The 72,089-nt window shown below is 40.4% G+C and overlaps 3 protein-coding genes across 4 annotated transcripts; all 3 read right to left on the bottom strand.

Moving 5' to 3' along the window:
- Window positions 1-14,173: 14,173 nt before the first annotated feature.
- LOC122756610 lies at window positions 14,174-14,794 on the bottom strand. The gene has a single exon (XM_044006700.1). It carries the CDS (start codon window positions 14,792-14,794, stop codon window positions 14,174-14,176), a length of 621 nt encoding a protein of 206 aa, XP_043862635.1.
- Window positions 14,795-39,359: 24,565 nt separating this feature from the next.
- On the bottom strand, window positions 39,360-47,493 carry LOC120457641. Of its 2 annotated transcripts, none has more exons than XM_039645138.2 (2): window positions 39,848-40,423; window positions 39,360-39,588 (listed from the first exon to the last, which is right to left on the bottom strand). In XM_039645138.2, exons 1-2 carry the CDS (start codon window positions 40,417-40,419, stop codon window positions 39,396-39,398), a joined length of 765 nt encoding a protein of 254 aa, XP_039501072.1. In that variant the 5' UTR covers window positions 40,420-40,423; the 3' UTR covers window positions 39,360-39,395. The 2 variants fall into 2 exon arrangements, with proteins under 2 accessions (XP_039501072.1, XP_039501071.1); XM_039645137.2 differs by adding an exon at window positions 47,154-47,493 and having other exon boundaries at window positions 39,381-40,430.
- On the bottom strand, window positions 40,547-45,727 carry LOC122756609. The gene is made up of 4 exons (XM_044006699.1): window positions 45,250-45,727; window positions 43,933-44,256; window positions 43,740-43,815; window positions 40,547-43,682 (listed from the first exon to the last, which is right to left on the bottom strand). Exons 1-4 carry the CDS (start codon window positions 45,725-45,727, stop codon window positions 40,547-40,549), a joined length of 4,014 nt encoding a protein of 1,337 aa, XP_043862634.1.
- Window positions 47,494-72,089: the final 24,596 nt, after the last annotated feature.

Below are 72,089 nucleotides of genomic sequence, written 5' to 3'. Positions count from 1 at the left end.
GTAGTCGTAAGTGTTATTGTCAGCATCCGCTTCATCTATCTGATCTATGTAGTCGTCCAAGTTGTCGTCAAGGTAGTTGTGGTCCTCGTACTCTGCCATAGCTTGTTCGTAGTCCGTCGTGGTTAATGGAGTCTCCGTGGAACGCGTTTCGTTTTCTTCTGTTGTAGTCTGTATGTTAAAGTTCCTTTGACGCTTCATCCCATCTGGTATTGGGCCAGGTGGTCTTTTACCTAGTTCAAAGCGAGGTCTGTTCATGTAGTTCACCATTCTCGTCTGTACACTGGGATCCACATCCATAGGTTCTGGACGAGGCAGTGGTTTTGGGGCCTGTGGCCTAGGTGGCGCTGACTGCTGTGGCGGGAATTGCCTATTCTGAAAAGGTCGAGGTGCAGCTACTGGCTGTGCAAGCTGGTAAGTGAAGTTTTGTCGAGGTAAAGCGGTCGGTAGTTGCTGTCCGAATTGATAATATCGAGTTCGGGGGGGTGGAATTGGTGGTTGTCTATTGATAAATAAATTACTGCGAGGAGCAGGTGAAGGCTTTGAAGACTGATTCCTAAACTGTCTTGTCTGTCCTATGTTTGCTGCATGTTTTGCCCTGAAGTTCTGATTTTCTAACTTGAGGCAAAGGTGTAATGCCGAGGGTAAGTCTACTGGTTCTTTAATTCCCAATAGACGAGGCAAATCGCCTTGTAATCCTCGTACGAAGGTGTCTAGAGCCTTATCTCTGTACATTTTCGTCATTAACAGTTCTGCTTCTCTCCCTAATCCCATACAACCGATCTTGTTTAGGATTAGGGATAGGTGTTTATAAACTATTTGATGGAACTCTTCCACAGATTGGTTGGCACCCTGTATAAGCATCGTCATTTGGTATTCTAATGTGTTAATGTCGCGCTTGTCAGCATAATGCAGAGTTAGACATTTCGAAATCGCTAACCAGTTCAGAGGAGTATTGTAAGATTCTAATGCCGTATCGGCGGGTCCTACAATTTTATTACGTATGGTATGTAAAATACCATAGTATTTCGGGGTACCCTGGAAAGCACTGTATGCTTCTAAGATACGGTCTACTCCTTTCTTCCAAGAACTAAATTCTGACGGATCACCTGAAAAGTCACGGATAGATTTAACTATATCCGGTACTCGGTCTAAATCGCCTAAGTTCCCTGCATGTTCTGGGGCAATTACCTGGTCTGTTACGTTTGCGTATTCCTCAGAAGAATTGAGGCGTCTCAAGAAACTTGGTAATTGTTGCGCTAAGATTTCGCTAATTGTGGCTGCTAATGCAGCTCTGTCTACATTTTCGACCATGATTCTATTGTGTTCTAATTCTTCTTGTTGTCTGACGCGTTGTCTAGTCGCTTCGGCACTAAGTATCGAGGGTCTTATCAGGTTGTTCGCGTTAGCCATAAAACAATAAGTAAAACCGAACTAAGAATGGGTCGAGTTTTTTTTTTTTTTAAAAAGATCAAGGGAGCAAATGATGGAGCTTATCTCTAATTATGTTTGGATTGGGTTAGTAAGACTTTGTGTTTTTACTTGAAAATAATATGTTTTTGTGTCTTGAAAATAATGTTTTTGTAATTTTTTTTTTTTTATTTTATAACCAGTGGCTGGTTTTTCCTTGTACTTTAGAGGGTCCCTTGGGAATCGTAAAGTTGGAATTTGTTATACACTTTTGTGATCTTTTTGTTTGTTTTATCGTTTTACGGTTTTTCATTAATCACTTAAATTTATATGTTTCTTTGTTCAATTTGTTTGTTAGTTTTGAGTTTTTTTTTTAAATTTGGTTGGTTAAGCTTACAGTACTATGGTTATTCTTTTTGATGTGGCTCCTCCCTCCGACGATCCGGATTTCATCCTTTTTATCTAATGAAGACTACTGGGGATCCAGCGATGCGTACAGGTTGAGGGGTGGTCTGTGGCCCTGCCTTCAGTCCTTGGAGTCCACCGATGGGCAAATGAACAAGTTAAGTTCGATATGCCAGAGTGAATTTGAACGAACGAAAGATGTTAATTTTCCGTGAGTTGCGCGTTCTTGTCACTCGCGATTAGGCCGGTTGCCGCAAATGTTATTGCGAGCCGCGAACTTACAAAACGTTTTGTTGTATCGTACGCGCACCGGTCCCTGTTCGGGCGCCAGTTAATTACTTTGCGGTTAGCAAGGTAAAAATAATAAAATTAATTGGAGTTCAGTTAAGAACGACTTTATTTGTATAAATCCAATTTGCAACTAAATTACCCTAAGCTGTCCCTATCAAGCTGTGAGTCTTTGGCTGTGAGCTGCGCTGCCCTTGGTGGCAGAGGATCGGCGTCGGCTCCGTAGCTTTCCAACAGGCCACGACATCGGCTGATGTTTTGCTGGTCAAATCAGTGCAGTCTTCTTGGAATCACTTGCATTGGTGGGAGCGGAAGTTGTTACCAATCAGATTCTTTGAACTCTACTTGGCAGCTCGGCGTGTGCAGGAAATTATCGAATTCTGCTTGGCAGCTCGGCGTGTGCAGGAAATTATGCAGACGCTGAGCTTGCAGATTGAAGCTTGCTTATTGGGGTTCATTGTTCTGGATTTAAACATTTTTGTTGTTAACTTATATGAAAAACTATTCTAAAGATACTCAAGACTGGACACGATCATTCGTTTTGTAGCTGCTTCAGGTTCGCAGCATACGCAGCGGCAAAACCAGCAGCCTGGGGCTCGTGTTGTGGAAAAAAATATTCTCGGAATGCGCACGGATGAAGAAGAAGTGACGCTGATCCGATGTGTGCGACAAGGACGGCACCGCAATTCAATGTGTGCGGCAAACAAACGGCACAACAAGCCGATGTGTGCGACAGAGGCAGCGCACAAATGTATGTGTGCGATGAAAACGAAGAAAAGATGCACACCAAACCGATGTGTGCATAAAATGGGTGCACGGCGATCTGCTCCACGCTTGCGGCGGTGAAGAGTAGAAAAAGAACGCCAACTCAGGGGTGGCCTGCGATCTGCACTTGGTTGGCAGCAGAAAGGGACAAGCCCAGCTTTCCGCTGCACGCAACGGGTGCTCGTGGTGCAAGCAGTTGTGAATCTTTCTGCGAACGATGAAGCGATGAAGTGAATACCAAGTAATAGGTTTTGTATTGTGATAACTTTTGATTCTTTATTAATATTTCTTGTTGGGCAGAGATGGTTCTGCCCGTTCAAAGGTTCACAAGTATCTGCATATTTATTCTCAAGTATATTTCGGCTAAACCTAACTTTGTATACTTTGTAACCTTCAAGTGGACGATCATGTTACACCCGTCTTGGAGTTTATTGACATAAACATAGCAACAAAGTGCTGCTATGTGTTTGTATGCTTATTGTACTTTAATGTTCTTAATATTACATAGGCGCATACTACATCTCCCTCCTTTTGAAAAATAACGTAACCTAGTGTAGTTATTTTATTTAATGAATGCATATTTTATTTTTTTTTATATATTTTTGCTTAGCTTGAACAATAGTATATTATAAAAGTGAATTTTGTAATAAGAAATATAAATTTTGTATAAATGTAAAATCAGTTATGAATGAAATTTCTTTAATCGATCTTTATGAACTATTTGTTTCTTGTTTTTATTTGTAAGTAACGTAATATTATTATTATCTCATATGCTTTCTATCTTATAGGGCCCTGTGTATTTAAAGTCTAATTTATGGCTTACCTCATTTCTTAATAAAACTTTATCTCCAACTTCTAACTCTATATTATTTACTTTTAGGTCGTAATTTCCCTTATTTTTCTCTTTATGTGCTTCAAGCAGTTTTATTATATTTTGGTTCTATGCTATGTAACTTATTAAAATGTTTTGGTAAATTACTTGTTCTACCGAAAACTAATTCATATGGACAGTAATTATGTACCATAGATGGGGTCGTGTTGAAGCAGTATACGAAATATTGAAGCCATACATCCCAATCGGTTTTGTCCGTCGATATATAGGATCGTATATACTCGTTCAAAGTTCTATGACTTCGTTCGACCACTCCAACTGTCTGGTGGTGATCAGCTGTTGATGTTATATTTTTGATTTTCAAATATTTACATAGGTCAGTAATTATTGAATTCTTATACTCTGTTCCCATGTCCGTTATGAACGTCCTCATTGGACCGTACCTTAGAATAAAAGATTCAAATATAGCTTTAGCGACTGTTTTTGCGCTCTTATTTGCTATTGGAATGGCAACTAAGTACTTGGTTAAATCACATATGAGAGTGAATGCGTACTCGTTACCATTTTCTGACTTAGGTAGTGGACCAATTGTGTCCACGACAATTCTATCGAAAGCATGTTCTGGTGTGTCTGTTATAGCCATTGGGGTCTTTGTATGCTTTGTTGTTTTTGCTTTTTGGAATTTTTGACATTTTCTTACGTACTCTTTTATGTATTTACTCATATTTTTCAGTAAAAATGTCTTTTGACCTTGGCCAAGGTTTTTATAATGCCTGTATGACCTCCTTGTATTGGATCATCATGTAGTGTAGACAATATAGCTTCTTTTTCTTTTTCATTATTTATTTTGGTCACTACTTTTAAATTCTTTAATATTTTATTGCCCATATTTTTAAATTCATCTATTGAAACGTGTTAAAATATTTTTTCCCACGGTGCCATTTTGAGTTGGCTGATATCGTATATACCGGCTTGCGATTCCAGCCTTTGGAAAAATGGATCTAGATCAAGATCTCCATCAGTATAAAGATCACAAACATCATTTCTTGAAATGATTTTCCTTCCATGTTTAAATAAACATATCGTATCATTCAATTGCAATGTCACTACTTTTCGTACTCCGTCATTTGTTATGACTACGTATACGTTGGGCTCTGAAGCTTTTTCTTTGGATTGCTCATGCAAATCCACTTGTTCTTTTCCTGCGCAGGATTTTTGTCTACTTTGAAATCTTGTAGTGACTTTTAATATATTTCCAGTAATTTCCCTTAGCTCTTTGATTGTTATTCTTGATAACGCATCAGCCACATGATAATCTTTGCCCTTTAGATACTCTACCGTAAAATTATATTCCTCTAATTCAAGGCTTATTCTTGTTAATTTAGAACTGGGGTTGACCATTGAGAATAAATATGTCAATGGTCTATGATCTGTTTTCACAGTGAAGTGTTTTCCGTAAATGTACGGTCTAAAATGTACTATTGCCCAATGAATTGCTATTAACTCTTGTTCTGTTGTACTCTTATTGCTCTCACCTTTGGTAAGACCTCTTGATGCATAAGCAACTGGGAGTTGGTGGCCATTGTGGTTTTGAGTTAAAACTGCGCCACATGCTTGCTTGCTTGCATCTGTTATTATGCAAAATTCTTTACTGTAGTCTGGGTACTGCAAGAGTGTTGGGTTTATTAGCTGCGATTTTAAATGTATGAATGCATTTTGGCATTCATCTGTCCACTCGAATGGAACATTCTTTTTACATAATCTTGTTATATGCCGCGAATAGTCGGCGAAATTTTTGATAAAACGTCTGTAGTAATTGCAAAATGCTACAAAACGTCTAGCGCTGTCCGCATCATGTGGAACTGGGTAGTTCTGAATGACATTATATTTTTTGTCATGCATGAAAAATGATCATTTTTCGGGATGTAACTTTAGGTTGTATTCCCTGCATTTACCAAAAACTTCAGTGAGGTTTTTAAGCATATGCTTTTCGGAGCAACCGATGACTATTAAGTCATCCATATAAAAGAAGGCCTGAGACGGATCTATTCCGGAGCATGCTATAGTCATCATTCTTTGGAATGAATTAGGCGCTATTTTTAAACCAAATGGCAATCGCGTGAAACGATATGAGCCATTGTTGCTTGATCTTGATGTTGATCCCGCTTGAGTAAAACAACACGTCCGTCTTTGTTGAGTATATACACATGGAAAAGATCTTTATTCGATACTTTTAGTGACTGCAGTAAGTACTATCGATACAGATTTTGTGTTAGAGATTACAGTGCTATCTGATAGTTTCCGCAATACCCTTCCTCAATGTAAGCTTACATATTTCAATACAAACTTAAATTCTTAGTAAACTCACAATGCTTTTGTTTTTGAAGGTTCTTTGTTAATATATCTGCAATCATCTGTTTAGTTGAAAGATACTTTAAAATAATCTGCCCTTCCTTAACAATATCTCTTACAAAGTGATACCTGATATCAATATGTTTCGACCTTGAATGATGTACAGGATTATTTGCCAACTGCTGAGCGCTTAAATTGTCAGTATTCATTATTGTCGATGTTCCAGATTCTCCGCAGCCAATTTCCAATATAAGTCGTCTTAAAGAAATCGCTTCCTTGCATGCGGATGATAATGCCATGTATTCCGCTTCTGTACTGCTTAGAGCTACGCTGCGTTGTTTTTCAGATTTCCACGAAATCGGTCCTCCAGCCAGATAGAAAAGGTATCCTGTGTTTGATTTTCTATCAGTTTTGTCACCTCCTCAGTCAGCATCCACATAACCAGTTAGAGGCTCATTGCTAATTTTGTAATGCAGTTTTAGATCTTTTGTTGATGCCAAATATCTGAGAACGTGTTTTACTCCTGTCCAATGCTCACTGTGGGGATCCTTGTTGCGCTGCGCCAATTTAGATACTGAATGTAAAATGTCTGGCCTTGATGATAGCGCCAACCACATGAGTTCACCAATAACCGCTTGATAAGCCTGATCGTTGACTTTTTTTTTTTTTTTAATCGCGCGAGTCCCACGGCCACACCTCCCGCCCAACCGACCGAGGGGCGCTGCCGTGTATCGTACGGCTCGAATCGCGGGAAGATAGACGCGATATAGAAGACAGTAAAGGACGAGGAAATATATGTATATAGTAGTAAGATCTAAGAATTCGTTGAGTATGTTAGTATTGATCGCTTTAAAAACGGCAGAGAGTCAGAATTAGAAATAATAGGATACAATCTATTATAGTCAAAACATAACACTCTGTAGGGATCATGCAACTCATAGTTAGATCTGCAATGATTTAAAATTAGAGGTACGTAATTTCTAGTAAATCTGCTCGGAACAGTGAAGTTTAGCCGACTAACCAAGTCGGGACTATCCACTTCACCACGAATAAGGCTAAAAATAAAGACTGTTCCAAGCATCGTTCTACGGTTAGCTATATATGTATATATAGAAATATGGTCTGAAAATTTAAGTTTAGGGTCCAGAAGAACACCAAGATCATCAACATGTGTTATTCTGTCCAAAGAGCACCCACTTAAAGTGTAAGTTGCGTGCATTGAGTTGGCACGACAAAAGGTCATAACTTTACACTTAGAGCCATTTAAGTTTAATACGTTATCACGGCACCAGGTTTGAAAGCAATCTAGATCGGATTGTAAGTCCAAATGGCGAGAAATGTCCTTATATTGCAAGCATAATTTTACATCATCAGCGTACATTAGTACACGCGAATGATTTATTATTAAGGGAAGGTCGTTAATAAATAAGGTAAAAAGGAGCGGACTTAGATGGCTCCCTTGTGGGCCGCCGGATGTGACTCGGAGAATACAAAAAAGAGAATTTTTAAAAAGGACCCGTTGCGTCCTGCCATTCAGATAACTTAGAATCCAATTTAGGAGATCAACAGGGAAACCTAATAAATCTAGTTTTTTTATTAAATGTGAATGATTAACAGAGTCGAATGCTTTACTAAAATCTGTATTAATGACATCAGTTTGAAGATTATTTTTGAAGCCCTGTACTACGAAGGAGGTTAGCTCCAGAAGGTTAGTAGTTGTTGATCTGCGTTTCATGAACCCATGCTGACATGGTGATATAATTGACCTACAAAGGTGCTGCAAATGAGGAGTGATAACGTTTTCAAAAAGCTTAGGGATAGCAGACAATATGGAGATTCCTCTGTAATTGGTTGCATCCGATTTGCTGCCTTTTTTATGGAGAGGGATCACAAAGGACTCCTTCCATATTTGGGGGAACTGTGTAGATTCCAGAGATAAGTTAAACAGTTTTAGTAGTGGCTTGCACAAGGCTTCCGCACAGAATCTAAGCACACAGCTAGGAATTCCGTCGGGACCTGCCGAATAGACAGGCTTAACTCGCTGAAGATCATAAAGCAGTGAGCTTTCGTTTAAAGTGGGGCAGAATATTAAATTTGACTTTGATACCGCGTAAGAGTAAGGCCGTTCAGAATGAGGTAACGTAGAATATGTGGTTTGAAAAAACTTGGCAAATAGATCAGCTATTGCCTGATCCGATGTTACCGAAGTATTTTCAAAAAATAGCGAGGAAGGGTAACTGGTTGTTTTGCGCTTAGTGTTAACGACATTATAAAACTGTTTGGGATCCTGTGCGAACTGGAACCTACAACGGTTTAAATAATTCCTATAACACTGAGCGTTAAGCACGGTAAAATTTAACCGAACACTTACATATTTAGAAAATATAGCTTTAGAACCGGTATTTTTAAATTTCATATAAAGTCTGGACTTAACATTTCTTAGGTGTGTCAACTCTTTATTAAACCAAGGAGGTTTGTTAGAGGTAGACGGATAGTACATCGGAACACAAGAGTTGAAAAATGATTTAATTGCAGGTTAAAAAATATCTATGGCTTCGGCCATTATGCTGCAAGAATATAGATCGGACCAATTAAAGCCAGATATAAAAAGATTTAGCCTCCGAAAGTTTGCCTTACGAAAACAATGAATTCGTTTGGTTGACTTATCTGTCCTCTCTTTTATTACGGTACCTGTGTCGATTGTCACCTCGAAAGTTGGATGGTATGGATCTTCTGGTTGACTAAGAGGTGCTACTCTAGTCAGAAACACACTTTCAGGACTTGTAACAAAACATAGATCCAATAAACGACCAAGAGAATTTCGAACATAATTAACTTGCGACAACGATATGTCAAGCAAGCCGTCAATAAAGTCATGCTGTGCTATAGGCAGGAGAATATTCGACTGTTCTTCTGTGGACCACTTAGTGCCTGGTATATTAAAGTCACCTAAAACAACTAGTTGGTCCCTATCGGACAGTCTGTTTGAAACGGATTGGATAGCGGATAAATGGTTAATATATTCAGGAAATTCAGAAGACGGCGGAATGTACGAGCACGTAATATAAACATAGCTATCAGAAAATGACAGCTTTACGCATAAGAATTCTAAGTTACGGAACTCGTCAAAAAGTACCTTCTCTGACGTGAGGGTAGACCTAACAGCAATTAGGACTCCCCTTCCCCGCCTGGAGGGACGATCATGCCTGTATATTGTGTACATACCTGGGAAAACTTCGGAGTTAAGTATCTCCGGTTTTAACCAAGTCTCTGTAAACACAATAATATGGGATGCAAAGGAAAGGCTGTTAGAATACAAATTAGTTAGCTTACTACGCAAGCCTCTTACATTTTGATAACAGATAGTGAGACTAGATTTTAGTTTTTTTAAGATAAAGAAGTAGAAGTAGTAGAGGAGGATGGGGCAGTGATCTGGCCACTTGTGGGAAGTTTAATTCCCACGGGCCCTTTTTTTCTATTTTTAATCTTAGCTTCAAACATTTTCACAATCATACTTTCCGGCCAAAAATCACCAGAACATATGTATGGTTGAGAATAGCTCATTTGGGACAGTTATCTTGAAAGATGAGATGTCCCTAGCATAATAAAAGTTAAATTTTTCCACTTTTATGTTGTCGGCTTTTGTTTTGTCTTGTATATAAGACAGTACATCAGATGATGTTTGATCAGGGGAAAGCCGAGAAACAAAAATTTGTTTCTTTAGTGGAACCACCGGTTGTATTTCTGAAGTGCCAACTTGAGCCGGTAGTCCGGACTTAATATTTCTTTGTGGTGGTAAACAATTCGGGACGGGTGGAATCACCGGTTGAGTAACCAGTGCGGACAAAACGGAATTTGTAGCAATCCCAGGCTGGACTCCCTCCACAACCGATTGATCGGATTTCACCGAATCTTTTTTAGCTGCCGATCTAAGCAACATTTGAGGGTTTGCTGCGATCGTCAACTGATCAGCTGTGGAGTCCTGTTGATCACTTGCCGAAGGTTGCGGGGCATTCCCCTTAGGCAGCCTACCACCAGCGGCTTTCTTGCGCTTTGGAAATTCTTCTAATAGTTTGAGGCTATTAAATTGTGAATCAAGCGCAGAAAGAAGATCATCAGCTCGACGAAAACTATCTCTAGCCACGCCAAAACTGCTGATCAGTCCTTTCAAGCCACCTTTAGTTTGGCGCATAAAGAGTTGCATTTCATTCGCAACTCCTAGGCAAGTATCACAACAGTATTTTAGATTAGGGCCTTTAGCTAGGTCATCACTTGTTCGGCCGTTAAAACCAGCGCACTTAGTGTGCACCATTCTATCACATAGCCAACAGGTCATTTTTGACTGATCAGGCTTTATTACCTGACGGCATTTGTTATGGAAGCAGACAACATTGGTTTCCATGTTTAATTGGGTTTTGACCACTGTACCAAAAGACAAAATCAGAAAATGTACCGCCAGAGCGCAGTCTGCACTTTAGGATTTTGTGTGGGAGAGCGGGAGAGCGGGTGCAAAACACAAAAACAACACCGAACAGCACTACGGACAAAGCACGAAAGAGAGGGTAAACAAAACGCAAAGACAGAAAGAGAACAGATTGAATTAATTTATTAAAATAATGCACTATCACAAAAGATTCACTCGCGAAGGAACGGAACTTTAACTAGTACGGATTACGAAATTGAATTATTAAAGAATTTGTTAAATTCCACCGCTGGATTTAGCAAAACAAAAATAAATTTGGAGCGCAGAAAAAAAACACGACCGTTCGCTTTGAAGCTGGAAAGTCTTATGGTAACTTAAGTAGTTACTGCTTTATTTAATTCGAAATACAATATAATGTTGACTTGATGCCGTAAGCTTGTTGCGCGGCGGGGTTGAAGTCCAGAGTGGCCAGTCTGACGATATCAGAAGATATCGTCATCCAGGAAAGGTCTTGGCGTTAGTACTTGTTTACGCCGTGTTGCCAGTCTGGGCGCCACATCTACTCCCCCTCCAGTGACTTCGCCAGGTGGTGAAGGTAACGGTATAAATTCTGGAGCTGCAGGTGCAGGGCTCGGTGGCGTAGGTGGCTGCGAAATCTGTTGGTCAGGCGGTGGATCCTCGTGGTGGTTTTCGCTAGCGTCAGATTCAGCTATGAAGGCAGGCTTGAGGAGGTCGACTGATATGGCCTTCTCTTGTCCATGAATGCTGATGACGTAGAACTTGTCATCAACCCGGCGTATTACCCGATGAGGTCCCGTGTAAGGCGGCTCGAGTGGTTTTTTAACAGATGCCACTCGCTTGAAGACGTGCGTACAAGTTCTCAGGTCCTTACAAATGAAAACAGGTGGTTTAGCGTGATGCGCCGCAGGAGTAGGTCGGGCTGTCCTGATATGTTGACGTAGTTGCTCGGTGAGTCGGTGATCCTTGCTGAAGGCGGTTGGAGTGTGCGACTCAAAAAATTCGTTGGGGATACGAATAGTGGTGCCAAAAAGCATTTCGGCTGGCGATGACTGGAGGTCCGCCTTAAACGCCGAGCGCAGCCCCAACATAACTGTAGGCAGGAGATCCGGCCATGCTATGTGAGATTTACACATCAGGGCGGCCTTGAGGGTACGGTGCCATCTCTCCACGATGCCGTTTGACTGAGGGTGATACGCAGTTGTACGTATCCTTTCGGCTCCAATTAGTTTACCCAGCTCAGCAAACAATGAGGATTCGAATTGAGTTCCCTGGTCCGTTGTTATAGTGAGTGGACAGCCAAACATGCAGATCCACTGTGTATACAGAGCTTTCGCGACAGTCTCCGCGGTGATGTTGGATAGTGGAATAGCTGCAGGCCATCTGCTGAAGCGGTCGATGATGGTAAGACAGTAGCGTAAGTTACGGATAGTGGGAAGCTCAATCAGATCGACGTGAATGTGCTCGAAACGATTGTCAGGAACATCGATCTTCTCCACCGGGCTGCGTGTGTGGCGATGGATTTTGGCCCGCTGGCAAGGAACGCATTGTCGGGACCAGAGGGTGGCATCACGGTTAATTCCTGGCCAGACAAACCGCTGCTTAAGTAACTTTGCAGTTGTACGGCCGCTGGGATGCGCCAATCCATGCACTGCATCAAAAGCTTGGCGTCTCAGACTTTTGGGTAAATATGGCCGTTCGCGTCCATTCGAGATGTCACACCAGATGTCTAGGTTGTCGAGGTTCCTAATTTGTAGAACAAGGGACGTTGTTTGAGGAAGCTCAGCCATTTCATCGTCGGTTTGTTGGGCCTCGAATATCGCTTGAGCACTGAAGCTAGACGGCATGCTTATGGTGTTGATGCGTGAGAGGGCGTCTGCCACTGCGTTGTTTTCCCCGGGATTGTACACTATCTCCGTTGAGAATTGGGAGATAAAATCCAATTGGCGGAGTTGTCGAGGCGATGCTTTGCTTGCTTTCTGCCTGAAGGCGTATTGTAGTGGCTTATGGTCGGTTTGGATGATGAATGGACGACCCTCTAGAATGTGCTTGAAATGGATGATACCAGCGAAAATAGCCAGGAGCTCGCGATCATACGTGCTGTAGCCTTGCTCTGCCGGAGACAGTTTCCGCGAGAAAAACCCAATGGGACGCCAAACTTTGCCGACTAGTTGTTCGAGAGCAGCGCCGATCGCTGTATCGGAGGCGTCCGTTTTAAGGGCGAGGTGAGCCGATGGGGAAAGGAACGAAGAGCACACGGCACGTAAAATTCCTTGCTTGCAGACCTGGAATGCGTCCTCCGCAGGGCCGGTCCAGGCTATTTCGCGCTTGTAATTTTTGGTTGCGCCTTTTAGGTAGTCTGTGAGCGGGATTTGAGCCTGAGCTGCGTGTGGGATGAGGTGTCGGTAGTAGTTGACCATTCCCAAAAACCGGCGCAATTCCATGATAGTTTGAGGCTTGGGAAAACTGTTGATTGCTTGCGTGCGCTCAACAGGGGGCTTGAATCCGCTCGCATAGACTTGGAACCCTAAGAAAATTACCTCACTTTTGAGGGTTAATTTGCAGGTGGTTCCTCTGCAAAATCTCAAAGATTGTCTGGAGGTGCTTCAAATGCTCCTCATGCGTTGTGGAGAACACGATGATGTCGTCCATATAGCATCCTACGAATGGAATGCCTCGAAGCAGGTTGTCCATGTGGCGCTGGAAGGTTTGCGCTGCATTGCGCAGTCCAGGTGGCATGCCGACGAATTCGAAAAGGCCGAACGGTGTAGTGACAGCTGTTTTTGGAATATCATCTGGCGCGACTGGGATCTGGTGGTAGGCACGCACCAAATCGATTGTGGAGAAAACCGAGCATCCATGCAGACGTTGAAGAATGTCTTCCCCATGGGGAATCGGGTAGCGATCTGGAATAGTGGAAGCATTAAGTTTACGATAATCACCAGTAGTGCGCCATTCGCTGCTCTTCTTGGGGACCAAATGAATAGGACTGGCCCATTGGCTGCTGGAGGGACGAATCACTCCTTGCTGGAGTAAGAGATCGAAGTCCCGGCGTGCCGCTTTTAATTTTTCGCCTGTCAGCCTTCTTGGCTTGTCGAAAACAGGTGGGCCAGTTGTTTGAATGTAATGCGCAACCTCATTATGAATGCGGGTTGCTAAAGGCGCATTAGGACGAGTGATCTGCACAAAGCGACTAAGAAGATTGGAGTACGGGCGATCTATTCCACTGAAACTTTGCACGTTGATTGTAGAAACGTTGTAAAGTTTTGCTTCTGCAACTTCTCCTTTGGTCGAAACAGCTTTTGAGGGATCCATAAGGCGTTTACCCTTGAGGTCGAGGATGAGGCCGTGGTGCGTGAGGAAATCTGCTCCGATGATTGCTGATTGGACGTTCGCAACGACGAACGACCAGGTGAACTTACGCTGTAGGTTGAGACCAAAAGTTAGATTTAGCGTGCCGTATGTATCAATTATAGACGTGTTGGCCGCGAAGAGTTTGAAGTCGTCTTTGCGACGATGCATTCCCTTGATTATCGAAACAGGTATGAGTGAGATGACTGATCCGGAATCAATAAGGAATTTTATGTTGGTATTACGATCGATTATGTGAAGTCGGTACTCCTTTGAGAGGCGAGTGCTTGGAGATTTGCTGTCACCAGTCGCCTGAACAGATGACAGCTTCTTTAGTTTCCCTGCTGTGGCACCCAGGCACAGGGCGAGGAGCATTTTCGTGCATTTGGTCCGAATTTGGCATGATAAAAGCAGACACGTGGTGATCGGAGTTGCTGCTCGTTGCGATCGGCTGGGCAAGAATGGCTGGAGGGCTGCATGTTCTGGAGACGAGTTAAAGAGGCCTTGATGGCAGCGATGTCGCGTTTCAAGTCGTCCACGACACTTGTGCCAGCTGCCGGCGGGTATTCGCGGGTGTTGCCTCTGAATTGTGCCGAGGAGGGCCCAGCAGCCATGACAAAAGAACCCGATTCCTCTTCCATGAGATCGTCAGCGAGTGCAGCTTGCGCTTCCAAAGTTGCTGAGCGTAGGAGCTTCAAACTCCGTTGTACGTGCTGCGGTAGCTGAGAGAGCCAGCGGACTCGCAAGGCGTCTGCAGACGCGCGACCGTCAGCAAGAGTTGTCATTTGCCGAAGGAACTGCGAGGGCTTCTTGTCCCCAAGGTCAAGCTCCAGCAAAGCGCGCTGCAACTGTCTGTCCGGTGATTCCGTAAAGCGCTTGATGATAATCTCCTTCAGGTGCTCGTATTTGTTGACTTCCGAGGGTTGCACCAGAACATCAGATACTTCAGTCATTATATCAGCATCCAAAGCACTGATTAAATGGTAGTAGCGCGTGTTATCTGAAGAAATGCGGCTGCATTGAAATTGCGCTTCGATCTGCATAGCTTGATGACGCCAACCGACTCGACGACAGGAATAACGGTGCCTGCGCTGTTGCCGCATTGAATTTCACCAGCGTCAGGCGAAGTTGGCGGTGCAGGCGAACAATCTCCGGTATTCATTTTGTTTATTGCGGGGTCACCAATATGGTAACTTAAGTAGTTACTGCTTTATTTAATTCGAAATACAATATAATGTTGACTTGATGCCGTAAGCTTGTTGCGCGGCGGGGTTGAAGTCCAGAGTGGCCAGTCTGACGATATCAGAAGATATCGTCATCCAGGAAAGGTCTTGGCGTTAGTACTTGTTTACGCCGTGTTGCCAGACTGGGTTTTAGTCTGGGCGCCACAGTCTTATTTGGAATCCGGCATCCAGTGGAATTGCAGCTGCTCTACACTCCTTAATACCGTGCCGCTGAAGTAGATTTTCAATATACTGGCTCTGACTTAACGTTATCTCGCCCAGCTCGCCTTCTCGCTGAACTTCCAGTCCAAGAAACATATTCAACTGTCCATGATATACACATTTGAAAGATTGAGCGAATTTTCCTTTTATGCTCATAAGATCATTTTTATCTTGACAAGCAAACGGCACCATTAATATACCAACAAAAGTTCAAGGAATTAAAAAACACACTAGCAGGCAGACACTTTCTTTACACAGATGGATCCAAGTCAGCTAGCGGAGTCTCATATAGCGTAACAACGGAAACAGAAACTATTTACCACCAATATACTCCCACAATACTCCTCCATATACACAGCCGAAATAGCAGCAATTCTGACAGCATGCAACCACGCCAGCAAACAACGAGGAAAATTTGCAATCTGCACAGATTCCCTATCAGCCCTAAAAGAAATTGAAAACATAAAAAGCCAAAACTACTACACCACCTCCATCAGAAATATCCTAAACAAATACAAGAGAAATAAAATCTTAATTCTATGGGTCCCGGGACACTGCGGGATTCCAGGAAACGAGCTCGCGGACGAAACAGCAAAAAACGCACATAATTTCCCTTTGATTACCCAAAAAAACTTCAACACATCAGACATCTTGAATCACATCAAACAAAACACTGTAACCTTTAAAACTTCAATATTTAACAACTCATCAATCCACTACAAAAATATTAGCCACGACAGCACCCCGACGAAAAACATCTCACGATCAGACTCAATAAAATTCACAAGAATAAGACTAGGACATACCAATCTAACCCACAGCCACATACTCAATAAAACTCCACCACCAATCTGCACAACCTGCAACATCAACATAACATTACAACATATATTACTCGACTGTCCTGACCTTCAGCAAAACAGATTGAATCTCTTGAAACAAACAATGAGCGAAATCACCTCATATGAAAACATTCACCAAACAATACAATTCCTAAAAAATACGAACCTTCACCATACAATATAAGCAAAAATAAAAAATCATATCCATAAATAACATAAATAAATTAGCTTTAAAAAACTATTACATAGTAATTAACCGTAAAATAAGAACCTCCCTTGAACATATAATATAACCAAACTCAACAAAATGTATATAACTTAGCTTAAGGCCCTCAGCTGCTATAGCTAATCCAAAATTCCGCATAATTTTAATCATGCGTTAATTTCTCAATAATAATAATAATCTTGACAAGCTATGATGAGATCGTCCACATATACAAGAATAAGTGCAAGATGGCGTCCACTTTTATTCATGTAAAGACATGGCTCGTTTGTACATGGATTAAAACCAATACTACGCAAAACTCCATCCAATTTACAGTTCCACTCTCTGCCAGATTGTTTGAGGCCATAAATTGCCTTCTTTAGCAAAAGCACGCCGTCCGCATGATCTTTGGCTCGGAATCCGAGTTGCTGTTGCATGTATACAGTGTCTGTTAAATCACTATTTAAATATGCCGTACATACATCCTTTTGGTGCAAATGCAATTTTAACTGTGCAGCCAGGGCAAGTATGAAACGTATACTTTCCATCCGACAAACAGGGGAAAAAGTCTCTGCATAATTAATTCCATACTGCTGTGAATAGCCCTTGGCTACTAGACGTGCCTTGGACCGCTGCACTTGCCCGTTCGCATCCCTCTTCACAGTGAAAATCCATTTGCAGCCTATAGCTCGTTCTGTTCTCGGAAGATCTACTATCTGCCAAGTCTGGTTGTTCATAAGAGCCTCGTACTCTCGATTCATCGCTTCCAACCATAATTCCGAATCAAGACACATGACTGCTTCTTCGTAGCTTACCGGAATAAATACGTCACTGCTAGTTGCCACTCCTAAGACATTGTACTGCTTTCGCGGGCGTCCAGGTTTGCCTGTTCGAATCAGCTTAGGTCTGCCAGGACCCACTCGTTTTCCATCCTGCGATTTATCCTCACCCTCTGCACCGTCATCATCGCTGTCACCGTCTTCTGCGCTTATAAACTCGTCAATGCTGTGATCATTTTTTATGCCGACCTTGTCTTGGTCGTATGAGCTTTCGTCTTCCGAACTGGTGTATTCGGGCGAACCGGGGTTGACTTTGCCATCTGATCTTAAGTCGTTGCTGCAGTTGTCCCTCTCATCCTCCAGTTGACCGTCTGAAACACCACCGCCTTGTGGTAGTTCAAACGATACGAATCCAGCATCCGTTGCTATGTTATCAGCTCGCTCGTCGAAAAGTACGTCCCTTTTTTCGATAACTTGTTCTGTGCTCGGGTCGAAAAGCCTATACCCTTTGGCTGTTCGAGAATAAGCAACCATTCGGTATTCCTTTCCTTTCTGCTTGAATTTACTTCGTGCGTGGCCTTTATCCAATGCAACTGCGAAACTTTAAAATGAGATATTGATGGTTTTTTACCATTCCACTCTTCCATTGGTGTAATATCTCTCAAGGCGTTCGTAGGCGCTCTGTTCCGCAGATAGACAGCTGTGTATATAGCTTCTCCCCATAAAGACTCCACCAGGCCAGATTGCGTCAGCAAGCATCGGGCCATCTCCACTAACATACGGTTAGCCTTTCCGCTACTCCGTTTTGTTGTGGGCTGTACGGGATTGTTAATTGCCGCTTAATCCCATTCGCTTTTAAGAAATTGTCAAAGGTTGCGTTAACAAATTCCTTTCCGTTATCGCTGCGTATGCACTTCAGAAGCTTTCCAGTTTGCCTCTCCACAAGTTTCTTAAATTCCACAAATTTTGAGAATACTTCGTCTTTGCCTTTCAAAAAGTAAACAAATATGCGACGAGACGACTTGTCATCGATAAACGTAAGAAAATATCGATTGCCACCCAATGATCTTTTACTAAAGGAGTCACATACATCTGTATGAACAAGTTCCAATATTTCACTGGCTCGGCTTTCCGTTTCATGTGGAAACGGCTGAACATGTATTTTGCTCACCATACATGTTTTGCAGGATGTACTTTGTGGTATATTACAACCTTTAATTCCACGAACCATGTTCTTCACGATATCGTGCGATAGTTGATATGACCATATCGCATGTGCCATAAAATACCATCGGCGTTTACAGCCGCTTTACACTGATTGGGCTTTTCATCGAATATATATAGATTTCCAGTTTTCTTTACTTGAAATATACATTCACCGTTCTGAATAATCTTTGCGTGCCTTTCGTTAAAGTGCACTAAATTGCCCTTAGAAACGGTTTGACCTACAGACATGAAGTTTCCCTTCATTGTAGGAACAAATAGTACGTCGTTTAGTACAATAGTGTAGCGACCCGTCTTTAGCTTGACCACTCCTTTTCCCTCTGCCATCAGAAAACCGTCTCCTGCTAAGCCAATCGTCTCTGTGTGCTTCTCCAGGGTTGTAAACAAATTTTCGTCACAGCACATGTGGCTTGTAGCTCCGCTATTTTGTACGACTAAAGCTATCTGCGTCTAGAGCTCCCAATAAGTCTGCTTCTTCTTTTCGGTTCCATTTAACCGACGTTCAGCCTTGATATGTCCACGCTTGCCACAATTATAGCAAATAATATTCTTCCAATTCTTTTTGGAAACTGGCTTTGACGTGTTTGCTACAAAAGCCTGTGCGTGCATGTCGCTCGGTCCAAATTGAGATCGTCTCTCTCCCTCTTTTTTGATCTTGATTCGCAGTACCTCGAACTCCGGCAGTGTATCGCGCGTCTCGATGGCGACCACAAAATTTTCGTACTCCTTGGGAAGGCTCGATAGCAGGAATATAGCTCGAAGCTCCTCACTTATGTCAATTCCCACCGACGATAGTTGATCCAAAACTTCACTGAAAGCATTCAGGTGACTGCAAACATTTTGGCCATCCTCAATCTTTAAGCTTGGCAAAGTTTTGTAGAGCGATACTTTTCTGACTGGTCCACTCGGTTGATGCACCTCTCTCAGTTTGGTCCAAGCTTCAAACGATGTCGTACACGTTTTTATATAGCTTAGTTGCGACGTTTTAACGCTGAGAGTGATCATGGCTAGAGCCTTACTGTCACGGCTTGGCCAATTCGAATTTTCGCCTGCCTCATCCTGTTTCAACGTGCCTGATGCCACGTCCCATAGCTCCGCGTGTACAAGTACGCTGCGCAAATGTATACGCCAAGAATCATAATTCTTTTCCTACTGTTGTAATTATCACTCTGTTATTTTAATAAACACACAAGAGAAGGATTTAGTTTTATGTTTTATATTTTAGTTATTATTTTCCGCAACACCAGCACCACACACTTAGCAAGCACAAGAAGGAAGAGAGCAACAGTAGTGTGACCGAAGGCCACTTATTCATAAAAATACCATGAAGTGGTTAATACTTTAAAATGGTATTTCTGTAATAGGGATGGGACATTCCAACACGCCCCCTCAGAAATAGCATCTTTTAAATTATAAACTTAACATTATACATTCATTTGTAATTATTATTAATTTAGTGTGGGTGGTGTGCATTCTGGGAACTTATGTGATCCAGCATTTGCTGCAAGGATACGGGGAAAACCCAGAAAAACCCGATCAGATCACTTATATGAGTATACATATGTTTACAAAGAGTTAATTTTTAAATTTACAAAAAACGAGCAAGTCTTTCAATGAGATCAATTAAATAAAAAAAAAAAACAGCATCAGCAGCAGTGGATTAATCATCTTGCAGTAATCCCAATTCACGACGTATTTCCAAAAACTTCGCTGGCGGCAATGGCTTTGTAAAGATGTCAGCAAGTTGGTTCTCTGTCGAAATATACTCAAGACAAATAGTGTTATTTTCAATTTGCTCTCTGGCAAAATGATATTTTATATCAATATGTTTGGCTCGTTTATGACATGAGGGGTTATTTGCTATATTAATACAGCCTTGGTTATCTTCATAAATTTTAATTGGATTTTCAAGGTTGATATTAACACTACTCAGAAGAGATTTAAGCCACAATGCTTCTCTCACAGCTTCGAATAAAGCCATGTACTCAGCTTCAGTTGATGATGCTGCTACTGAGTTCTGCCTCTTTGTGTTCCAACAAATTAGATTTAAATTAAACATTTTAAATAAATACCCTGTGGTACTTTTTCTATCAATTTCGTTTCCTCCCCAATCAGAATCTACAAAACCAATTAGTGTATTTTTAAATTCTGCATTTCTTTTAAAAATAAGTTTCATTTCAATAATTCCCTTTAAATACCTAAGAACTCTTTTTAAGCACTGCCATAACTCGGAATTATTCTTGCTACTATATCTACTTAAGATATTTACTGCAGTGGTTAAGTCTGGACGTGTATGTACATTAAACATCCTATGAGATTACGACATGGAGCATTGCAGTTTTCATCTGAGTTAAGTAACTCGTAATTTAGTTTGCTTGGTAAGGGAGTACTAACTGCTTTGCAATGACTCATGTTAAATTTATCTAAGATTCTTTTAACATATGCTGCTTGGCTCAAGTAAATTTTATCCTCATACATTTCTATTCTAATACCAATAAAGTGTTTTATTTCTTTAAGATCTATCATCCTAAACTTTTCCATTAAATAGCTTTTGAATTTATTCATTGTTATCATATTCACTGTAGCTATGACCACATCATCAACATATAACAGCACATAAATATTTTCCTTAATATCACCTTTATCAAGGAGATATATGCAGCGATCTACCGAAGAGTTTACAAACTCATAGTCTTTCAATGCTTGCTCAAACACTTCAAACCAGCATCTAGCCGCTTGTTTGAGTCCGTAGATTGCTTTATTTAATTTACACACATTGTCACCTTTGCAATGTATCCCTTGAGGAAGTCTCATATATATTTCCTCTTTTAATGTGCCATTTAAGAATGCAGTTTTTACGTCCATTTTATGGACTTTCAAGTTATATTGTACTGCCAACGATAATATAAATCGAAAACTGGATATTCTAGCTACAGGAGCAAAAGTCTCCTCATAGTCGACTTGGTATTTCTGCGTAAATCCTCGTGCAACCAATCTAGCTTTATATCTAGTAGGACTTCCCAGTTCGTTATATTTAATAGAAAGTACCCATTTACTATCTACTATATTTTTATCCTTAGGACTTTCCGTGATTGTCCAGGTATTATTCAATTCATGAGCACTTAACTCTGCTTTTATGGCTTCCTCCCAAAGCAATTTGTCATTTCTATACTGAATTTCATCGTATGTATTTGGAACATCGTTAAAGACAGTGTGAGCATTTAAAAAAAATGTATTTAAATTATTATCATCCTCATTATATGATATCTGGGTCTTTGTTTTTATTCTCTCACTTCTTCTACTCGTTATTTCAATACCATCAGTTCCAATTGAATTCTTATCAGATATAGTTTGATCTAAATATTCAGCTGTTTCATTTTCCCTACTCTCATTCGGGTTGTTTAATCCCTTACTTTCATTCAGGAGATCATCTCGCTTTCATTTCTTACTCTCATTCAGAAAATATTCACTCGTTTCCTTACTATCATTCAGGATGTGTGTGTTGTCGCATTCCGTACTTTCATTCGGGAATTTTATTTCCTTAATTTCCTTACTTTCATTCGGGAATTTTATTTCCTTAATTTCCTTACTATCATTCGGGAATTTTGTTTCCTCAATTTCCTTACTATCGTTCGGGAAATTGTTATTTGAACTCTCCTTACTATCTTTCAGGAATGCTGTTTCAAATTTAACAGCTCTAGAATTAACCATATTGGTTTCATCGACAACCACATCTCTTGCAACGAGAAATTTTCCATTTACAGCATCCCAGAGTTTAAAACCATTTGCTTCGTAGCCGACTAAAATAGCTTTATATGATTTGTCCTCAAACTTTCCCTTTTTTATTTTATTATGCACATATACAGTTGCACCAAACACTCTCAAATGTTTTAAATCAGGCTTTTTATTATGCCACATCTCATAAGGTATCATGCTATTAATAATTGCTCTACTTGGAATTCTGTTAATTAAGTAAGTTGCAGTTAACACTGCTTCACCCCAAAAGCTTTTGTCAAGTTGTGCACCACTAACCATAGCACGAGCCTTTTCTGTGATGGTTCTAATCATTCTTTCAGAAACACCATTTAACTGTTGTGTATGTGGCACTGTTAAGTGATAAGTAATACCCTTTTTAACACAAAATTGACGCATCTCATTTGAGAGATATTCTCTCCCATTGTCAATGTACAAATTAACAATTTTCAAATTAAAATGAGCTTCACATTTTGCTACAAAGTCTTCAAACATATTAAATACGTCAGACTTATGTTTTATTAAGTAAGTTACACAATAGTGGGTAAACTGATCAACAAAGATCACGAAGTAATTTTTGTCATTTAAAGTAACTGGAGAAATTGGTCCACAAACATCTGAGTGCACAACGAATAGGGGTCTTTTAATATGGGTCTTGTCTTTAAATTGTTTAAAAGGTAACCTGGATTGTTTTCCATTTAAACATGATTCGCAAATTTCACTGGAGATCTCTAAATTATTTAAAAGTCTGTTATCACTAAACATATTATTTCGTTTTATTTCTAATAACTTGCCATTGCTTATATGACCAAGCCTCTCATGCCATAATCGAAAATTATTTTTATTCTTCGCATCTATATTATATGCTTGAAATTCAACAATGGGAATGTTGTTAAACATACCTAAATTCTTGAACACGGTCAACCCATTCTTAGAAATGGCTATACCGTTCTTGCCAAATTTAATCGACATTCCAGCCTCTTGTAGGCGCTTCACCGACATCAAGTTTCCAGCAGCCTGCTTGGAATACAGCACATCCTCCAGCGTTATGTCATGGTTATTGCGCAAACGCACAATGCCACGCTTAGATGCGAATATATATTCGCCTTGCTTGGCCACAGCGATCTTCAGCGGCGGCACCAATTCCACAGAATCAACGTAAAGCGAATCATCATTTATGAGATGATCACTTGCACCGGAATCGAGAATAAATCCACATTTATCTACCACGCGGTTTTCTTTTACTTTTACCATGAATGCAATGCCTTGTGATGTTGCGGTTTTAGCTTGTTTATTGTAGTTTGTATTATTGTTATTTCTTTCATTTAGTATACGTTTATAGTGGTAACAATCCTTTTTAATGTGTCCCTCTTTGTCACAATGGTGACATCTAACCCTATTCTTAGAATTTCCCTTAAATGTTTTCTTTTGTTTATTACCGCGATTTTTAAATGAATTGTTTTTATTGCTGTAGTTTTTATTTTGCACAATCGTATTTAAAACTTTCCTGCTGGTGTCATTATGATCATTTTTAATTTTTATTTCCTGATCTAGTAATCTATTCTTTACAAATCCCAATGTTAAATTACCCTCTGACAACGTCTCTATTGCTGTGATGACACCATCGTAAGCCGAAGGCAATGTAATTAACAAATGAGACACTTTATCTAATTCTTCTATTTTTGCACCTGCGGCCAACAACTCATTTATCAAATCATCGAAAATAGTAAAATTAGACAATAGGGACATTTCGCCTGATAGTTTTAGAGAAAGCAAGCGTTTGCGAATGGCCAACTGCGATGCCAAACTTTTTCTTTCATATATCGAGTCCTAGTTTCCAAGAATTTGACGCGCCGTTATTTCGCTTGTCGCAAAGTTCAGAAATGAATCGCTTAGATACTCGATTATTGTGCTTTTTGCACAACGCTCAGCTTTCATCCACTGTTCATCTAATTCATCAGGTTTGTCTTGATCAATGACCCTAAGCACATCCAGTTCGGTCAACAAAGCACTAATTCTGAATTTCCAAATTGCGTACTTCTCGCCATCGAATGGCTTTATATTTCGTTTTGTCTTGTCCATGTTAGCGTGAGTTATGATTCAGGATGCTTGTCCTGAACAAAGTTGGTGGTTCTGCGAGTATGTTGAAGGTTGGTCCGAAGTTCCGAGTTTGGTCTTTGATTAGAAGGCGTGTTACTTGTTCGAATGTAAAAATCAATCTGATCTTTATTTGCAGCGGCGGTCACAATGAGACCTCCGCTGAGAAAAGTACATAGGAAATACATAGGGTCTTAAATACTACATGTGTAAGTGTTATAGTTAAATGCTGCGTCGCACACTCTTAAGTGGGTGAGTCGGGTTGCCGAAAATGTGGAGTGCTGTGTGGTCTATTCTTGAGTGGGTCAATTCTTGCTGATGTTGTGCTCCTATAACCCAGTCCGGAGAAGTGGGGGTTTCCTGTGTAAATGTCATGTAAACATTTCCCCGCTGTTGACAACGGCCGTTCGCCGAACGGTCGTTGGGTGGCCTAATTTAAACCATTGCTTATACTCTGGTTACTCTGTACCAATTCCAGGGTAAGCCGGGGTGGCGGTGGTTTAGGTGGTCTTCTGTCATACTTGAGAGTTTGACACGTATCGCACCTATTAACAAACTGGGTGATTTTCTGTTTCATATATGGAAAATACAGGGTTCTCTTCAGGTGATTCAAGGTCTCTTCAATTCCCCGATGATTATTCTTTACATGGTACTCTTTAATAGCCTGTTCTTGTTTTTCCCTCTGTACCAATTCCAGGGTAAGCCGGGGTGGCTTCGCTGGAGGGTTTGTGTGCCGGTTGGAACCGGTAACTCCTCCCCTCCCGGATTGAAGTGACGGCCACAGCGAAGGAGTTGTCGTCACGAAACTTGGCTCTGGTATTGTAGTAAACTCCACCCTCGTCGTTGCTCCAACTATTAATAATATATATAATGCTCCCAGATTTGTTGTTGTAAAGTTCTTCCAATAAATAATTGAGTTAGAAGCGTGGATAGATCTTAAATTTAACTTTTGCAAATTAATATCTTCTGTACTTTCGGTGAAATTTATATTCTTTATAATTGGGATATGGACGTCTAACTTCTCCTCATATGATGATAGTTCCTTGTCATAAGGAATCTGGTTTATTAAAACCTTGCAGTTTTCGAACGTTACTAGAGCGGAACCCTTTATGGAAAATCTTGTGGTACAATTAGATTCAATAACTGTGTTTTGTGTATTTAATATTAAAATGTGTGCTGGTTCTATTTCAGTTATTATTTCTTGGCTACTTATATCTTTTGTTTTACAATTTGCCGTCTCCATAGTGAGTATGCCACTGAGGCATTCGGCTTTGACATCATCTTTGATAGACATTGAGTTTTCGCAAATATAATATTTATATATTTTGTTACATACTTCGGAAAAATAATAGACCTCCTTAGCATTAAGATAAGCCATATAATTGGGTACAACCAAAAACTTGGACTCATTGATGGGTAGTGGAATAATGTGTGTGAACTTATAAAAGTGTTGCTTAAAAGTAGGTATTCTTATCCTAAAGTGAATCTTAATTCCAATCATGAAAGTGTCTAATTCTAACATTTGAAATATATATTCATCAGATAACTCCCGTAACTCTGGGTCGTTTAATTCTTTTCGGATTATTTCTACTTCCTCCGCAGATACAATAAAAGTGGGTACGATTTTCAGTTTGGCTAATAATAAGCTGTCTTCTATATTCTTTAAATGGTCCGATAAAATCTCCAAATTCATATTTATTCTAGAGGCATATTGCATTGTATGTAAAAGATGGTGTTCAGCGTTAACCGTTTTAAACATGCTATCTTTATAGGAATTCAAAAAAAATATTAATTATCTGTTGCTCCCTATTGATGTGTTCCGTTATGTTGTCGAATCTATTTAGAATGTCGTTGTTGATCACCTCCTGTTTGTTTACGTTTACTGTGAGGTCTCTCTGATTCTCCGAGATTGTCTTTAAACTATCTTGAATTCTGCGTCCATCTGAGTCATCTAGATTCCCTGTTACGATCTTAATCACATTTCCCAAACCATTGAATAATCCCCTCTTCTGTCTCCGATTCGGCAGCAATTTTTCCACCCTAGCCTGCAACTGTCCCACCTTTGTTGACAAACTTTCAATTGCATACTCTGATTGTATGTTCCTCTCCAGCTTCTTAATAGCCCGCTGGAAGTTGACCGTACCATCGATAAATTCCTGGAGATTAATTCTATGGATAAGGAATTTATGGGACTGAACGACTCTTGCTTGTCCCAGGTTAATTTTTAGTAGGGGTGTATCTTTTCCTAAATTCTGGACTTTTAAGTCCTGTGCTGCGATGGAAGTGAACCTGTAAGATCAATAGGGATTTGTTTCTTAATAATTTTGTTTCTGATTTTTGCTTTGTGTAATTTTTGTTTTTTTGCTGAAACTAGTGTGATCCTGTTATCCTTTAGTACTTTATGCTTTGAAAAACGAGGTGTGAGTTTATTTCTTCTATTTTCTTTTCTGAAAACTGTATCTTCTGAATCTACTGCGATTGGCTGGGATCTATCTTTGTTTAATTTGTCAATTCTAGCCTCCATTTTCTGCTGTACCAGAGCTTTGACTCTAGGGTACAATGTGTTTTGAAATTCATTTAGTTTTTGTAAGTAATCGTGTTCCGTATCGAACGTAACTTCTTTATTGAACACGTGCGTTCTCCCTGAAAGTAATTCAAACGGCGTAAATCTCGTGGCTGAATGTATGGCGTTATTATATGTGATTAACGTTTCGCATAAAATTTCTTCGTGGTCGCAGTCCAGCTTTTCAGCCTTCCTGTTTTCGAAGATAATTCTGTAAATTTCAGTGAGCGATGAATGTAGTCTTTCCACCGGAGAATTGCTAGAAGATTGCTGGAACGAAGTCATGTGTGTCTCGATATTATATTGTTTACAAAAATCCGTAAAAATCTTCCCAGAGAATTCCGTGCCCTGATCAAATACCAGCTTTGTTGGTATACCCACGACACAAAAATAGTGTCTTAAGGATTTGACCACATTTATACAACTCCTAGCTGGGATTGTATAGGGTGTTTTTTTTAGAGGTATAGAACTTTAAATTGCAATAAAACAACGATGGATTATTCGATTGACATGAATTTTATTGACATGAAAGATAATCTTGTGGCATTACATTTTAAATATGATTTCTGGCATATGACCGCCACGGCTGGCTCGGATGTAGTCCAATCTGGACGTCCAATTTGCAATGACTTTTTCCAATATTTGGCCGTATATCGGCAATAACACGGCGAATGTTGTCTTCCAAATGGTTTAGCGTTTGTGGCTTATCCGCATAGACCAATGACTTTACATAGCCCCACAAAAAGTAGTCTAGCGGTGTTAAATCACAAGATCTTGGAGGCTTATGAAAAATCGGGAACAACAGCAATCTCGTTTTGGGCCCATTCGACGAATCTACGCCTTGCTTGATGATCGTTTGGTTTCAATTCTTGCACGAGTTGGATTTTGTAAGCACGCATGACGAATTGCCAAACCAAACTGAGAATAAATCACTTGACAGCTGTTAAATCGGTCGCCATCTTGAACAGTAATGCCAACTTAAAGTTCTATACCTCTAAAAAAAACACCCGTTATAAGCGCTGGCAAACCTTGAAAATTTGTCAATCAATGTCAGGATGGTCCGTCCATTTATGGTATAGATATCCATATGAACAATCTGCAACGGCACCCCCGGAGTCTTGGTCTTTTAAAACTCGGGTTTAGGTGGTCTTCTGTCATACTTGAGAGTTTGACACGTATCGCACCTATTAACAAACTGAGTGATTTTCTGTTTCATATATGGAAAATACAGGGTTCTCTTCAGGTGATTCAAGGTCTCTTCAATTCCCCGATGATTATTCTTTACATGGTACTCTTTAATAGCCTGTTCTTGTTCTTCCCTACCAGTAACATCCATTAGAAGGGATTTACATCTGATTAGTTTGTACTCTTTAGAATGTTGGGCGTGTGATTCCTTTATTAGGTCAAAGATTGGGTCGGATGCGAAAATAGCGTGTAATCTTTTAGGTGTAAGAATTTCTTTCAAAATTTCGGTTATTATAGATAAGTCGAACTTGACTTTAATTATCGAACGTCTAAATTTGTTTTTGAATAAAATGTAACTTCTAGTCCTGTCCTCGAGATCTCAGGAACTACAAAAGCTAGAAAGTTGAGATTAAGCATACAGACTCCAGAGACATAGAAGCAGCGCAAGTTTGTCGATTCATGTTGCCACGCCCACTCTAACGCCCACAAACCGCCCAAAACTGCCACGCCCAAACTTTTGAAAAATGTTTTGATATTTTTTCAGTTTTGTATTGGTCTTGTAAATTTCTATCGATTTGCAAAAAAAAACTTTTTGCCACACCCACTCTAACGCCCACAAACCGCCCAAAACTGCCACGCCCACACTTTTGAAAAATGTTTTGAAATTTTTTCATTTTTGTATTAGTCTTGTAATTTTCTATCGATTTACCAAAAAACTTTTTGCCACGCCCACTCTAACGCCCTCAAACCGCCCAAAGCTGCTACGCCCACACTTTTGAAAAATGTTTTGATATTTTGTCATTTTTTGTATTGGTCTTGTAAATTTCTATCGATTTGCCAAAAACTTTCTGCCACGCACACTATACCGCCTACAAACCGCCAAAAATTGTGTTTAAGACTCTCCTTCTCCCTTCCACTAGCTGAGTAACGGGTATCAGATAGTCGGGGAACTCGACTATAGCGTTCTCTCTTGTTTTATTTTGGAAAATTCTAGCAGTTCTTCTAGGTTCATGAAAACAGTCTCTTTATTGAATAGGTTTTCGATTTGTTCAGTTTCATATTCTGATAATATAATGGAATTTATGGTATCTGTTTTTGCCCAATCTATTGCATGGACTAGGTTATTAAGTTCTTCTTTAAGTATGTGTAATTTATATTGCAACAGAGAGATTTTTTCGTCTATAAAATTTTTATTTTCTGACGTGGCCTTAATTATATTGTTGGTTATTAAGCTTAACTGTTTAATTCTATCATTTAGTACTTTATTTATTATTAACTGTTTATTATTGTTCTCGAGCTGTTCGTTTATTTTATTGATTATTATTTCTTTGTCATGGTGGTTCGGTGAACCGGCCAACCATTTCCATGCCGTTCCCAAAGCATCTCCCTTTTAAGAAAGGGAGAAGTGGGTGTGTTTTATTAATTTCATTTAATCTGTTCGATATGTCATCGAACGCGGATTCGTATTCTTCAATGTTGAACACGTGGATAATTTTAAATGTAGCTTAAGGCCCTCAGCTGCTATAGCTAATCCAAATTCCGCATAATTTTAATCATGCGTTAATTTCTCAATAATAATAATAATTTTAAATGTCCCGTTTTGCAGAACAGCGGTTCCCGTTTTTATGGGAATGAGTTGGGAGTGGGTGTAGTCTAATATGGTAACCCGTCCGAAACATGTTGGCAATAAGAGTAACCTGCGAATGAATGTTATTTCTTATTATTATTTTTGTGTACTATTCTCCCTGAATGTGTTTTTATGGTGGTGTTCCTATCCTCTTGGACTATTTCTTTTCTGTATCTCGGTGTTAGTTTTGACCCTAACCTTTTATCTATTTTCACATAAACTGTTTCCCCTACCTCGTATTTCTTTATTGGGTTCTTTCTTTGGTTGTGGTATTCTAAGTCGGTATTCTGTTTTTTTTTCTATTTTTTCGCTGATCTTTTTCCTAACATCTTTAAGTTCTTGGGGGTTTGTGCTTAATTGGTTTCCGAAAAATAAGTCTATTGGTTTTTTTTGTGTTGTTGAATGAACTGAAGTATTGTACTCTTCGACTGCTTTAAAGAGTAGTTCTTCAAATTCAAGTGTGCTTTCGTCTAGCCTAAGGCATCTCATTATCTCTGTTAGAGTTGAATGAAATCTTTCAACTTGCCCATTGCTAGTCGAAGTATAGGGCGGTGTCGTGTAGACTTTTGCCTGCAGCTGCTCTTGCAGCAGAAACTTGATAGCTGCTGAATTTAGAGCCTTTTCGTTGTCTGTTACAATCTGCTTGGGCATACCGAATGCTATTATAATTTCTCTTAGTGGATGTTTTATATCTTCCGATGCTTTTGATCTTAATAGTTTTATCTGGGCATATTTTGAAAATTTATCTATGGCCGTTAGTACTAGCTGTTTTTGGGTCGTGTAGATGTCTACATGAATGATTTGTCCGGGGTACGTCGGTATGGGGGTTGGTTGAATCTCCCCATGATGCGGATGTCTGTCATATTTGGCTATTTTGCAAGTCCCGCATGCTTTTGCCGTGGCTTCTGTTTTTTTTCGAAGGCCAGGAAAGAAAAACTTGCTTAATATCTGGATTTTATTTTCAATGGCGTTTCTATTCGCTCTCTGAACTCACGTCCGTGACTTGTTTCTGCGTGTGTCTAGTTTTGTAATTGTTAAAGTGCTGTGGGTAAATATTCTGGATTTTGCCCATTACGTGTTCGGGTGTGAAGATCCCGTTCACGATTTTTGGGCTTAGGTGTTTTTTTAGAATATCCACCAGATCTTCCTCGGAATATGATTTCTTTTTTATTATGTGCCTATGAACTACAACTCTTCCTCTTCTGATATCAGGAGAAATAGTTGGTTTTTGAATACATTAATGGGGACATTTTCGACTGGTATCAAATTATGCGAGGAACTTTCGTCGCTATGAACCGTCGCCGTTGTACTATTTATTTGGGGGTTTGTTGGGATTCTGGAAAGTGCGTCGGCTACTACGTTAGAGGTACCCGGCTTGTATCTTAGCTCGTGGTTGTATTCCTCTAAGTAGCTTTTCCATCTTTTAAGTTTCCCATTATGGTTCTTTGAACTAAGAGCGAAAGTCAACGGTTGGTGGTCAGTGTATATTATCACCTTGGCTGTACCGTAAAGGTACATTCGTAGGCTCTGAAGTGCCCAAACTATTGCTAACATTTCTTTCTCATTTGCTGCGTAGTTTTCTTCGGTCTTCGAGAGCGTACGGGAAATGAAAGTGATCGGTCGGGATTCTGGTTCTAAGACGGCGCCTATAGCGAAGTTTGAGGCGTCCGTTGTTAACTTGAATTCCTTACTAAAGTCTGGGTACGCCAGTATGACGTCTTGTGAGGCTAAAGTTCTTCTTATCTTATCAAATGCGCTTATCGCGTCGTTGTTCAGATCTATCTTTGTTTTATTTGAAATATTTTTTGGGAGGCGACCGTTTTCGCCTCTCAATAAGTTAGTGGTTTTGCAAGTTTAGCATAGTCGCGAATAAAACGCCTTTAGTAACTTGCCAGACCTAGGAAAGATCTAAGATCTTTTAGTGTTGTGGGGATCGGAAATTTTTCTATTGCTTTTATTTTATCCGTGTTTGTTTTGCCGCCTTTTTGTGAGATAGTGAATCCCAAGAAATTTACCTCCTCTTTGAAGAATTCACATTTGTCCATCTGCACTTTCATATTGGCTTTTTCTAATGTGGCAAATATCTTATCTAAGTGCGTGGCATGTTCATTTTCGGACCGACTAAAGACGATAATATCGTCGATATACACGTAGCATATTTTTCCTACGTGTTCCCTTAGAATATCGTATAATGCTCTCTGGAAAATAGACGGTGAGTTCTTTAAACCGAAAGGTAATCGAGTGAATTCGAATTTTCCGCCGTTGATTGCGAACGCAGTCTTTTCTATGTCCTTTTCTTTAAGCGGTATCTGGTGGAATCCGCTTTTGAGATCTAGAACGGAGAAATATTTATTGTCACCCAATTGTGCGATTATTTCTCCAATCTCAGGGATAGGGTACCTATCCGAAATAGTTACGGAGTTAAGTTTTCGATAGTCAATGACTATCCTATACTTCTTTTCTCCGGACGCGTCGCTTTTTTTGGGGACTATCCATACGGGTGCGTTGTATGGTGACCGTGAAGGTCGTATTATGCCGTCTTGTAGCAATTGTCCCATCTGCTTTTCTACCTCGGGCCTTAAAGAAGTTGGGTACGGGAAGTGTTTGCTATACACCGGTGCATCCGATGATGTCCTTATTTCACCTATTACTCTGGTAGTGTAAGTTAGTCTTTCATCTGGGTCCGCAAATAAGTTCGAATGTTTCTGGGTGAGTGAATTTATTAGATTCTTCTGACTGTTCGACATATGCTCCATTCTGAGCTTATGTTGTTTACTGATTGAGTCAGTAGTTGTTTCACTCGGATATTATAGTTTCCATTTAATGTTAATATATCGTTTTTAACGTTAATAACCGCGTTTAGTTGTTTTAGTGTGTCGTTCCCTAGGATGCCGTGGAAAGTTTTGAGTGTAGGCAGTAAGAAAAATTTGATGGATCTATCTCTGTTATTGAACAGAGTGAGAAAAGTATGGTGAGATATTGGGGTTTGTCCTCCCACTGAATTTGCGAAAAATTTCCCTTCGTTCTTTTTTGGGTGTGGCACCAGATTTGGTTGGATGTAGTTCTGGTTCGATCCGGCGTCTATGAGAAAATTTAGTTTGGTTCCATCTTCCATGATGCATTGGAAGTATGGCAGAGATGACCCGTTTAACCTAAAAAATTAACATCCGAAACGTCGACGGGAGTCGATTCGCTTTCCGGTTCGTTTTCCTCAGATTGCTGGTCATATAAGCCCGGAAGCCCGGATTCCCTCGGAATCGGCGCTAGCGAAATAGGTCTGTTCCTCGGGGTCAAGGTAGTAAAAGTCGCCCTCTACTCCCTCGGATGCCTCTTCTGGAACCCACGTGGCAATGTGAAACTGCCTAAGGATTTTAGGTGGAGGTCCGTTTAATGGGGCAGGTCGTTTCCCAGTGAAGTCGTTAACATTGGGTCTATTCATGTAATTGCCGTTGCCTGAACGAATGGAGCCGTCGATGTCCATTAGTAAGGGTTTCGGTTGTGGTGTAGGGGCCGTTGGACGCGGAGGCGGATAGAATTGCCGTGCTGGCTGATAATTTTGATTTGTGGGATACTGGGGTCGTTGACCGCGTTTCTGTTGGTCAGCTGCTCCCGTTTGCCAGATCTGCGGATTTCCGGTAGTGCGTGGGTCTGTCGTATGTTGGGGAGCTGGACTATAATATAGTCTAGGGTTGAAAACTCTCCAATTTCCCGCAGAGTCTGCTGTAAGCAATCTCCTTGGTATGGACCTGTTAAAGGCAGGCGGCTGCGCTTGCCTAGGAGGTACAGGAGGTGCATGCTGCCTGAATTTGGGCGTGAACGCGTTCCTTTGTTCCTGATTGTCGACCAATTCACACAAGTGTAAAGCGTGACCGAGATCTCTGGGTTCTTTGATGGCCAAGAGTCTGGGTAAGTCTCCATTTAATCCCCGTATGAAAGTATCTAAGGCCTTTTCTCGATAATTTTGTTTCAGGGCATGGACACTATCAGGTTTTAATTCTTGCACGCTGATTTCATTAAGGATCAGCGATAATTGGTAGTAAACGGCCTGATAGAATTCGGCAATGGTCAGTCGTCCTTGAGTCATCGAGAACAATTGGTACTCTAGGGTCTTGAGGTCGCGTTTGTCAGCGAACTGATCCGTTAGGCATTTTGCAATCGCCTTCCAGTTCAGAGGGGTGTTATAGGATTCTAACACGGCATCGGCCTCGCCGGTGATTTTGTTCCTAATCGCCAACGTTATCAAAAAATATGCGTTGGTGTTTTCCCTACCCTCGTACAAACTCATTATTCTAGATACATTCTTCTTTCAAGAACCAAACTCTGTGCGGTTTCCTGAAAATTCTCTGATTAGTTTTGTAAGGTCTGGTAGTTTTTCGGACTCGCCTGGTAGTGGGCCGATAAAGGGGACATCTTCTAACATTTCTGATGGTCTGCCTTTATTCAAAAGTTCCCCAATAAACTCGGTTCCGCCTAATGTCTCTTTGATGAGAGACATAATTACCTGTTTTAGCTCTGGGCTAGCTACCGGTGTACTGGTGGCCGCAGGCCTGCTTCCCCCGGGTTGTTCCCCGCTATCGGTACCTATATTAAGTGCAGCTAATGCACTTGCCAATTCTCTATCTTTTGACATGTTAAAGGCTTAAGGATTTGTTTATTTCGGACAACAACTAATAGATTTTTTGGGTTTTCGGGTGTTTTTTCTTTTTGAATTTTTAGTTTGAGTTATATATCGATGTATTTTTTCTAAAATTATTTAAGCTTATTGTATATTTCTTTTAAGTATTGTTGTTTAAATTCTATTTTGACTTATTTTCAATAGATTATTATTCTCATAAGATTCTTATCTTTCTTGTTTTAAAATTTTTTCTTGTTTTTAAATTTACTTTTCTTTCCCTTTTTTTTAATTCTTCTTTTTAGTATAGTAGTGTTTGTTTTTAAACTTATTTTTCTAGCTTACGCGATAAATAACGTTTTCGGCGACGTTCCCTCGATGACCCTTTGGGTTTGATCCTTTTTGTCCCACGTTGGGCAGCGACGTAGCGGTGTTCGGGTGTGGGTAACTCGGGACCCTTGGTGGCACTGAGTTCCTTCGAAGGCTCCTGCTAAACTGAACCTTAGAATCTTTCGCACTTGTTCACTGGACGCACTTGATGTTGTGGCTTCTTTTTTAAAGGCACTTTTACACTGTGCAATTTTTTGTCACTTCTACTTATTTTTTGTAGTTGTTGATTAGTCAGTGTTCACTGTGACTATATTTTAGGCACTGCGACGCGAACTTGTAGCTGCTTTAGGTACTTTAACGTTACGCGTGATCCTTTTGACGAAGGCTCTGTTTACCGGTCCCTGTTCGGGCGCCAATTAAAAGATATTTTTAATTTTCTTTTAAAAAAAAGAACAAGTCAGATTTTATTGGTGTTAATTTTGGAACTAACTGGACTAAGTTTTACAATTAATAATTAAACCTATTCTCTGCCGACGTCGCTGATGTCGTCGAAGCCGTCGCTGCCGCTGTAGCTTTGCCGCTGCCGTTGTGGCTGCGCCGTTGTCGCTGATGGTGTCCGATGTCGTTGTCGTTCCCACGACTTGGCCGGTGCAGACATTCTGCTGATGCAGCGCACGTGGCGGATGCACTGCCGTCGTAGCTGGAGTCAATGTGCCTGTTCTTGCTGAGCTGTTGTTTGTTGTGCAATTTCTTGGTTTATGTTGGGCTGCATTGGGCTTGTTGTTGTTATTGGGACTTCGCTGACTGTCTGCTCGTGGCGGATGTACTGCATGTGATGGAGTCGTGATTGAGATTTGGGTTCTTGTGTGTTCTTATCATATTTGGTCTTAACTTATATGCCGGGTTATTGATGCCAGGAGCCTCGTCGTCCGTTCGTACGTTCATATCGGCGTCACTCATAATGATTTTTTCACTACTCAATTTGTAAAGCTGCGCGCGTTTAACGAGCCCACTTGCGTCTACTTTGGCTTCTCAACGGTTAATGTGTCGTTTCGTACAGACTGCTTTTTGTCTTCCCAATTTTTGACATTCGCTTTTCATTATGTCTCTTTCTCACTCTAATTCAAGTAGCGCAAGTGGCCACGTTCAGCAACAGCTATATCGCTCTCATTCTAGCAGAGTCCTCAGAGTCCTTTATAGATAATTCATCTACTCATCCTCACACATTGACAATGAATAGGAACACGAATAACAGCAGAAGGAACATGAAGAAGAAGTAAATAGCGACTAAGCGCATACACATTATTTTCGCCCCGAAATTATAAATTTATTATATATATTATATTTTCACATTAGGATTTAGCACCCCAGTTGCAACAGTTGGCCAACATGGCGTTTGAACGACCAAGTCGTGGCAGGTGAAAATTAAAATTAAATTTTAAAAAAGGAAAAATTTTATCAATATGTAAATATGTTGTTATCTAAATCACTAGAAAACAATATTGACAACCAAACTTCATTTAAGAATGTTGTAAAATGTCAATTTAAATTAAAGCAAGAGAGAACGATATAGTCGAGTTCCTCGACTGTCAGACCCCTTACTAAGCTAAAGTGATCGAGAAAGTAAAACATTATTTTAACATTCCATCAAAAGAGTTTTTAATGAAAAATCATACAAACACAAACTTCGCGCCCAAATTTAAGCACAGTGTAGCCCTGGGATCCCCACGCAGTTGGCCACACTAAGCATACCAATTGATCCGTGCAGCCCTGGAATATCGATAACACGTTATCGGAAGGTGCCCACAATCCAATAGTACGACCTGGGCACACTAGCTGTGGGCTATATATTCAGCGCGAAAATACAAGCTAAGCTTAGTCACGTTTGTACGGCAATCGAGGAACATCAGAAGTAGCAGTTGTGAAGATATGTGATCGTATCGATGATATATCAAATTTAAAAAATTTTTGAGAGGTAAAAGCCAATAGATATCGTCACTACAATGTGCATGTCTAATCTAATCTTTTTATATTTAATAGTTTCCGAAGTCTCCATTTTCATGCGGACATGGCGAGATCGACTTGGCTATTGCTCCTGATTATGAATAAACAATATAATTGATTTTTATAAAAGGATTTAAATTCTATAAAAACTAAAATTAAAAATTAGATCCACCGTATAATCGAATTTGATGTCGCATTGCATAACACGAATGGAAGGAAGAGTTTCCGAACCTTTTACTTTTCTAAAGTATACTGTAAATACGATCCCTTGATTAAAATTGATGAATACCTTACAAACTTAAAATTTGTCTACAAAACATACAAAAACACAATCAATTTTTAAATGAGATCACTTCGGATAAGCTTTTAAAAACTTTTTCAAGAGGTTGTGTGGCTGAAATTATTGGAAACGCCGATGCTCAGATCAGCCCGGTACTCATTAATTTTTTTTTATTTCGAAAGATCAGCAGAATTTTTCTGGGATATTTTTCTAATAGTTTTCTTTGTAAATGTAAGAAGAAATCTCTTAATAATTTCATCAAACATTTTAAGAGAAATGAATTTTTATATAATAATAAATTAATACTTGAAATGTTATTGTGAATTTAAAAAAATTTAATTTAATTAAAAAAAAAATTAAATGCAAAATATTTAAGAAAATCTATTTGGTTTATTATTTGGGTCGGTGCTATACAACTCTTTTGTTTAACTTATAATATTTTAACATAATATTGAAGGCCTCGTCACTTAGAATCGGAAGCCTATGGCACTGGCACGTATCTGGTCCTTCCGAAGTGTCATCATCACTCTAGGGACAAAGCTTGTAGTGGAATCCATACCTAGAGTGTATCAGTTCCTTATCCTCCCAATCCTCGAGAGTGCTCTTCAAATATATAAGCTACGTTACGTGTTCCTCAAATATCATGTCTTCGAACTGCATCAAGAAGAGCTCAATTTGTTTCGAGTCCATTTTCGTTAAGGTTCTTTTAAGGTGATTTAAAAACGGATGTTTGATTAAGAAAACTCAAACATTTATATGGGAAAATTTCATTTACTCATTTACTGATAAAAATTCAATTTGTGCAGAACTATATCTATTTACATCCTTCTCTTATACCCTGATAGTGGTAAGGGCTGACTCATATCCCACCCATACAATTATTGGCATCAATATAACTTAAAAATTGTTAGGTTTTTTTTGGATCGAAGTTTTTAAGTATATATTATTTGCTATAGAAATGATGAAATGCTGAGTGCTTTGAGTCAACCCTCCCCGAATTGCTCTTTTTAAAAAATTATACATATCACCATCATTTATTAGTTCTAAATTTACATTAGTGAACGTGAGCATAGCATCCCATGATATTGATGGCGCAGTGACGTAATTAATGGGATCTAACTTATAAATTTTTTTTCAAATTTTCCTAAAATTTTCAAACACATCTGCTAAAATTAAAACATCGCTTTCTAAATATAGTTTTAAATAGTCTTTAATAGTTCGACAGTTAAATGTCTCCCAAACTTTCTGTGCGAAATTAAAGTTATCTATGCTACAATTTTCTTCACTAAGAGAATTATAAAAACTACCAATGCTTGGAAGTTGGGTATCATTAAACTTTTCAAAAATATCTAAGTAGTCATAGGGAAACACCCCCTTCCTCCTCATTTGCTTAAATTTTTCTCCCTGAAATTTCGTACTTAGAATTTTAAAATCTTTATCCTCCTTATAGCTTGATAGTTTTTCTAAACTTGAATTTAAAAATCGGACTGAATCTATGTATCTTATTTTATATCTGCTTGTAGCATTGATTTTGATAGTCTGCGTAAGTGCTATATAGAGCTTTTTATTGCAAGGTATGGGACTTAAGTTCCCCTTTTATTTAGTAATAAATAAATGGAGATCATTTTTAGACAAATTATGGAACACTACAGGAACGAAAGGGTCACTTAATATAAACTTGGGCTTATAATACTTATGAATAGGACCTACGTATACTCCAGAAAATTGGTCGAAGAATTTGTTCAGATCGTTCGCGTTTATCTCTTTCTCACAGGCGCAACAATTACCATTTGTTCATCAAATTAGTCATCCATCGGTTTCTTGGAGTTGGCCCAATATTTGTAATACAGACTCAACGTTTTTTCTTTAAGAGTTTTACAAATATTTGTATACAATCAACGCCGATAAAATTATAAAATTTTAATATGTAAGTTAAATATAACTTTATAAAATGTTGTCTTATTTACCTTTGAAGCAGAAGAATTCAAGCATGTTTTGTAATTTTCAAGAACAGCCTCAGTGTCTGCATAAATTACCACTGGAGGAGATAATTTTTTGTGATACCCTTTAAACGATGTTGTCGTATTAGGGTCAGGATAAAATGAGGACACTTTTCCGCGTTCCAGTTTGTTGTGAGTAGTGCTTTTCACGTGATAACACTGAAGACAGTTCTCACAAAAATATCCTCCCGATTTTCCTTTAGAAAATTGTGAAGAGCATAATGTATAAAGATTTGTTATATACGCATAATGCATAATGTTTTGAGTAATATTATCTATTCCCAATATATTAATGTGGTTCCGTTTTCTTTCTTTTGTTTTAATCGTGGGACCAACAATTTTTTCACCTGCTTCATCAATTTCATAAATATTTATGCTAAAGTTGACTTTGTTTTTGTCAAAATATCGAACTCCTATTTTTTTCGATTGGAAATTTAATTCCCGAAAAATCTAAAGTCATTCCGTCATACACAATAGTTTCATCATAAATATTAATGTTATAGCTTTGAGACGTCGGGGGCCGGAAAAGCTGGTGTCGCAAATATTCCCAGAGATTAGTAAAACAAAAGGGGTGTTGGAGTTCGTCCTTCTCGGTTGGGGTTTTATTTTCAAGTAGTTTTCTCACATAAAATAACGGCTTCATGTCCCATTTCCGAAACATTCCGCCAACAGCGATGCTCTGCTGGCGGGATACCGGACTCAGCTGTTCGGCATGAACATTCTCCCCCCCTTGCAAGAGGAATACTTGCACATTTAGGACAGAGAACAGCGTCCCGAAAGAATCCATCCCAGCTTGGAATTTTGTGCCATGGGCAGGCCGTCCTGGCTCGCGATGATACCCGGCAGCATCAGGTCGGCGTAAACGTCTGCTCCAAGGACAGCCGAGACAAGCGCTGGGTGGAACCACCGGTCATCCGCTAGCGTCATGTTGTGGAACATGTCCTGCACCTTCGGATCCAGGGGCTGTGCCGGCGTCCGGCTCTGCATCTGCTCGTCCACCACCATCAGCAGCTGTTTGCTCATCCGGGACGTTTTCGAGCGAATCTCGGTGGTGCACAGCCGTTCGTTGCCCACGCCCGTGACGGCCAAGTTGAGGGCCTTCACCAGCGAGACGTGGATGCGACTCACGGGGCAGCACGGATCCACCAAGACTCGCACATCGAATCTCTTCTGCTCGGACCCAATGAGCACGGCAGCGGTCGGAAGGATGCTGACGCTCGTCCGCACCAAGCTAGGCGCGCCCGTCGGCGTTGACAATGAGCTGTGGGGTGGGGACCTATCCATCGGCGAGGCTGAGCGTCGTGACCCGGTCGAACCCACCTCCTGACGCCGTTGAGGCTGAGGCGCTGCTTGTGGCTCACGCTTCCGTTGAGGCCTCGAAGAGCCTGGCTGTTCGCCGCGGATGTGCAGCAGAGTGTGGTGGGCCTCTCGGCAGATGCGGCACCTCGCTTTGCTGCGACACGACCGGCCCGAATGCTCGTGGGCCAGACAGTTAGCGCAGTACTTGTTAATCAAGACTGCCCGGAGCCGCTTCACAGCCGGCAGTTGCAGGAATCGCTGGCAGCTCCTCAATGGATGAATCCCCCTGCACACTCGACAGCGGTATACACCGTGGCGGATCGCTGGAGCCATTGTATATGCGGCTACATAAGAAATGGGCAAAATAAAAAATTAAATGAGATAGATGCGGATGATCATGACACATGGACAACGTAGGACGACACAACTTAGGACTCGTCAGTAGCAGGTTTTCAAATACTTAAAGTATGGAGGAGTCTTTCGACTCATTCGGGCTGTCCATTGGAAGGCGGATCATTTTTGCCACTGGTCTCCGGACGACCCCCCGTGCTGTGAGCACGTCTGCCACTCTGACCTTGCCGTCCACGCCGGGACAGACCACTTGGATACGCCCAAGTCGCCACTCGTTGGATGGCAAGTTCTCCTCTTTGATCACCACCATGTCTCCAGCCTGGAGATCTCGCGTTGGGAACTTCCATTTATTCCTTTTGTGGAGTTCCTTTAGGTATTCCTCCTTCCAACGCAGGCAGAACTGCTGATTCAGGGCTTTCAACCTCCGCCACCGATTGATAATGGAGCTGGGACCTTCTTTAACCTCAGGTTCTGCTACCGCAAGTAATGGTCCACCGATTAGAAAATGCCCAGGGCTCAGAGCGATAAGGTCCGTGGGATCTTCGGACATTGGCGAGATGGGCCTGGAGTTCAAACAGGCCTCAATCTTCGCCAGGAGGGTAGTCAGTTCCTCGAACGTGTATTTCCCAGCGGCTGTGTACTTGTAAAAATGCGACTTGAAGCTCTTCACACCTGCCTCCCAAAGCCCACCCATATGAGGTGCGCCAGGAGGGTTGAAATGCCAGGACACATTCTGAAGACTGTGCTGCGATAAAACCGATGTTCTGGTAGCTTCAATGAAATCCTTTGATAAGGACGTGGAAGCTCCGACAAACGTTTTCCCGTTGTCAGAGTAGACGTGTTGTGGACACCCACGCCGAGCGAAAAAACGGGAGAATGCGGCCAGGAACTTCTCTGTAGTCAAGTCCGAGGTCGCTTCGAGGTGGATAGCCCGGGTAGTAAAACACACAAAAACGCACACGTACCCCTTTGTGATTTTGCAGGCTCGACCGACATAACTCTTGACGTCAAATGGTCCTGCGAAGTCCACTCCCGTATGGGTGAACGGTCTGGAAAACGTGGACCTCGCACGGGGCAAATTCCCCATCAACTGCGTCTGCAGTCTCTTCTTGTGAATAACACACACTCGGCACGAATGTATTGTTCGTTTCACCAACATTTTAAGCTTGGGAATCCAGAATTTGGAACGGATCAGTCGGATCATTAATTGATTCCCCCCATGCAAGGATATGCGATGGATAAACAAGACTTGAAGTTCGGCGAACCTACACCGTGCAGGAAGGATGATCGGATGTTTTTCATCATAACTAAGCATTTCAGATGCTTGTAACCTGCCGCTTGCTCTCAAGACCCCATTCCCGTCAAGAAAGGGGTTTAGGTTCGAAATTGCGCTTGCGGGTGGAACTGGTTGCTTGTTGCTCAAAACCTTATATTCGGCGGGAAACTCATTCTTCTGAGTGAGCACAATTAGCCGCTCCTGCACCTCCGACAACTCCGCCGCAGTGAGTTCTGCCGATAAGGCTACACCTTCCCTCCGGCAACTTTTCACAAAACGAAACACATAAGCAAGAACTCGCAGAGCTCGGTCAAAGGCTGAGAACCTCTCTAGGATTTCAACTGCTGAGGGCACTGCGACCGTGTGGCATTTGACGGGGCGCTGCTCGAGCTCAGTCTCCGGATGGACCAACAACTCACTCGGCCACTGCTCCTGTTTGAGGTGCAACCAAGCTGGCCCACGCCACCACAGTGCGCTGTCCTTCAGCTCTTGGGGTGAGACGCCCCGGCTTGCCAGATCAGCTGGATTGTCTTCGGATCGTACATGTCCCCACTTGCTTCCGCCGGTACACTGTTCGATTTTTGCGACCCTGTTGGCAACGAATGTTGTCCAGGTGCACGCTGGCTTACTCAGCCATGCAAGAACGATCGTGGAGTCGGTCCAGTAAAAGGTCTCATAAACATGAGGAGGCATTTCAGAAATTACTAGAGCTGCCAGCTCCGTGAGCAGCACTGCTCCGCACAATTCCAAGCGTGGTATGGAGATGGATCTGACAGGAGCGACTCGGGTTTTGGATGTAAGTAGATGAGTACAACAGCCTTCCTTCGTTTCGATTCGGACGAAAATAGCAGCCCCATAGGCGTCCTGTGACGCGTCGCAAAACGCATGGTACTGAAGTTTCGCAGCTGGATGGAAACGTACCCATCTCGGAATACGAATCTCCTTCAGGGCAGGATACCCTTCTAGGAACTCCCGCCACTGGGTCGCGAGATCCCTGGGGAGTGGCTGATCCCAGCCCAGCTCCCGTAGCCAAATTTTCTGCATAAAAATCTTGGCTCGGACTACGAAAGGTGATAGCCATCCTGCTGGGTCGAACAGTTTGGCTATCTGAGATAAAACCTCTCGTTTTGTGTAAGCAGTTTGGAGGTGGATCACCCTTGGAATAAAAAAGAAACTATCGGATGTAGCTTGCCAACGGATCCCAAGAGTTTTCGCCGTACTAGCCTCTTCAAGCTCCAGAAAGTCTGCACTAATCAAGTGCTCCTTTGGAACCTCTTGTAGGAGTTTTCTTTCGTTCGAGGTCCACTTCCGTAATGGAAAACCAGCACTCTCAAGAGCCAGCCGAAGCTCCTCGATGGCTAAAACTGCCGACTGCTTAGTGTGAGTGCCTGCGAGCACATCGTCAACGTACATGAAGTTCGAGATGATGTCACTTGCCAAAGGATATTGGCCTCGGATATCCTGAGCCAACTGTTGTAGAACGCGGATGGCTAGGAAAGGCGCACAGTTTACGCCGAAGGTGACTGTATCGAGTTCATAGTCACAGAGCTCTCCATCCTTATTGCGAAAGAGGATTCTCTGAAAGCGCGTATGGGTTGAATTTACCCGAATTTGCCTGTACATTTTTGTGATGTCCGCATTGAACACATACTTGAAGAAACGCCATTTTAGAATCTGGATAGTAAGATCGGACTGCAGTACGGGCCCCGCATGAAGGATATCATTGAGGCTGTTCCCGTTTGATGAAGGATTGGAAGCATTAAACACAACGCGAACCTTCGTTGTGGTGCTGTCTGGTTTGAAGACAGCATGATGGGGCAAATAAAAATTATTAGAGTCGTCCGGAGAGACTTGGTGCATATGCCCTAAATCTAAATACTCTTGAATGACTGAGTCGTACTGCTTTTTTGACACAACGTCTTTATTCAGTCGAATCTCGTTTCGGAGGAACTGAGCCAGTGCGATCGACCTGGAGTGCCCAAGGTTGATATTGTTAGGCTCTTTAAAGGGCAACGAAACCACATACCTCCCATCCTCGTTCCTTTTGGTAGATTGGACAAAGTTTTCCTCGCAAATCGAGGTGGATTCCCTAACCCGCTTCACTGGAACATCCTCCACCTCCCAAAATTTTGTGAGAATGTTGTCCAGTCTGGACTCGGTGACAGCTAGTCGGGACAAAAATGAGCATATTCTGCTTGTGGGATTCGTTGCGATCGGACCGCAAAGAATCCATCCGAATATGGTCTCCTGGCCAAGAAGCGTGCCACAGATATTGGGATGGGAGCCGCTGAGAATGATCGATGGCAGGATATCGGCACCGATCAGAACGTCGATCTGCGAACTCCGGTAGAAATTTGGGTCTGCTAGTTGCAAAGGCGGCAGATGCTTTAAAGAGTCCTCAGGTAAAGTAAAGGATGGGAGACTCCCGGCCAGTTGTGGTAGTACATATGCAGAAGTCTTAATTTGGATGTGGGGCTTGACCGGAGAACCTATGCTGAGTTGACAGCGCTTACGGGGCTGAGCCGCAACAGTGAGGTTGAGCCCTGAAACTTGAGCATGGATGGATTCATAAGGCAACTTAATCAAGTTGAACAAGCGTTCTGAAATAAAGGTTGCCTCAGAACCCGAGTCAATAAGTGCCCGTGCTGAGTATTTGATGCCTGAATGGCAAATCTCTATTAAAGCTGTACTCAGGAGGACCCCTTGAGTGTTTACAGCCAGAAACGTTTGCACATTCGGTTGATTCGTTAATGGAGTGGACTGTATATCTTGCTGGTGGTTAAATGTGGATACGTGGGCCTGGTGGTCAGGATTGACCGCTGACTGGACTGGTGGAGTGCCGCTTCGGTGTAGGAGAGTGTTGTGGCGCCCTTTACAAGTATTGCAATTATGCGTGCTAGTGCAATCCCTAAGCAGATGCGTTCTAGCAAAACAGTTTAAGCACAACTTCTGCTGTTTTATATATTTCTCCCGCTCTCCGACTGGCATTCGTAAGAATAACGGACATACTCGGATAGGATGGTTCTCTTGCGAACAAAGTTTACAGGATTGTGGAGTTACCGTCACTCTATTCTCAAAGGTCTGGATCGCCCGCGGGCTATTGTCAGTCCGCAGTGCTCTGGATTGAGCGTTTGGCTTAAAATCTTCGATCGCCTCGAGCGTTCGATGACGATCTTGTAAGAAAGCCTGGAATTCAGCCCACAGTGGAATATCTGTCTTACTCATAAGGGATTGTTCCCATAGAGACAGCGTTAGCTTTGGCAACTTGGCAGAGCACAGAAAAACGAGCAGGCAATCCCAGTTAGAGGTGTCGATTTTTGCTATTTTCAAAGCTGTTAAACAACCTTGAATTGTGCTCTCTAACTGTTTCAAGGAATTGCCGCATTCAAGGCCAACAGAAGGTAAATTAAACAAAATCTTAAGCTGACTGTTGACCAGTAGCCTCTTGTTTTCGAAACGATTCTGCAAGTTTCTCCAGGCTGATTCGAATCCATCATTGGTTAAGGGTGATAAGGCCACAATGGATTTAGCCTCACCACTAGTTTTAGCATTGAGATGGAACAACTTTTCAACTTCTGAAAGCCGAGGGTTGTGTATGTAGATGGCTGAGAAAAGATCCCGAAACGTGGGCCAGTGAACATAGTCCCCACTGAAACTGTCGCACTCGACTGGGGGTAAGCGACACCCTCCCTGAGGAGGCGCCGGAATGGAGGCCTGAACGGCCTGTTGCGAGCGAGAACCTTCTTCAATGATCTCGTTGAGGCTCGCTGCGCACCGCTCGTAAACGGCATAACAGTAGTCATACTTGGACTGCATGACTGTTATTGTGTCTGTGGATCCCAGACCGGACAGAGCTTCGGAGCACACCTCGTATTCCTTCTCCACCTTGTCCCATAGGGCCCTGATCTGCTCGAGTCGCACCCTACTTGTGTGGATTGACGGACTTGTGACTGCTGGGGTGTTGACTCTGGCCTCGAACTGACCTACTCTATCGGTTATGGTCATGAATTTCATCAAGGCCCTGTCTGCCTCAGCTTGCGCCATTTTTGCGGTTGCTCTCGTAATTTGGGGTGAGAAGTCTAAATTCGGTTTCGTGTTCGGTGCTGACCGTGGAACTTGGAGCGACGTGCTCGTGGATTTCCGTGGAGTTGACGATGGGCTTTTGCTTCGAGTGGGACTTGGGATTTTGAAGGGCACAGAGGACTCGCTCTTGGCTCTAACTCGTTGAGACGTTTTGGAAACAGTCAAACGGGTTTTTACCTCCTCACCGTGGCCAATTGGCATATTAAGCTCTCGGAGGAGCCGAAAACCGTGTGGGGGCGAAACAGTCTGTCCACTTGGACAAATACGGGGACGCTGGATAAAGCGTGCAACCAAGCTCGAAACAACTTATATATTGGGACGCTGGATAAAGCGTGCAACCAAGATTGAAAGAACTTATATATTGGGACGCTGGATTAAGCGTGCAACCAAGCTCGAAACAACTTCTATATTGGGACGCTGGATAAAGCGTGCAACCAAGATCGAAAATAACTTATATATTGGGACGCTGGATTAAGCGTGCAACCAAGCTCGAAACAACTTATATATTGGGACGCTGGATAAGCGTGCGACCAGTTGGCTCGATCGGAATGTTCCGTTTTGGAAAAAAAAAATAACTGGAGTCGCTAGATACAGCGGACACCCAAAATAATTGAAAGCTAAGGATTGTTGATTTGGAATTATACTGGGTCGCTCGATAAAGCGCACAAAAGTAATTAAGAACCAAATTATCGCATCAATTTAGACAGGGTGTGGGGGCGCAGGACAACGCGTGAAAAAAGATGTGACAATCGGAACAAAAAAAAAAAAAAAACACCGGGGTCGCTGTATTGAGCGAGAGACAAAATCAAAAGAAAAATGAATAGTCGGAATTAATCGATTTAGACAAAAATAAGGGGGCGCCGGATTGCGCTTGAAAAACAAATGGTAATCGTTACAAATTATGTTATCGTTTTATATAAAACCTGGGGTCGCTGGATTAAGCGCGGAATACACAATAATCGGAATAAATGTTGCTATCGATTGAGAAAAAAAACAGATATGAGGGCGCTGGATCACGCTGGACTATAATTGTTGATGTGGGACGCTGGATAAGCGTGGATGTTCGGCCAATTTTTTGAGACGATATATGCGAATCGGATATGCGAATAAATCAAGAACGGAGTTAAAAAAAAAGTATTAAAGAAACAAAAAAATAAACACACACTGACACTTTCTATGGGAAACTAGAAAAAAGTAGTGTCAGTGTGAACGGTCCCTTATTGGAATAGGCCCTAGAGTGGCTACCTTGACACATACGTACATATGCTGGTACACACATATATATATACAATATGTAAATGTTAGCGCCGATGTTTGTTTTTAAAATTTGTTTTTTTGTTATTCTTTTTTCTCTTACTGCGTTGGAGGTTGTGTTCGTGGATGTGTTCGTCGTAGTGTTGGCTGCAGCCGGTTCTTATCTGCCAGTCCAACAAAACGTCTGTGCTTGTCGTGTGTGTGGAAGCTTTCGTGTATGTGAAAAAGTAAACAATAACATTAATATATGTATGTACATATGTTGGATGATATTAATGTCTGTTTGAATGTTTTGAATGGTTTGGCAATTAATGAAACACCCTATGACCATGCAGATGTACGACGTTGCGTATGTGCCATGTACGCAATGTATGCAGATGCAATGGACATATGTATGTACATCGATCGGCCAACATACATGGAATGTCTGTATGTTTTTGTGCACCGCGCCGTATATCGGGCATACGTCCGAGAGCATGTAATGCCCCGAGGGTTGCCCTCTGTGACGGCAGTTCCGGCAGTCCACCGGGTTCTGGCACTTAGCCGCGGTGTGGCCTTGTTGCCCGCACTGGCGGCATACATTCGTCTTCTGGCGGCATTCGCTGACCTTGTGGTCGAAACCCACACACCTGTGGCAGGCATATGTCCGGACCTGCGATCGGCATCGGAAAGAAAACCACTTGATGTAGACACGGCCTACATCCAGTTTCGCCATCGCCTTGTCGCTGACCTCTAGCGTCACGTTAACGGTGGCGCCGTCAGTCACCGACCACGCCTTGGTGACCAGGTGCACCGACCTCTTGAACTCCGAGGCCGTCATCTCGCCGACGAAGTTATTCTCGTGGAGCTCCTGCATAAACTCCTCGGGGCCGATTGCTGTGTCGACGTCGTAGACGACGACTTTCGGCTTCTCGGCCGCGTTTCGCGCCACATTCAGCCCTACTTCGGCGAATTTTTTAGAGCTCACAACCTTCTGCAGCTCTCCGACTGAAGGAGTCCGGATAACTGCTCCACCACCTCGGCGGAGCTCACGCACCTCATGCACCCTGACTCCGAGGGAGGGTGCGACCATCGTGCGCACCTTTTCGGCTATCGCCTTCCCCGATAGCGCTGGGTCATCGCACTTCACCACTGCTGACCACGTCTCGCGAACCTTCGTGGTCCGCGGGGCCGCAATGGGTGCAGCCTGAGGCATCTGGGGAAAACGCGAACTGGCGGATGTCGGCATAGACGGCGGCGGTGGGGGCGGCATAGCCAACCGCGTCTCCAATTCTCCACATCGGAGCATCAATGCCATCACCAGCTCATCGTAGCGGCTGATAGCAAACGAGAGCTCATCAGTGTCAACTCCTCCTAGGCTGCGAAAACTGCTTCTCACCATTCGCTGCGTGGCCGACAGCTCTGCCATCATAGCTGCTTGCCCAGCACGGGCGGCAGCGGAGGCAACTGTGGCAGTGGCAACAGCAGGTGTAGCGACAGGGGCAGCAACAGGAGCAGCAGCAGGGGCAGCAGCAGGGGCAGCAGCAGGGGCAGCAGCAGGGGCAGCAGCAGTGGCAGCAGCAGGGGCAGCAGCAGTGGCAGCAGTAGTGGCAGCAGTAGTGGCAGCAGGGACCATCCGGGGGTCCTCCAGCGACGAAGGCGCCTCATCCAGCGCTCCCACAGGCTCGGGAACACCACGCAAGGCCACAGCAACGAGCTTGGCCTGCGTAGCTGCCGAGCTCTTAGAAGCCTGGTGGCTTCTGCGCCTGCCTCGTCCCGGCTTCCGCGACGCGCTGCTGACGCTCGCGGCACTCGCGGCACTCGCGCTGCTGTCGCTCTCCATAGGACTTACCACGATTGTGGCTCCTCCTTCTGGCGACTCCGGAAATTGCGCGCTCACTGTCACAAGTTGGTTGCTTTGGTGCACGAGCTCCACCTATTGGCAGATTTGCGTAACCAAAGTACCAGTCTGGCAGCACCGAACCGTCCCAAGACACAGACCGTAGCAGCGACAACAACCAAACAGCTGATTGCTGGTAGCGCGGACACAAACCGACAGGCCCAGCTGTTTAACAGCTGTCCGAAAGCTCGCCTGGAACCACGTGCTGTTCTTAGTGGAAAATTTTGCAATAAATTATTGCGAATTGTTCCGAAATCACAGGCTTTGCGCTCGCGTAAATAATATCACTATTTCCGCGGAGCACTCAACCACCGATTAATTCACTTTCCGAACTTTGTTTTACAAAGAAAACTTAGCTTTTCGCAATCTGAACACGAGCGTACCGAAAACACGTCCGTCGTTAATCCATTCATGCGCGTCACTAATTAGATGACGAGGCATTTGGCTATTTTTTTTTTTTTTTTTTGATCGCAAAGGTATGGAAATCTTCGAAAGATACTAGGGCTGCCGTTATTTGGTCAGTTTCCTAGCATGCACGATTCATTGCTCTATCCGAACCGAAGTTCCGCAACGCCTACGTACTAAAACCATCCTCATAGCCGTAAATAACCAATATGTGCGATGTTTATGCCTTTTTGATATTGTGCCAAGGCAGCAGGCAGATGTATGTGAACCAAACGTTTTAAGCTACGTCCAATCACGAGAAAACCCGCTAAGGTACATGAACTGTCTAAAACAGCCAAGACTGCCTCTCATAACCTGGACGCTAATGATATGACTATCATATTTGCTGAGGAGACCCTTCGCAATCAATCGTTTTACGGATTGACCACTCCAAATCCCCCTCCAGTTTAGGGTGGCAGAATGAAACTCGATGTCACCTGCGGCTTCGAATCGGCGACGCAATTCAGTTCGTATGTCCGGTCTGTCGTATCTATTGATTTTGCGCTGATGCGCTTCGTCCATAGAATGTCCGTCTGTCACAACCTGCACGTCAATCACATCAATGTGATTTTGTCGGAGTACCACCAGGTCCGGTTTATTAAGGCCGGATTCGCACTGCAGACTTGGTTCGGCAATGACCACGCAGCCTCTCTCCTCAAGTCCCCGCTTGATTCGATTTACTACGCAGTTGTGTCTAGCTACTCGCCTCCCATGCGAACGATAGCATTTTTGCATAATGTGGTTTGTTGTTTCGGGAGCATCACATCCTGCACGACACTGCCTCTCCAATTCGTGCCTTCCCCTCGTAGTGCGAGACTTTGTGGGTAGGGCATTTATCCGCAGCCGAATACCGTCTAAATATTCCTTTCCTGTTAGTAAACGCGTGGGCTGACTAACCCACCCGTGTTGGGGACCATAGTGGCCCGCTTCACGGAGTCCGCCACCATCAACGGAGAGGTACAACCTGTTCGCCCAATACTTTTCTATTGCCGGACGCGATAACAATTCATTTTGTTCAGCTATCAATCTATCTCGGGCCCTTTGTTTTTCCGCTTCGATGAAGGAGCTGGCTTCCTCGGATTGTACGAGGTGGGGCCATTTTATGTTGCTCAATCGTCTAAGTCGTAACATTGGTGCTACCCATCTTAGTGATGGAATTCCGAGACCCCCACATTTTGGGGGGGCATGAACGAATGCTATCGGCACATCCGACGGAAGATTTAGCCATCTTCGCACATAGAAACGTATTAGCTTGTCAGTCTTTCGTAAGATGCCTATCGTCACACTCCCAAGGGATAACTTGTGATAGAGTTGTGGGATCAGGACAGTCCGAAGGGCGAACAACCTCTGTTGTGGCTTAAGGGGGGCCTCTGACAATCTTTGTAGCTTTGGACCAATGTCCTCTGCCGGATTGCATCGAACCCTCCCACTTGCAGTGAAATGTATACCGAGATACTTCCACTCGTCAGTACGCTTCAGTGTTGGAATCTCTCTCGAGCCTACGCAGAAGCTCTGTGCCTCTAGCACAGTACACTTCTGTTTCGGCTGTCCCTTAATACCGACAGTAAAGCACTTATCAGCATTAAGTTTAAGGCCGACGATGGATAAAAAGTCCATAGTCTTGTCCAACAAAGTTTGAAGTCCCATCCGAGTTTCCGCAAATAGTACCAAATCATCTGCAAATGCAGCAGCGTTTATCATGGCATTTCCGACCTTGGTACCAATCTCGCTAGGTAGGGCTCTAAGTAACCGGTCGATGACCAAGTTAAATAGAATGGGGGACAAAGGGTCGCCCTGCTTCACTCCTCTAGCAGGCACGAATTCCTCTGAACACCAACCTTCCCCGTTGAGACTGATACCACCTCCCTCGTACGTCTTCTGTACATAGTCAACAAAACCCTTCGGCGCACCATAAGCTCGTAATGTCCCATATATTGCTGCATGTGACAATGAGTCAAATGCCTTGCTAACATCTAAGTTGGCGATGTAGCAAGATTTAAAGTACTTATGGCTATGCCTCAGGACTAAGTCAACTATCGTCGCATTATCGGCGCAACCGTCGGTTGGTAAGAAGCCCCGCTGGCGCGGGTCCCAATCGATTGATGAGGTCAATCGGGTTGCCAAGATGGCATTTAGCTGTCTTACCAGGACGGAAGGCACCGATATTGGACGAAAGTCTTGCGGTCGCTTTGCCGTCACCGTCTTCGGGATGAAGATGGTTCTGGCCAGTCGGATAGAATGAGGTAAGTTACCGCACCATAGAATTAGGTTCATTATGCGTAGCATAATACCTGACGGCACCTCCCTGGCAGTTTTTGGAGTTACCCCGTCAGGCCCCGGAGATGAAGATAATGAAACTCTTGATGCCCTAAGGTCTTGTTCCGTTATTGCAGACCATACCGTCTCAAGCGAGTGATCCGTATGAATCACTTCTCCATTGCAAGAGCTTGGGCTAGGCTGAGTCATTACTTCTCTCCAGTAGGGCTCCATAAATTCTCGGCTTGGCATTACCGATTCATCAGTTCCATTAAGCAGGGACTTAATGCACCTTCCTTTATGCTTATCCCAGTTTCGCTGGATGACAGCGTACTGCTGCCTTCTGCTTTCCCTCCTATTCCGAGGTCTCCGAGGAGGCCTCGTCAGCGTGTGTCGTACACCCTGTACCGGAAAAATTCCCTGGAGGTAGAGCGATAAGCATTGGAGAGTGGTTTCCTTTCCCTCAAATTCCGCCCTATCAATGATAGTTTGTAGTTCTTGGGCTCTCCATTTGGAAGGGCATACTACGGGGCTATACCCACGCAGCGTCCGCAAAATTTCCCTGTTCGACTGTTCGAGCGGAGTGATTGGAGATGCTTCTGACGTTGGTACTTGGTGGTCTTGCTCACTTCTACTAGGGCGGCGCCTTATGGTTAGATTAGCAACTTCTGGGGCGAGAGCGGATTGCCCTCTTATCTGCTCTATTTTCTCCTTATAATCGCCCCTCTGTCTCAGCTTTTTAATGGCTTCGACGCTACGGTTTGCAAAATACACCGCTAGTTGCTTGTTTATGTGTTTAAAACCATTTGCCATGAGCTCGACCTCCTTTCTCGCCATCATCCACTTCTCTTCCTCACTCCACCTTGCTTTTATATCGACACGTCGACGTTCTTCATCAAGTTCGTCTGGGTGCCGAGATCGCATGTGAACACCGAGTCCTCTCTTACTGTTAAAGGACCGGTCACATACTGTGCAGGGAACCCTTGATAGAGTAGCCGCTGCGTTTGGTTCATATTGGTCCTCCGGGACGTGATCCACGGAGGGTCGTGTCGTCAACAGATCATTAGTAAATATCCGAGGCTCGTTTTGTAAATTTGTGGTACCAATATGATTATCCTTCGTCAGGGGAACCAACCCTTTCGGAAAGATTCGCCGCTCAAATTAGCTGCTAAACAAGTTTAACATTACCGGGAAACACCACGAGGAGGTTTTGAGTCGACTTGAGTAAAGGCAAGACTTATGAGTTGCAGAGTATAAAAATACTCCCCCTCTACTCACCTTTACCCCATGCTTCCCATGCTGTTCGGCATGAACAGTCATCCTTTCTCTCGAATATTTCCTTTGCTGGGGGGTTGTAACAGTCCTATTTTCATGGTTTTGATTAGCTATAAATGCTAGTATACACCACTTGAAACAAAATACGTCGGCATTCTGCACGTTTATAAGCGCATTACGGGCTCTTTTTTTTTTTTAGGCGCTTTAATGTATCCGCTGGCAGGAATGTTTTCCAGTTTTATTATAGTAGTTTCAAAATAGTTAAAATTTTTTTTTCTTGAAACTCGCTGCTCAATGTATGTAAGCAATCTATGGCCGAATTTGACTCATCAATAATGTCTTCATTTATGTATACAGATTTGTAGGCAGTTTTAAAGAGCTTCATTGTTTCCACTGTAACTCCTTCATCTGTTTGCTTTATGTATGTACCATATACACTTAGGATAAATTTAATGGTTCTGTAATCTATCATACAATGCTTTTTTTAACTCTGCTGATAAAACTTTTTTAAATCAATCATATTAATAAATGGACTATCAATTCGATATGATTTCACTGGAAACGTCATCTCAGATGTAAGCTTACTGATATAAGCATTGTTCTTAACTTATCTGGCCGACGCATTTTTATGAATATCGGTTAAAATATGTTGACGGTTTCTTATTCTTAAGTCAGTTTGTGTTTTTTTTTGGGGGTTAGATATATCCTTATCCTCTTCCATCCTCAATCGTTTTAAAGTCTTAGCTGATGTCATAGGGTATTCTTCTTCATGATTTGACCGGTTTTGTAGATTGTAATATCTTTTATTTGAGATAGGTATAGATGTAGTAGATATAATAGATTTTGTTTTGGAGCTCAGAGCATCTGCTCTGTTTGAATCGGTTTATTCGAATGAATTCACATTGCTGTTCTTGGGTACAGCTACCCGTACATGGTGTGCTTAAGACTATGTGTTTGTTATATTATATACATATACGTGTGTATGCAAAGGGAATACATATGTTATGTATAGCTTGACCACTTGAGCTGCTAAGTGCATGCTCAGCATTCCTCACGCTCCGCGATCGGCTTATGTATAAGCGTTAGATCAAAGACATTAGAATAACAAGATGCGTAACGGCCATACATTGGTTTTGCACTATGCAGCCACTTTTTTGGTGACGGCCGAAATTGCTCTCTTTTCGCTCGCCAAAAATTGAGAGCGTAAAAATCTAAAAATAGAATTGACTTGCTCTTGTGAGTAAAAACAATAAAGGAGATAGTGTGTATGTGTGCGTGCTTGTGCTAGAAGACGATTTTCGGGCCGAAATCAATTTTGATCTAAGAAACAAATTTGATTAATGTTTTGGTCAATTTCGATTCGTAACTATTATGGTTTGAAAGACTTTTTTTTAATATTCGTTTGATAAAAGCGCCGCTCGAATTAGCTACCGTTTACATATTTATATTTATATTGATAATTAATAATATGTAATATATTATAATCGGTACTCAGGGAACACCACGGGGAGGCCATTACAATTGTAATGGGGTCTTATATTTATATGACCTTCGAGTCGACTTGAAATGTTTAAATGTTTAACATTAAAACATTTCCATGTTCCCCAACTAAGCTAGTTTTCTAACTATTGCTTTTTATTATATATCGCCTCTTTTTTTAATTATATAATTTAATTTTTAAAGTCGTCAATTATTTGAATGTTTATATTTTTTTCACTTATGAGATAAAATGCTGAGTTTAGCTTGACTTTTTTGTCTATTAGCAATAACAGTCCACTTGCAATGCTTAAAAAGCAAAACTTTTATAAGTTTTTTTAAAAGATCTATTTTATGCTCATAACATTCATTTTCTACATGAAACCATAATGAGAAATCACTACTCTCATTTGTGCACTTAATGCATTGGTCTACAATAAATTTTTGTATACACATTTGTTTTTTATTATTTTTAAAAATATTTTCAAAAACTTTAATGTGTATTTTACAAATATTAAAAAATAGATCAGATGGTGCCTTTAGTTTTCCAAAGTCCGATTCTGTCGAGTAGTTTTTCTCATGTATAAAAAGCTCTGATGGAGCTGTTAAATGCTCGGTTTCTTTTAAAATTACCGATCTGCATTTATCGCAACTGGATCCCTTTGCAATATATCCAACAAAATATCTACTCGAAGTTAATTCAATGGGTATATCATTGCACAAAAAATTATCTATATTTTGGTCAAAGTACCTCTCATTGCCTTCTACAATTTCAGAAAATGATACAGAGTATTCTTGCTGCTGTATTTCTTTTTTTTCAATGCAAGGCTGATATATAATCGAATCGAACTCTATTGGCAACATTACATCATCATCTGATTCGCAATTAGAGTTTTGGGAAAATTTAAAAATGTGTAGGGATATAAGCTTGGCAATTATTACATTAAATTCATTAACTGAAGGATTTCTGCAGTTACCACCTTTTGCTCGAACGCACGCAAATATATTTTCAAGGGGATCCTGGTTAACTCTACTTGTTAAAAAGAAAAAGTGTTCCGTGTGGTCCTTAAATATATCTTTGACGAGTCCAAATATAGCTTCAGTAGTTTGGATCAAGCCATCAAGACAATATATATTATTACCGTGATATTTTACGCTCCTTAGGTATTCCTGCATTTCCTTCAGTTTATGCCAAACAGTATTGTTTACTTGAAGTGCGCATTTCATGGGGTTTTTGTCAGTTAATACTCTGCTATTCAGGCAATCAAAGTAATCATTAACTTTTTGGACAAATGCAGCAGTAGAAGCTGCAACTTCGGGACTATTTCGATTAAATTGCTTGTTTTGGTTACAAGCTTTAATTGCCGCTGCAACTGTGTGACTAAGTGTCTGAGTTGCCAAACATACCCGCATTAGCTCAAATCTAGTTGGATTAACGTGACTCCTTGTTAATTTAGTCATTCTCGTTACTGATCCCTGATCTAATTCATAAACCTCTCGGATGACATCAAAGTCAACTCGTCCGTCAGGGGTTTCAAAATTAGCTTTTAGAAAATTATTTCTAATAGATTTGAAAAGATGCGGAATGTCATAAAACATATAATATTTCTTACTATTTAAGGTAAAGTAAGGTTTCTCATTGGTGACTTCAAGTAATGAGGTACATTTTCTGTTGTTACCTCCTTGATCATAAACAACACCCCTTACTTTGAACCCAATATTTTCAGCAATATTAATGTTTTTATAAATAAGCTTTTTTAAGCAATCGCCTTTTATATTTGTTTCCGGCACGAAATAGTTCAATATAAATTTCCATTTCTTTAAAATACCCCGAATCACAAATACGCAAATGTGGCTTCCCATTTTATTAGAGCGATCAATTAAATGCTCTAGTCCATCTATTATATCAACTGATACATTATATGTTAAGTTTTTTTTTATTGCTACTTCATCACAAGTTAATATGCATTCTTTATCCGATTCATTCATTTCCTTAATGGTTTCTCTAAGGGCTGAGTACAAACATTCGTTGTCTCCCGGCTGTAATTTTTTAATGCTGTTCCACTTTTGTAATGATGATGGACTGGGAAAATTTAATTTTAAAGAGTCCCTTAAAAACGTATATGTGGAAGTCGACCTGTAATATATGCTCTGAGCAAACAATTTTTCGGAATCATTCCATCTTGTATTTGTGCCTTTTTTTTCTTTCAGAAGCATTTTTACCAATATTTTCTCATTTCCCGTTAAATTGATTTTATCAATTTGAGAAAGTAGGTTTTTTTCGGACTTAGATTCCAACCTTATTATCTTTCGTTTTAAATTTGAGTTTTCTTTCCTCAGCATTTTAATTCGAATTTGTCTTTCATCAGACATTTTCTTATAAGAAATATATTTTTTTTGAAACACTTTTAATGTTTTAGTGTTTTTATGACACTGACGACATATTTCAACAGGGGACTGTGAGCGATATCTTTTTTGCGCAGGCGACCTTACAGCATTAAAATTAATTTCATCATTATTATTATATGTCATTAGGTTTCGATCTGGAATTGTTCCTTTCCTCAGATATCTTACCCCAATATCATCTGGGGAGAAATGATCGTGGCATAAAAACAGTGATGAAGTGCTTGCCACAAAATCCTCCGTAAATTGGCACTTTTCCGCCCATTTCATTAAAATTTTTGGATCCTTTTCAGGAAAACTAAACAATTTAAGGGTGGGGAAATCGCGCCTAGATTTTTGGCAGTGTGGTAAACTGCACTTGTTCCCACTTATGTTTTTCCTTTTCTTTTCGGCCATAGCCAGGCAATTCCAATTGGCCAATCAAATATTTGTATATTAAAAATAATAAATTTTAGCTCTAACCTTTTTCAAAAAGCAGCAGTAGCAGCAGCACGTAGTATTAGCGCGTAAAATTACGAAATTAAGTTAAGTAATTCAGTTAACTGAAATTTTCTCTTATTTATCACTACCAATCGCAATTTATAATTCGCACATATATTTCCGTACTTTAGCAATGCAACCAAACAACTTTAATTGATTGTAAACACAATTTTAAAGCGAAATTTAAAAAAAATCGAGGAGCTCTACGTATAGTCAGCTTTAAGCAAACGTATTAAGAGAAAAAGAAAACGTATTAAAAGGAAAAACAAAAAAATTGGCGCGCTTTTCTTCCCACCCATAATTGCGCGCTTTTTTAAAAACATCAAAACAAAATAAAAAAAATAATTTATCTGAATCTTATTTTCATTTTAAATATTGAAAATTGGTAATTTTTATACTAGTAATTTGACTAAATAACTATAATAAATAATAAAAACATATACAAAGTAAATTTTAAAAACTACTGTAATTTAAAACAAAGAATTTAAAAGAAAGAAAAAAAAAGAAATTACATATAAAATATAAATATTTCATAAAAATAATTCATAAAGTAAAATATTATTTATAAAATAAATAAAAATATGGAATCTGTTTATTGCAAAATTGATTTCTTGAAGCACGAAGTGCGGACATAAGCACCGAAGAATCATTGTCTTCTTATATTTTTCACACGTCGCACGCTGAATACTCTAATGACAATTATTCTAATATAAAGTCATCTTTTAAAATTATTATGCATTTTTTTGTACATATATTGTGCTATTATTATTTCTGTGTTAAATTTGAATAATTGTTATGTTAAGGCAATGGAAGACTAGAGTTTTTAAGTGGTGTCAATTTATAAAAAATAATATAGATTTAAAGTCTAAGAACTTCTAAGATGAAGGGCATATTTTGTCGTTTTTACAATGCATGTGCATACGTGTGCACCAATACAGTGGTCAGCTGTCGCTGTATGCGTACAAGAGAGCTGGTGGCTCTAGAGCTCTCCGCTCTCTGGCTTTTGAATACAATTTCGAGAGAGCGAAAAGCCACTTGAAAAGCCACCACGAAAAAATCGTGTGCAAAAAAATCGTATGGCGTTACGCATCTTGTTATTCTAATGTCTTTGGTTAGATCGTATTTCAAGAGCTGGAGTGTTCATGTAAGTGTTGGTGGTCTTTTGATATTATTTATGTTTATTATAATTTATGTGACAAAGTGTCACAATGTATATACTTTACTTACATATTAACTCTACTCTACATATTGAGGGTAGATACACTACACCTCACTTTTTAAAGAAATGACGTAATATATGTAGTCATTTTTAAAAAATTATTTTTTTTTTCATTATTTTATATTTTTGCTATTTTTGTTTTTGTGTTTTTTTTTTTTTTTTTTTTATTATAATATACATATAATTTTTATTTTTTTTTATTTTTGTGTATATAAAATTGTATTTTGATTTGTTATTTATTTATATGTATTGTGTAGATTTAAAAATATTGTGTCTCTTTGTAAATTCGTAAATTCATGAAATTTTTGTATTTTTTAATTTTTGTATATTATTGTCATCATTACCATATTCTGTTGATGTGGTTGATCAGACCAATCGGTTGCATGATGATGATAAGAATAATTTGTGTGTTTTCTTTTGAATAAAATTGAGAGTTTAAATGTTTCGTATTTATTTGTTATTTAATAAAAAATTACGTTATTCGGTAAAAGTTTTTAATCTATCCTTATGAACCTTTTGAGTTTTGTTTTTATCGTCTTTTATTATTATATTGTTCGGTTCTTCTATTCCTACTACTATATATGGTCCTAAATATCTATTGTCTAGTCTATTTCCTGTTTCATTTCTTAAAAGAACTTTATCGTTAATTATTATTTCCTTATCTAGTACTTTCCTATCGTAGTATTCCTTATTTTTACGCTTATGGTTTTCTAACATTATTTTGGCTCTTTTGTATGCCATTTCTAATCTGTATCTAGATTCTATTGCGTAATTATCTATGTTGTATTTTTAATGCTTAATTCTTTAGGTAAATTAGGTGTTTTACTGTATACTAATTCATATGGACAATAGTTATGTGCCATTGATGGTGTAGTATTGAAACAATATACGAAATAGTTAAGCCTTACGTCCCAATTAGTTTTATCGACTGATATGTATGAACGTAGATATTTAGTGTTCTGTGGCTTCTCTCTACCGTACCAAGTGTTTGATGGTGGTGAGCTGTTGATGTAAGATTGTTTATTTTCAAATACTTACAAAGTTCGTTCATGATTGTGTTTCTATATACTGTTCCCATATCGGTGATGAACGTCTTCATCGGACCGTATTTAAGAATGAATGATTCGAATATATGTAGCCTTGGCTACTGTACTAGCAGTTTTGTTTGCTATGGGGATAGCAACAAGGTATTTGGTCAGATCACATATTAAAGTAATTCATGACCATTGTCTGATTTGGGTAATGGTCCAACTGTGTCATTAATGACTTTGTCAAATGCTTTAATTGGTGTGTCTGTAGTTGTTAAAGGGGTCTTTATGTGCTTTGTTGTTTTTGCTTTCTGACATTCTGGACATTTACGTATGTACTGAGATATGAAATTTATCATCCCTTTCCAATAGTAATGTCTTTTGATTTTCGCTAGCGTTCTTGAAATGCCAGTATGAATAGGATCCTTGAATAGGATCATTGTGAAATGTAGACACTATTGCTTCTTTTTCATATAATCAGATATTGTGGTCACCGGCCACATATTTTTGAAAGTTTCAGTTGAAATTAATTCAAAGATCTTTCCGCTCGGTGCCATTTTGAGTTGGCTGATACCAAGTATACCGGCTTCTTTTTCAAGCCTGTGGAAGAACTGACCTAAGTCGAGAGTTCCATTAGTATATAGGTCGCTAATCTCAATTCTTGCAATAATTTTCTTACCATGTTTAAAGAAACATAATGTGTCAGTTATATGCAAGGTCACTATTTTTCGTACATCGTCATTATTGATGACTTCATATACGTTGGGCTTAGAAGCATTTTCAAGTATTTGCCTTGGCAAAATTTCTTGTTCTTTTTCATTTACTGCGCAGTTATTTTGTCTACTCTGTTGTCTTGTAGTGACTTTCAAGACTTGTTTTTGCATATTTTTTAATTCATCGATGGTTATTCTTGATAACGCATCGGCTACATGATTATCTTTTCCTTTAAGGTATTCTACTGTGAACTTATACTGTTTTTAATCAAGTCTCATTCTAGTGAGTTTGGAAGTAGGATTTCTCATTGAGAATAGGTATGTTAAAGGCCTATGATCTGTTTTTACAACGAAATGTTTGCCATATATGTATGGTCTGAAGTAGTTAATTGCCCAGTGTATTGCCGCTAATTCTTGCTCTGTAGTGTTTTTGTCACTTTCTCCCTTTGTGAAGCTGCGAGAGGCATATGCTACTGGTAGTTGTATCTCATCGTATGTTTGTGTTTATACTGCCCCGCAAGCTTGTTTACTTGCATCTGTTATAATGCAAAATTCTTTGCTGAAATCTGGGTATTGTAATAACGTGGGTTGTATTAATGATTGTTTGAGATATGTGAATGCATTTTGGCATTCTGAAGTCCACTCGAATTTTACATTCTTTTTACATAACCTTGTTATGTGACGAGACTAGTCAGAAAATTTTTTGATGAAACGTCTATAATAATTGCAAAATGCATTGAATCTTCTTGCGCTGTCTGCGTCCGTAGGGACGGGGTATTTGTCAACGACTTCGTATTTCTTATCATTTGGCAAAATACTACGAATCAGTACACTTATGACCTAGAAAAGTCACTTCATGCATGAAGAATGAACATTTGTCTGGGTGTAGTTTTAGGTTATTTTTCCTACATAGGTCAAAGACGTTAGTCAAATTTTTGATCATATGATTTTCGGAACAACCGATGACTATTAAGTCATCCATATACAGGAATGCCTGTGAAGGTTCTAATCCAGAAAATGCCATTGTCATCATTCTTTGGAATGAACTGGGCGCAATTTTTAAACCATAGGGTAATCGCGTAAAGCGATAGGAGCCGTTGCTCGTTGAAAATGACGTTGCGTTTCTTGAGTTTTCATCTAGTTCTATTTGATGGAATCCTGACATTAAGTCTAGGCACGAGAAGTATCTTGCTCGTCCTAATTGATCAAGAATATCGTCTATTCTTGGAAGTGGAAATTTGTCTGATAAGAGCTTTTTATTAATTTGTCTATAATCGATTACCAGTCGCCATCGTTTTGTTGCGGAACCTGGTAATGATTTCTTCGGTACTAGTAGCAATGGGCTGTTGTATTCAGATACGGCTGGTTCTACTATTTTATCATCAATTAATTTGTTAACTTGTCTGTGTATTTCTTCTTTCTGTGATTCTGGTATTCTATAATTTTTGATGTATATCGGTTCATCGTCTTTCAATCTTAATTTTTGTTTGTAAAAATTATTGGTACTTATAGATTCGGTTTCAAGTCCGAATATGTCTGTGTAATTTGTGCATAATTTATTTAGATGTTTTTTAAACAATGGTGTTTAATTTTTGTAAAATATGTTCATTTCTTTCGTTATCTATTGTTTTTACTATTTCATATTTGTTAAGACTTTCAAATTGTATCTTATCAATATTTATTATTTGGTTTCTTTTGGTTGTGTTTATTATACGAATTACTGTGTTTTTTCTAGTCGTTATTGTATTTGCAATAAAGATGCCTGTGTCTATTTCTTGATTAGGAATGAGGATCTGTTCATCGGATGTATCTAATTTAATAAGTCGGACTACTTCGGATCGGGCTGGTAATAACCTTGAGTTATTGCCTATTGTATGTGTTATTGGTACGTTTATTGGACAAGTGATATTGTCTGGTCGCAAAATTAACCAGTCTTCTTCTGTATTAAAATCTAATTTGCAATTGTATTTCTTTATAAAGTCTATTCCGATGATTCCATCGGTGGGTATTGGGAAATTAGAATTAACTATGTGGAAATTATGTGGAATTATGTAATTATTTGTTGCTAGTTCTATGTTTACTAGACCTAGAGATGTTGTTGAACCTTCTCCAACTCCAAAAATGTTTGTTATTGTATTTTGGTCTATGTCTTGGAAATTATCTGAGCTTTTTTTGATAAGTGAAATATCTGCTCCTGTATCTATTAAAAATGTTAATTTTGTATTCGTATTATTATTATGCACATGTATAAAAATGTTGAAACTAAGATTGATTGTGTGAACCGTCTTATTTAGTTTCCCGAAGCTGTAGCATTTTGTGATGTACTAGCAGTTTCGATTGCTCGGACATTGTTATTGTTGTTGTTATTTTGATTTTGTCTATTACCTCGGTTGGAATTATTCCTTCCTCGGTTGTTTCCTCTGTAATTTCCTCTGAAATTACCTCTGTTGTTGTAATTGGTATTGTAACCACCGCGGTTACCTCGGCCTCGGCCTCGGTAATGGCCGCGATAGTTGTTATTTCCCCTGTAGTTTTGTTGTCCATTGTTGAAATATAGGACGCTACTGGGACTGCCTGTCATTTCAGTGGAGCAGTGTATGTATTTTCCTGCTGCATCACTGAATGTATTGTAATTACCAGCTTCGAGTATTATTCGTAGCTTTTCGTATTCACAATTTTTAGTCATTGCTTGTATTGACTCTTTAGTTGCGAAGTTATCCGCAATTTCGGCTGAAAGGCCTAAGTCAATATATATTGTTTCTAATTGCTTACGCAAATTGTCAATTTCAGTGGTGTATTGGAAAGCTGTCTTCCCTTTCTGTTTAATATTTAGTAACTTTGCTTTTACAACTTCAGCTGATTCACCTTTTACATTACTATTTAGTATGTCAATGATGCCTCTGATGGTTGTTTCATTTGTTACTTTGTATAAAATTGGTCCTATTATTTTTGATTTTATTATCTCTACTGCTAGATCTTCCTGAGTTCCCTTTGTTCTATCTGTTATTCTTAACGCTGTTATAAAGCGTGAATTCCGGTATTGTTGTCGACAATTGTCGAACATATTCTCTATCTTTCTCAATTTGGTCTGGCATTTTGGTTTCGTTGTTTTTTATTTCAATGTCTTCTGGTAACGACTCAATATCGCTTTCGATTTCAATGTCGATATTACCTTTAGACTCCTCAAGATTTTGTAATTGGTTTTCATTTATATTAACCAATGAATGCAAATCTTCAGGTATTTGAATATCTAGATTATGTCTGATGCTAATATTGATCAATCTTTTATTGAGAGATCTTAGTATTTTATGACAATGTTTCTTATGTGTTTCTGTTAATCTATCTTCTATAGATGTGACTATTCTACATATGTTATTGTATTCTTTTATTATTATCTTTATGTGTATTTCTAGAGTCTCTACTTTAATAGGTACTTCTTTGTTTACACATTTATATGATTTGTCAAATACTGCTTTATTATGGTTTATTGACGCTGCTATTTTGGGCCATTCCATGTGTACCCACTGTTAATCACTCATTTGGTGTTTCTTTTATATTCGCAACAATTTTGTCTACTAAAGTGGAATTCGGAATCATATAAATGTATTTGACAAGAAGGATGTCTACCTATTGTGTTTTTCCTTGATAAAAATGGTATTCTATACTGTTGTCTATATTCTGTATAGTCTTCTAAGTCATATCTATATTGTTTTATTTCGTAAGTACAGTTTATATCTTGTCTAGGCCATCTGCACGGCTCTGATATCTTTTCTTAAGTCGTTTATTATGTTCCTGATAAATGTAAAGGGTCAAACTCAAAATTGATATGACAGTCATAATCAATAACAAGATGGATATATTTTGTAGTTCATCGTTGTGATCAATTATTCCTACTTCATTAACTACATTGGCTGTTGGGTGATCTACTCTTGATTCAGTAGAACCCATTTTGGAAATATTAATTTGCAATAAAGAAAAAATGAAATCTGTTTAATCTCTCAATTTATTGGAAATAAAGTTTGAAAAGTTTTTATAGTGAATATTGAAATTTAATTAATTTACTTTAAACTTGTATTAAATATATACAAGTGCCAGAGACATGGAAATTTGATAGTTTTAATGTGGTTGGCTCACAAGTCAAAGTTTACATTTCATTAGAATTTAAAAAAAAATCTCCAACCACATTTGTTAGTATATAGCCTGACAGTTTTGTTGTTAGTTTTTCCAAGCAGCGGTTTCCCGCCTTGGCTTGGGTTTAGTTTAAATCTATGGCAAATTAGGGCATTTGCATTTAAGCAGCCCGTTTGCGTGTCTTCGCACTTTGGCGAAGTTCTTTTTCTATAATTTCCAAACGCTCTTTGTAGCGTTGCCGGGCTGATTCCTCCTTGGCCAACTGGGTCATTTCCTTGACCAGTCGGCGTTGTTGTAGTAATTTCACTCTACGTCCAGAGCGTTTATGTTTCCTGGGTTGGCGCTTCTCCTGACGTGCACGGTACTCAGCTATTGTGAGTGGGCGTGGTCCATCGGCGGGTTTTAATTCCAGTGCTTCCTCCGGCGTTGGCTGGTCCCTATTTACCTCGGGTTGCGCCTCGGTCAATTGTGGCTCGTCTGCCATCAATTGCCGCTTGTGTCTGTGTGTTTTGTGTGTTTTTGTGCGTTTGGCTGTGCGTTGCCCGTTTTAACAGAACACTTGTTGCCGTGTATCAATTTTGCATTTAAATCGTCCAACAGTAGAACAAGTAACAACTTGCACATTTTAATTCACAATGTAGTATATATAATTTTTATCCACACACACACAACACAGAGACAGACTCGAGACCGAGTCACGGTCGCCATGTAATATCTTTTATCTGAGATAGGTATAGATGTAGTAGATATAATAGATTTTGTTTTGGAGCTCAGAGCATCTGCTCTGTTTGAATCGGTTTATTCGAATGAATTCACATTGCTGTTCTTGGGTACAGCTACCCGTGCATGGTGTGCTTAAGAATATGTGTTTGTTATATTATATACATATACGTGTGTATGCAGAGGGCATACATATGTTATGTATAGCTTGACCACTTGAGCTGCTAAGTGCATGCTCAGCGTTCTCACGCTCCGCGATCGGCTTATGTATAAGCGTTAGATCGTATTTCAAGAGCTGGAGTGTTCATGTAAGTGTTGGTGGTCTTTTGATATTATTTATGTTTATTATAATTTATGTGACAAAGTGTCACAATGTATATACTTTACTTACATATTAACTCTACTCTACATATTGAGGGTAGATACACTACAAGATTATACAGTTTTCCTTTACCCATTAAAATGTTGAAAGCATTTCGGGGTCCTTAACAGCGTTGGTAGTGATCTTCAAACTCACGAATGTTCACTAGATTAGACCATAAGACCCATCTAATTTTAGAATTTAACATCAAACCCTCGAAGGCTTTAAGAGGTTTGAGCACTTCGCGTAATGAGAATCACTCACTGTCGGGGTAGGGCGCTGTGGCTGGTTGAAGCAGGTCGTTTTCTTCCACTGTCGCTCTTGCTTTCATTCACTCAGCTTTCGAAATGAAATAAAAATTGTTGCTAGCGATGGTACATGTAAAAATACTCAAATTAATTGATAACAAAAAATATTATTGATGGAAGTAATTAAGTATTTCGGAAAAGTGGAATAATGGACTTGAACAATGTTTAATACCTTTCGACGTTGCGAGGCAAGCTTCAGCCTTGTTATGATTGGATTCGGTTTATCTAGTCATAAAACAAAATGGTGATCAAAAATAGTCAGTCCCTAATGTGTAAAAATAGGACGGGAATATAGGGGGCTGCATCACGCGATCGATGAGATGGCCGTCTCAGCATGCACACTGCGCCATTGCAGTTCTTTTGCATGTGTGTGTGTTTTGTTATCAATGCGTAAAAAAGGGACAGATAGTGAGTACTGGGAAGTTTGTAATGGCGTACAGAACAGTGATGCCTCCAGCGCTTGTTTTTTTAGAGCGTTGTCCACCTCAACACACTGTCTACTATTTTGACCGGCATACTCAGGGAAAATGGGCGTGGGTTTTGTGTTAAGATGAACAAGAGTGTCACAGCTATACTACTGTAGACAGAGATACGATAGATGCAAAACGATAACCAAACGGTTAAGAACCAGACAAGAAAGTGTACCTATTGTGGCAGGCGGCAAAGATTACACACGCGACAGTTTTATTTCCTTCTATCCTTCTTCTTTATTCGACTCGCGGAAAACGATTGACTCTTCATGTTAATTACATCAGCTTAACATTATCTTAACATAGGTTTAACATAGGTTATAGTGTAGTGTAAGTATCGATATATGAGTGTGCCCAGAGGGTCAGCCTACTACAATTCGGCCATCCTGACGATAAGGATCCCCTGATCCTGGTTTCTTAGAACTAAACATTTATGTTGTAACAATTTGTTTATTTTTTATGGCAAATTTAACGAATTACGGTATTTTAGTGTATATTTCCTTTAAGAATTTGTTCGTTTTCCTATCCAAGGTCTTATGTTTTGAGCACTCCATACACCCTTGTAAGGATTTCGAGAAACTTGAAAACCTTCAACATCTTTTAGCAAGAACCTGTCGTTACGAAGTATTTTATCAATTACGTAAGGGCCTTTGTTCTTTGGGATCAACTTCCTAGCAACTCCCGCAGTACTGTCAAAATTTTTCACCATTACGTAGTCGCCTTTCCTATAATCCTTTGGCTTTTTCTTTGTTTTATCATAATATGTTTCGTTATATGCCTGTGTTCGATTTTGATTATCCCTAGCCCTTTTTCTAATTTCCTCTAAGTTTTCTACCTGAACTGTGTCGTTAATTTCTTCTAATCTCTCCCTAAATTCATCAATAATTTGACCTTTCTGCTCTACACCAAAGAGCATTTTACTAGGAACCTGTTTAATACTTCTGTGTACAGTGTCAATGAGATGCTCGAGCAGTTCTTCCATGTCCATGTTGACGGTTTGGGACATAATTTTCTTTTCCTCGAAGTACATGGTAAAACGCTCGTTCCTTTGCCATTTTCGCTGTTCAAATCTTCGGCGCAGCTCTGATTTCGACGCTGTTTCTCCAAATGCTACGATCAGCTGCTCACACAGCCTTTCGAAAGTTTCTAGCATCCGAGTTGGGTTGACGTGTAGCCAACGCTGTGCGTTACCTTTAAGTTTGGTAACGAACAGCATTCGTAGGCAGTCATCTGTTAGATTGTAGATCAGTCCTATATTTTTGAGGTGCTCCACCCAGTTGCGTGCGCAAATGTTCCCTTCGAAATCGATGGTAGCTTCTTTGGCATGAGAAAGTGAAACTGTTGATCCAGCCCTGGTAAATGGCCTCTCTCCCTGGTTGCCATCAGGGTTGCCACCTGGTAAATTTCCAATTAGGCTGGTAGGGCGCAAATCGTACATGTTGGAAACTGTCTGCTCTTGTTGTAACTGTGTGTGTGTGGCGGCACGCGTCTCTTCTTGCTGTTGTGTGTGTGTGGCGGCGCGCGTCTCTTGCTGTTGTGTGTGTGTGGCGGCGCGCGTCTCCTCTTGCTGTTGTATGTGTGTGGCGCCGCGCGTCTCTTGCTGTTGTGTATGTGTGCCGGCGCGTGTCTCGTTCTGCTGTTGTGTATGTATGGCGGCGCTAAGAAGCTCTAGCTGTTGTTGTTGCAATGCGCTACGCGTCTCTGCTTGATGCAACGCATTTTCCTGCGTAATAAGCGTTGTTCGTAGCTGTGTGATAATTCCGAGAAGTTCAATTTGTTCTGGAATATTCTCGGAAACGCCTTCCTGTGACGAATTTGTTTCATTTTCAGGATCGATGATGCTTTGCGGTCCGGTGCCGGAGGTGCCGGGCTGATCTTCTGGCATATTTCCTCGCTGTACAAGCGGTACTTGCCCTAGGCGAGCCATTAACTCCGATTTAATACCTTGGGTTGGTAAACCCAACGCCGAAAGCCACCTTTTTAATTGGGTGACGGAAAATTTGTTGAGATCGGCCTGATTCATTTCGTAGGTTCGACCACTTCTGAATTTGTGGAAGGCGGCAAAGATTACACACGCGACAGTTTTATTTCCTTCTATCCTTCTTCTTTATTCGACTCGCGGAAAACGATTGACTCTTCATGTTAATTACATCAGCTTAACATTATCTTAACATAGGTTATCGTGTAGTGTAAGTATCGATATATGAGTGTGCCCAGAGGGTCAGCCTACTACACTATTGAAGATGAGGCCCAGATGTCATTGGCCTCATTCTATCCCCACACTACCTGTGAAATCCATTCGGACTCCACCCTGTTACAACCGCTGCTTTACATACCCTTTGGTGCCCAACAAGACATCAGATTAGTTCATTTTCGACCCCATATAATTGAAGATAAAGATAATATTTCGATACATTTTCCTAAACCTAATCTTTAAACTAAAAACAAGAAAGAACGCTATAGTCGAGTTCCCCGACTATCTGATACCCGTTACTCAGCTAGTGGAAGTGCGAAGGAGAGTCTTCAACATTGATAGTTTTTGGCGGTTTGTGGGCGTTAGAGTGGGCGTGGCAAAAAGTTTTCTTGCAAGTCGATAGAAATTTACAAAACTGATACAAAAATGAAAAAATATCAAAACATTTTTCAAAACTGTGGGCGTGGCAGCTTTGGGCGGTTTGTGGGCGTTAGAGTGGGCGTGGCAAAAAGTTTTTTAACAAATCGATAGAAATTTACAAGACCAATACAGAAATGAAAAAATATTTAAACATTTTTCAAAAGTGTGGGCGTGGCAGTTTTGTGCGGTTTGTGGGCGTTAGAGTGGTCGTGGCAGCATGATTCGACAAACTTGCGCTGCGTCTATGTCCCTGGAGTCTGTATGCCTAATCTCAACTTTTTAGCTTTTGTAGTTCCTGAGATCTCGACGTTCATACGGACAGACAGACGGACAGACGGACGGACGAATTCTGGTATTGTTGTCGACAATTGTCGAACATATTCTCTATCTTTCTCAATTTGGTCTGGCATTTTGGTTTCGTTGCTTTTTATTTCAATGTCTTCTGGTAACGACTCAATATCGCTTTCGATTTCAATGTCGATATTACCTTTAGACTCCTCAAGATTTTGTAATTGGTTTTCATTTATATTAACCAATGAATGCAAATCTTCAGGTATTTGAATATCTAGATTATGTCTGATGCTAATATTGATCAATCTTTTATTGAGAGATCTTAGTATTTTATGACAATGTTTCTTATGTGTTTCTGTTAATCTATCTTCTATAGATGTGACTATTCTACATATGTTATTGTATTCTTTTATTATTATCTTTATGTGTATTTCTAGAGTCTCTACTTTAATAGGTACTTCTTTGTTTACACATTTATATGATTTGTCAAATACTGCTTTATTATGGTTTATTGACGCTGCTATTTTGGGCCATTCCATGTGTACCCACTGTGAATCACTCATTTGGTGTTTCTTTTATATTCGCAACAATTTTGTCTACTAAAGTGGAATTCGGAATCATATAAATGTATTTGACAAGAAGGATGTCTACCTATTGTGTTTTTCCTTGATAAAAATGGTATTCTATACTGTTGTCTATATTCTGTATAGTCTTCTAAGTCATATCTATATTGTTTTATTTCGTAAGTACAGTTTATATCTTGTCTAGGCCATCTGCACGGCTCTGATATCTTTTCTTAAGTCGTTTATTATGTTCCTGATAAATCTAAAGGGTCAAACTCAAAATTGATATGACAGTCATAATCAATAACAAGATGGATATATTTTGTAGTTCATCGTTGTGATCAATTATTCCTACTTCATTAACTACATTGGCTGTTGGGTGATCTACTCTTGATTCAGTAGAACCCATTTTGGAAATATTAATTTGCAATAAAGAAAAAATGAAATCTGTTTAATCTCTCAATTTATTGGAAATAAAGTTTGAAAAGTTTTTATAGTGAATATTGAAATTTAATTAATTTACTTTAAACTTGTATTAAATATATACAAGTGCCAGAGACATGGAAATTTGATAGTTTTAATGTGGTTGGCTCACAAGTCAAAGTTTACATTTCATTAGAATTTAAAAAAAAAATCTCCAACCACATTTGTTAGTATATAGCCTGACAGTTTTGTTGTTAGTTTTTCCAAGCAGCGGTTTCCCGCCTTGGCTTGGGTTTAGTTTAAATCTATGGCAAATTAGGGCATTTGCATTTAAGCAGCCCGTTTGCGTGTCTTCGCACTTTGGCGAAGTTCTTTTTCTATAATTTCCAAACGCTCTTTGTAGCGTTGCCGGGCTGATTCCTCCTTGGCCAACTGGGTCATTTCCTTGACCAGTCGGCGTTGTTGTAGTAATTTCACTCTACGTCCAGAGCGTTTATGTTTCCTGGGTTGGCGCTTCTCCTGACGTGCACGGTACTCAGCTATTGTGAGTGGGCGTGGTCCATCGGCGGGTTTTAATTCCAGTGCTTCCTCCGGCGTTGGCTGGTCCCTATTTACCTCGGGTTGCGCCTCGGTCAATTGTGGCTCGTCTGCCATCAATTGCCGCTTGTGTCTGTGTGTTTTGTGTGTTTTTGTGCGTTTGGCTGTGCGTTGCCCGTTTTAACAGAACACTTGTTGCCGTGTATCAATTTTGCATTTAAATCGTCCAACAGTAGAACAAGTAACAACTTGCACATTTTAATTCACAATGTATATATAATTTTTATCCACACACACACAACACAGAGACAGACTCGAGACCGAGTCACGGTCGCCATGTAATATCTTTTATTTGAGATAGGTATAGATGTAGTAGATATAATAGATTTTGTTTTGGAGCTCAGAGCATCTGCTCTGTTTGAATCGGTTTATTCGAATGAATTCACATTGCTGTTCTTGGGTACAGCTACCCGTGCATGGTGTGCTTAAGAATATGTGTTTGTTATATTATATATGTACATATACGTGTGTATGCAGAGGGCATACATATGTTATGTATAGCTTGACCACTTGAGCTGCTAAGTGCATGCTCAGCATTCTCACGCTCCGCGATCGGCTTATGTATAAGCGTTAGATCGTATTTCAAGAGCTGGAGTGTTCATGTAAGTGTTGGTGGTCTTTTGATATTATTTATGTTTATTATAATTTATGTGACAAAGTGTCACAATGTATATACTTTACTTACATATTAACTCTACTCTACATATTGAGGGTAGATACACTACAAGATTATCCAGTTTTCCTTTACCCATTAAAATGTTGAAAGCATTTTGGGGTCAACAGCGTTGGTAGTGATCTTCAAACTCACGAATTTTCACTAGATTAGACCATAAGACCCATCTAATTTTAGAATTTAACATCAAACCCTCGAAGGCTTTAAGAGGTTTGAGCACTTCGCGTAATGAGAATCACTCACTGTCGGGGTAGGGCGCTGTGGCTGGTTGAAGCAGGTCGTTTTCTTCCACTGTCGCTCTTGCTTTCATTCACTCAGCTTTCGAAATGAAATAAAAATTGTTGCTAGCGATGGTACATGTAAAACTACTCAAATTAATTGATAACAAAAAATATTATTGATGGAAGTAATTAAGTATTTCGGAAAAGTGGAATAATGGACTTGAACAATGTTTAATACCTTTCGACGTTGCGAGGCAAGCTTCAGCCTTGTTATGATTGGATTCGGTTTATCTAGTCATAAAACAAAATGGTGATCAAAAATAGTCAGTCCCTAATGTGTAAAAATAGGACGGGAATATAGGGGGCTGCATCACGCGATCGATGAGATGGCCGTCTCAGCATGCACACTGCGCCATTGCAGTTCTTTTGCATGTGTGTGTGTTTTGTTATCAATGCGTAAAAAAGGGACAGATAGTGAGTACTGGGAAGTTTGT

Source organism: Drosophila santomea, unplaced genomic scaffold, assembly GCF_016746245.2.
Source record: "Drosophila santomea strain STO CAGO 1482 unplaced genomic scaffold, Prin_Dsan_1.1 Segkk69_quiver_pilon_scaf, whole genome shotgun sequence".
Classification (NCBI taxonomy): domain Eukaryota; kingdom Metazoa; phylum Arthropoda; class Insecta; order Diptera; family Drosophilidae; genus Drosophila; species Drosophila santomea.
Note: the sequence above shows the minus strand (reverse complement) of the source record. Positions and strands in the feature narration are given on the sequence as shown.

Excerpts from the sequence above, each read along its gene's own strand:
- LOC122756610 (XM_044006700.1), bottom strand. The coding sequence starts at position 14,794 with ATGACTGAAGTATCTGATGTTCTGGTGCAACCCTCGGAAGTCAACAAA.
- LOC120457641 (XM_039645137.2), bottom strand. The coding sequence starts at position 40,419 with ATGGCTCCAGCGATCCGCCACGGTGTATACCGCTGTCGAGTGTGCAGG.
- LOC122756609 (XM_044006699.1), bottom strand. The coding sequence starts at position 45,727 with ATGAAATTCATGACCATAACCGATAGAGTAGGTCAGTTCGAGGCCAGA. Across the intron at positions 44,257-45,249 it reads TCTCAATGCTAAAACTAGTG|GGCTCAACCTCACTGTTGCG; the intron begins GTGAGGCTAAAT and ends CTCAAGTTTCAG. Across the intron at positions 43,683-43,739 it reads AAAAGGAACGAGGATGGGAG|GTCGATCGCACTGGCTCAGT; the intron begins GTATGTGGTTTC and ends TGGGCACTCCAG.